At 37.9% G+C, this 72,089-nt stretch overlaps 1 protein-coding gene across 2 annotated transcripts; it reads left to right on the top strand.

Moving 5' to 3' along the window:
• Positions 1-17,722: 17,722 nt before the first annotated feature.
• Positions 17,723-68,721, top strand: LOC121367624. 2 transcript variants are annotated; one of them, XM_041491911.1, is made up of 3 exons: positions 17,723-17,887; positions 26,850-27,078; positions 62,802-68,721. In XM_041491911.1, the coding sequence occupies exon 3, from the start codon at positions 62,978-62,980 to the stop codon at positions 67,214-67,216; it is 4,239 nt and encodes a 1,412-aa protein (XP_041347845.1). In that variant the 5' UTR covers positions 17,723-17,887; positions 26,850-27,078; positions 62,802-62,977; the 3' UTR covers positions 67,217-68,721. The 2 variants fall into 2 exon arrangements, with proteins under 2 accessions (XP_041347845.1, XP_041347846.1); XM_041491912.1 differs by lacking the exons at positions 17,723-17,887; positions 26,850-27,078 and adding an exon at positions 46,779-46,958.
• The last annotated feature ends 3,368 nt before the right edge of the window (positions 68,722-72,089 follow it).

Here is a 72,089-nt window from a genome sequence, read left to right as displayed (position 1 = left end):
ACTAAACGCGAACAACCGTGGCGTTCTGCAGAATGGCCGTCATACGAGTCACGAAAAAACATGTCGACATAGTCAGCCGGAGAAATGACGTGAAGGCAAGGAATCTCGCTTAAAAAAGAATCCAACCTGGTGGTGCAGGCTGTCGAAACGAAAAGCGTTCCAGCGTTCAATCAGTTCCAATGGCCGCATACATCCCAGTAGAAAACTTTATTTCGCTGACAAAAACAACGAAATGAATGATCCCCAAGTCGAGCACACGAACGACACAAACACGTCTTACCGCGTCGAGCTCCAGACTGGAAATGCCCAGTGACAGGAATTTAGAGTGCGAGGAATTCACTTCTCGTATCTCCTTACTATTGCAGGCATCGTGTGACTGCTTAATTCCGAGATCGCCACCAAAACAACTGAAAAACAAAGCAGTGACCATTTTATATGTTTGATTGCACCTAAACAATAATTCTCAAATCGACCACTAACGGTTTAGAGTTCAGACAGTCGTATATTGCTTTGTTTTGCAGACGTTTTTGGTAGCCATCTTGGATTTGAGCAAGCATGTAATGCTCGCATTAGCAAGAGGGTAAGAGAACAGGACCCATATTCACAAAACAGTGTAAATTTACGTCTACGACTAGCACTTACGTGTGCCGTAAATTTACGTTTACGTGCAAGAAGCACCTTATTCTCAAAGATGGTCGTAAATATAAACGTAACTTAGTTGGACGTAAATCTACGATTTAACATTCTCACTGGAGTAATTAATAAAAACACATTAGAAACGATGGCTACCGGGTAAATAACAAATGCGCAAAACGCAATTTTGTTTGTCGTCTGCTAACAATAACATTGCGAACAGTGAACCATGGCATTTTGGTATTGGTGGGGATCCGCGTTTTGGTACGAACTTGAGGACATTTCTTAAAAAGGAAAAGATAACTCAGGAGAAATTGGTAAAGTCGAAAACATCCGTTCGATCACGAACAAAAATATGTTCAATCCGTGGGCGTTCGCCATAGCAAACTGCTTCATTTATTGGAAATGCTGCTAGTTTCCGTAAATAATAGTAAATAACGGCGATCGTGCTTGATTTATTATATGTACACAACTTACGTGCAGCGTTAGTTGCAACCGGAGGCACTCTTATATTTACGTCCAACTTTACACGTAACTTACGTTTTCCTTATTTCGTGAATAGCTCTTCAGTCGTAGATTTACGTTTACGTGTAAAACTAGGCTTACGATATTTTGTGAATATGGGTCCTGAATTCCTTGCATACTATACTTCCGAAATGGAAACATCAATTATTGATTTAGCAACAAGTGCACGATTTAGCCATTTCCTTCGTTTGGCAGTAATAAAGAAGTTAGCAAGGAGATATAAATGAATTCTTCAACCTCTAACAGCCTTCTATTGGTATCAAAATACTTGCACGATGCGATATCAAAACCGAACAAAAGCAATTTCTATGTGGTCACAGATCACAATTATTTACGCTTTATTTTTATTTAGCGTAGGGTCTATAACATTGTTATTAATAATAGTAGGCCCGTGGATTCTTTTACGCCTGGAAGCAACATATCTTGAAAAGGACAACCTCTGCTATCCAGGTCTTTCTCCCAGAATATTGGTTTAAACAAATACACGCACTAAACGTGGCCGGAGTACACGCGTTTTACATAATAAGTCCTACATGGGTTGGAATTATCACAAAGAAGTTTTCAAAGTTGGCTTAATTACATATGTTTGCAAACTACACGATCTCCCATGTCAACGTCAATCAAACAACAGGCTATTTGTGCAGATATATTTCCGAGTTTTGGTCAACTAAATGGGAAGATAGCTGTGAACAGTGGCCATGTTCTGTTCATCATATTTGGAGTTATATCATGTTACTATTCCATGATCGTTCAAATGAATACCTTAAAGGGACTGTGCTGAGTTTCCGACATACAAAGCCTTTTTAATAACTAAAATTACACATTAAATGTGTTTTCTTGTTTAGAATGTAATTATATTTATATACAATATGTTTCTGATCGTCCTAATGTTTGTAGCACTTCTAACTTCATTTTACATCCTATAATATACTGTGTGCGTGCGTGCGTCTCTCTCTCTCTCTCTCTCTCTCTCTCTCTCTCTCTCTCTCTCTCTCTCTCTCTCTCTCTCTCTCTCTCTCTCTCTCTCTCTCTCTCTCTCTCTCTCTCTCTCTCTCTCTCTCTCTCTCTCTCTGTGTGTGTGTGTGTGTGTGAGTACGTGCCGTCGTGCGTACGTCTGTGTTTATAGATATATGTGCGTGCATGCGCGCGTGTGTGTACATATATGTATGTGCGTGTTTGTGTGCGTACGCGCGCGCGCGCGTGTGTGTGTGTGTGTGTTCGTGTGCCATTGTGGGGTTTTTTATGTGTTCGTATTTGTTCGTGTGTGTGTGTGTGTTTGTGTGTGTGTGTGTGTAGAGCGACATATGAATAAATATACTTTAAAGACTGAGTTGCCACAGTTTTTCTTTCAGGTTTCTTGCTGCTATCGGGACGGCAACGGGCAACTCTTTTTACGTGCCCCTATCCACGAAGGTTCAGGCACGCCCACCACGGATTTAGCCTCTGACTTCGCCAGTGACTAACTCCGGAGCAGGAGGGGGGGGGGGGTAAGTATGAGGTGGGCAGAATTTGGAATAAAGCCATTTAGTAAGGTCAACGCGAGCGCGGACCAAATAGCAGACACTTCGTAAGCTTGAAGTACGCCGAGTGGGAGCCGTGCTCTGATTGGCTGAATTTCGATTCCTCAGTGAAGCCTGTATTTTACCTAAGTCTACAAAGAGTAACTGCATCCAAAACATGTCCGGACTCTAAAATTTAACCCAAAGTAGTTAAGACTGCTCAGCCAAAAGGTTTTTAAGGTGATTTTGAGCAATTGAACGGGCGCCAGAATAAAATGCGTTAGACTATTTATAAAAAAATAAACATAAGAATTTTGAACTGCTTCCAAAACGTTTAAAGTCTAACTAGCCCAAAAAAAGAGGTTGTTACCTGTCCTAGGAAAGGTTGTTAGCGGGGATGTCGTCACGGAGAGGCGATGAATAGGGACGAGTCCAGATGGGTGAGGGCGTACCGGTTTGCGGATTTGGCGATGCTCTCGGTGATTGGACGGTAGTCTTCCCCGGCAACGGTCTTGATGACGCGGTGGATGGTCGGGTTGTCCATTTCATCGAGAAGCATCCCTTGGTTGAAAAGTCCCTTCCGGCGAACGGTAAGGCAGATCCCTCGCCCATCGTTTATCGTGATCCTACGTACCGAGAACTCTCCCTCAGTTCGTGGCAGAGGTTGGTAGGACTCCGGAGTCGGTCCACAAAGGAGCTGACGGACTCCCCAATGTTGGTCTTATACCAGCCTGGAGTAGCGTGTTTGGTAGCTTGCCGGCCTGCAGTGACCAAGGGGTTCTTCAGGGGGCTGGTCGTTCACTGGAGATGATGTAGGTGGGGGCGGTTGTATCGGCGGACTTGGCTTGGCTGTCTGGTCGCCTGGTGACACCATCGCCTTTCGTTTTCCAACGAGTACTAGACGGGCCTGGGTCTCTACGGCGCCACTCTTCCTGGGTGGGGGTGGCATCGCTGGAATCCCGGGGGTTGAAGTAGTCGGAGTTGATGGTGGCGACTCCATCTGGGCCTGGTTAGGGACCGTGTCCGCCACTGGCGAGTCGTCGACTGTATCCTGCAAAGCTGGATCAGCTGGCCTCACTGGTATTGACTTGGGCTTGGGGGGTTCAACGGGAAAAGTCGCCGCCGGTAGTTGAGCTACCGGTTTTGACCTCCCCCGGTCCGCCCCTGGCGCGGCCGCCTTCCTCCTCCTTCTCCTCCTAGTTGGTTTCTTTACCGGGTCGCCGTACACCAAAGTCACGGTTGCCCGTGACCCGGTGTACGCGACGCGGTATTCCAGTAACGTCCCGTATGAAGCATTGAGTCCCCCCAGGTGGGGGGGTAGCTCGAGAGAGCAGGCACACACGTCCTGCTTCATCTTTGCTAAATTTCGGAATGTTGCTGCTATCAAGAGCAGCCTAAGCTGGGGTTTCTTTTATAAACATCTAACAGTTTCTGATTATGTTGTTGGGTGTCGTTAAAAACACCATTGTCCTCTTTCCTCTAGTGTCGGGATGTCGCTCGGTCATAGAGCGCTTTCCCTTCGTGGAAGAATAATCCGAACCAGTACACCAAACACCAGGGTATGTACTGTCCTGTCTTTGGGTATAAGATATCTCTTGCTGCTGTATCGGTAGGAGTAGCATGGGGTAACGAGTGTTTTTATCTTTCTATCGTCGAAATAACTATATGTTAGACCAATGTGCTCTAGTGGTGTCGTCAAACAAAACACACTTTTTTAGCAATATGTTAAACACCATAATAGTAGTTCCTTTTTTTCTTTTTGTCTCTAAACTTCCACGCCCATTGGGTTATATCTCGCTCCAGCCAGTGCACCGTGGTATGTGTTATCCTGTCTGATGGTGCATATAAAAGATCCCTTGCTGCTACTCGAAAAGAGTAGCCCACGAAGTGGCGACAGCGGGTTTCCTCTCTCAATATCTGTGTGGTCCTTAACCATATGTCCGACGCCATATAACCGTAAAAAAAATGTGTTGAGTGCGTCGTTAAATAAAGCATTTCTTTCCTTCTTCTAAACTTCCACAGTAATCATCACATCTATAATTTGTTTGTCATTGTATAGCAGCTGATCATGCCTAATCAATACGTTGGGGTGTTTCTAAAACATTTCTTTCTTTTCCTACCTAACCTATAGACTGGGTGTCACACACATTCTGTGTTTGACACCTAAACGTTACTTTTGAATGGTACAAATATTTGTTTTCTAAAAGTGCAGTAATAGTAGTGGTGGTGGTGGTAGTAATATTTTCAGCAGTACTTAATAGTAGAAGTGGGGTTTGTTGTTAATATATCATTTGGAGAGGAAAGGGAAGGAATATTTCTTGAAGAATCATCTACACATTTTAAACTACGGTTAGTTGGTGACTAACACAATATGTTTGGTGAAGTTTGTTGAGGGGGTTGGGGGGCGTTGGTTGTCTTTGTTTGTGTGTGTGTGTGTGTGTGTGTGTGTGCGTGTGTGTGTGTGTGTGTGCGCGCGTGCATGCGTGTGAGTTGTTTGTTTTGAGGGGTTAATATTGTGTATTGGGGGTTGTTGTGAGTATTTGTTTTTTTGGGGGGTTGTTGCGTTTTTTCTTTCACATTTGATCTAAACAGATAAAGGGGAACTCGCTGCTGCCACTTAGACTAGCTATTCCTACTGAAAAAAGCAGCAAGGGATATTCTATAGACTGTCACAGTGACAGTACAGCACATACCATGGCTTTTGATGTACCAGTCTCAAGGCACTGGTTAGGACGTGTACTTAGACAGCCTGACTGGAGATGCTTGTCAATAAAATCGATCTTGAATAGTCAGTTTACTTACAGTGTCACAAACGAATTGCTGTGGGCAACTTGTTGCATATAATTACAGTTGCCGCCTTTTTTGCTAGGAAAGGTGGAAGGTATATTTTATTATCAATTTATTTTGGAGGATCAGTATAATAATATAATATAGTAGTAAAAACCGGCCTCGGTGGTGTCGTGGTTAAGCCATCGGAGATAAGGCTGGTAGGTACAGGGTTCGCAGTCTAGTACCGGCTCCCACCCAGAGCGAGACTCGACAGAGTAAGACCACTACACCCTCTTCTCTCTCACTAACCACTAATAAATAATTCCATTTTATAATTACTGTTTTGTAATAGGCGTCTGGATTGGTTAAAATGCTATCACGTGATCTAAAAAAAAAAAACGTTCATTTTTCCATGAACGTCAAAACTGCACTTTTTCGGTCAGGGTTGGGGGCCCTGATTTCACTACCTTACATCCATGTTATAAGTACATATGGACATCATATATATATATACGAGTATATATATAATATAGTGTAATTAGAATCAATATAATAATATTAATAAGCATGAATACATGAAAACATGGAGTTCACTCATATGTGGGGTTAACAGTGAAGATAGAGACAGAGGAAAGATTTAAACGGAATGGTAAAGAGAGAAAAGAGAAGGTAAGGAAGAAGAAGGAAAGAAAGAGTGAATAAAATGCTTTAATTTCGAAAGAGAAAACATATTTGTATTGAAATACCTCTAGAACATTGCACTGTCATGTCTTGTTTCTAGGTATCTGCACCAAGGTTGCCCAATATTCCTCATATTCTTGAAATTGACAATTTTTGAGAAGTATATATTTTTCAATTTCTATTTTATCTTTTAAAATATTTAAGAAAGCATATATGTTAGGTCCATATTTTTGCATTTTAGATCTGTATATATAGTATTTAACATTGATAATGAGCCAATTAATAAATACCATCTTGCTTTTTTCTCCTCTTTATGATTCCAAACAAGACTGTCTGTTTATCGAGTTGTGTATGTTCGCCTTTGCCCTGAATACATCGTTCAATTTCCTTCCATAAAAGAAAGACTTTAGTGCAGTCATAGAACAAATGATCCAATGTTACTGGTTGTCTATGACAAAAATCGCAGATATTTGATTCTATATATTTTATTTTATATAAAAACGTGTTTGTCGTGATTATGATGTAGAATTCTATATTGAAACCACTGTAAAGTTGTATCTTTTAAACATATAAATGGTAAATTATACGCCTTTTTTCACTCTGTAACGATATATGAAACCTAAATTGTAATATTTTCTTTGGGAAGTTGGCACTATTGTCGATTTGTTTAAAATATTATACATTTCTTTGCATTCTTTAGTAGTTTTAAAAAATAACTCCAATTTAAAAGGAAATATAGGATTTAAGGTGTTAACCTGTTGATTGTTGATACTTGACAATGTGCAATGCATAAAGGTTTTGTTTCTTCTAAGATATCTTTTTGATTGGTTATTATTTGTCCATTACCTAACTCTGTTCTGGAAATTAGCTTACTAGTATAGTTCCGTGATTCCATGTTACAAAAGTATTTAGTAGGTTTTTCTCCTTCTTCGATCCATTTCGCTCTTGATCTGACAAATTTGCCTTTTAGTGGGGGTTTTTCTTAATTCTATTAATTCGTTTCGTTTTTGTTCTAATATTTCTGATTTAATCTGGTTTTCATCTTCTTCTAATTGTTTAATTTCTTCAATTAATTTAGTCTGTAGTATATTTTCTGTTTTCTTTTTAAAAATGGAATATGATATTGTTTTCCCGCGTATTTCCATTAATAGAATTTCTAGGAAGAGCTGATAATTAATGGTCAATTGAATAGTTTTGTTAGGAATATTGCTAATGTTCTCTAAATTATAAATCAGTATGGCATACTGACTTTTCATATCTCTAACTGTCTCTTTAATGATATTAATATAGTTTTTATCTCTTAGTAACGAGTTATTAAATCTCCATAACCCTCTACCACAGTTTAAAATTCTTACTCTAACCGCTTTACAACAAATCTTCCATTTAAGTATACAGATCGTTCAATTTCTAATTAATTATCGTTCGATATTTAAAAAAAAACCCACATTTTTATCCACATTTGATTCAGAAAATTAAAATGTATTAAACCTTATGTAAATCATTATAATGAATCGCAGATATGACGGGAAAAAACGAATGTAACTTTTTAGGGAATTCCCTTATTTGTGTATTGATATCGTTGTGAATCACTGTGGAATAGAGTTCGATTGGGTTTTTTAATATAGTTTTGTATAATGCATTTGGAATTATAAGAATTGAACGTTATATTTTTGACGTTCATGCGATGATAAACACCAAAACCGTTTTATACACTTATGTATGAACGGCATCATGGTTAAGAAAACGGTTTAATAATTTATTATGTATAGCAGCTCAACATGGTTAATAAAACGGTCTAATGATTTATTATTTAGCAGCTCAACATGGTTAAGAAAATGGTGTAATAATTTATTATGTATAGCAGCTCAAATGGTAAAAAAACCCAGTCTAATGCTTGATTATTTAGCTGCTCAACATGGCTAAAAAAACGGGTCAACAAATCGTTTGGGTGGACGCCCCATCACATTTATGTGTCTTTGAGTCATTAGTTGTAAAAAGTGTAAGTAGATCATTAAGCCTATATTACTAGCTCATTGCTTACTGATTTTGCTCTGTCTCTGTCTGTGTGTGTGTGTCTCTCTCTCTCTGTGTCCCTCTCTCGCTCTGTCCCTCTCTCTTCTATCTTTCCCTCGCCTCCTCCTCTCTCTCTCTCTCTCTCTCTCTATCCCTTGTGCTCACATGCGTGCGTGCGTGTGCGTATGTAACGTGCGAGTATGAAACGGATTGAATCAGATTGTTTAATGTAATTATTTTGTCAAATGAGTTACGTAGATATGTTAATGTAATTAGCTTGTCCCCCTTTTAAAATGGGTTAACTCGATTAGAGTCTCCAAATGTAATCAGTTATCGAATTATCACATGAAAAAAAAAAATTATCCGTGTACGTGTCGTGTATCAACTATAATTTGATTTGTAAATTTAATTATAACTATACGTCTTCGAAAATGTCTCCAGTGAGTTTCTTGGCTTTTATTGTTTTGGAGTTGTTTGCGTTTTATTTTTATTTGCACTTTTTGGGAGCGGGGAGGGGGTGGTTGTGGTGGTGGTGGTGGTGATTTTACGCGCTTTTTCTACATCAAGTTTGTTAACTCCTGCAAACAAATATGTTCATGTAAGTGTGCGTCTATATATATATATATATATATATATATATATGTATATATGTATATATGTATATATGGGGGTGATCTATGGATATCTGTACGAGTGTGGGCGCGTGCGTGCGTGTGGTGTGTATGCATGTTGTATTTTCTTTTAACTATATAAGTACATGTAGTTATAGAACCATGTCTTTACAACACTGGTGTTAGAACGTTCGTCTCACGTGTGACAGCTTATAGGTTCGACGCTTTTTGGTGAAATCATTATAGGTAAATCTCCGATGCAGCTACTAATAAAGGTTGTGGTATGCCATATCCTGTGTGAAAAAAGCTGCATGTTTGACATCCAATAGTCCGATGATTAATAAATCAATGTCCTCTAGTGGTGTCGTTGAAAAAAACAAATTTCATATTAAACACCCTCACCTCTCCTGGTACATTTTAGAACAGCCCTGAGGTAAACAACTCTTGTCTTGCCATATTGACAGTGGGATATAGAAAACAGTAGAAGGTAGGAATTGTTCTCAGAGTTAAAAGTGATACAATTTGTAGTTTGCCTTCTTCTTATATCTGTGTTTGTCTTTCTTCGTGGTGCACCTCAGCCCTAACTTTGAAGTTTGATCTATGTTAATCGGTGCCTGTCTGTAACAGGGGTGTGGGACCTTCCAGCCATTGTTCTTTGACAGTGCCACATTTCGCTGTTTTTACATTTATTTGTAATCAGTCGATATTATACAAAAATATTGTAATAAGCTGTCATTGGGAGCAAAAGCTGTTTCCTCAAGAATCCTTGACTTAAATTAGAAAGTAAAGACCGATTACGTGGTTGTTTTAAGGCTCTCTCTCTCTCTCTCTCTCTCTCTCTCTCTCTCTCTCTCGAGTTGTGGGGGGGGGGGGGGGGGCGGGTTTTTGGGGTTTTTTTTAGGAGGGTAAACTAATAGTTGTATATGTTATCCTGTTTGTACAAAGTGTCATATATTACAACTCCACCAATCCCACTTCCTAAATGTACAAAGTTAATTTAGTCTTGTTTAACGACACCGCTAGAGCACATTGATTTATCGGCTATTGGGTGTCAAACATTTGATAATTTTTTTACTGTCTTTAAGGAAACGTGCTACATGTTTTTCATTTTAACAGCAAGGGATTTTTTATATGCACTTCCCACAGGACGGCAGATACCACGGCCTTTGATATACCCGTCATGAGGCACTGGTTAGAATAGGGAAAATCTGTTGGTCCACCAAGAAGCACTGGTTGAGGGGTAGATACAATAACGTAGCGCTTACATCGACACGGTAACCGAGACGTAGGCGAAAGTTTCCGTTACAATACCGTAACTAGTTGAGGGGAGACGGAGAAAAACCCAGTCAGAGAATGGGCCCACTGAGGTGGTTCGATCCTACGACGCAAGCACATCAGCTGGACACATATTCATAAAACATCGTAAGCCTAGTTTTACACGTAAACGTAAATCTACGACTGAAGAGCTATTCTTGAAACAACGAAAACGTAAGTTACGTGTAAAGTTGGACGTAAATATAAGAGTGCCTCCGGTTACAACTAACGCTGCACGTAAGTCGTGTACATATAATAAATCAAGCACGATCGCTGTTATTTACTATTATTTACGGAAACTAGCAGCATTTCCAATAATTGAAGCAGTTTGCGATAGCGAACGCCCACGGATTGAACATATTTTTGTTGGTGATCGAACGGATGTTTTCGACTTGGCCAATTTCTCCTGAGTTATCTTTTCCTTTTTAAGAAATGTCCTCAAGTTCGTACCAAAACGCGGATCCTAACCAATACCAAAATGCCATGGTTCGCCGTTCGCGATGTTATTGTTAGCAGACGACAAACGAAATTGCGTTTTGCGCATTTGTTATTATCCGGTAGCCATCGTTTCTAATGGGTTTTCTTTTTATTATTTCCCGGTGAGAGTGTTAAATCGTAGATTTACGTCCAACTAAGTTACGTTTACATTTACGACCGTCTTTGAGAATAAGGTTCTTCTTGCACGTAAACGTAAATCTACGGCAGACGTAAGTGCTAGTCGTAGACGTAAATTTGACCGGCCTCGGTGGCGTCGTGGTAGGCCATCGGTCTACAGGCTGGTAGGTACTGGGTTCGGATCCCAGTCGAGGCATGGGATTTTTAATCCAGATACCGACTCCAAACCCTGAGTGAGTGCTCCGCAAGGCTCAATGGGTAGGTGTAAAACCACTTGCACCGACCAGTGATCCATAACTGGTTCAACAAAGGCCATGGTTTGTGCTATCCTGCCTGTGGGAAGCGCAAATAAAAGATCCCTTGCTGCAAATTGGAAGAGTAGCCCATGTAGTGGCGACAGCGGGTTTCCTCTCAGTATCTGTGTGGTCCTTAGCCATATGTCTGACGCCATATAACCGTAAATAAAATGTGTTTCTTAGACGTAAATTTACACCTTTTTGTGAATATGGGTCCAAGTGAGCACTCTACCGGCCGAGCTAAAAAAGAAGAAGGAAGAAAATATTTTATTTAACGACGCACTCAACACATTTAATTTACGGTTATATGGCGTCAGACATATTAAGGACCACACAGATATTGATAGAGGAAACCCGCTATCGCCACTTCATGGGCTACTCTTTTCGATTAGCAGCAAGGGATCTTTTATATGCACCATCCCACAGACAGGATAGTACATACAACGGCCTTTGTTACACCAGTTGTGAAGCACTGGCTGGAACGAGAAATAGCCCAATGGGTCCACCGACGTGGATCGATCCTAGACCGACCGCGCATCCGGCGAACGCTCCTAAATGTACAAGAATGGACACGAGTGTTGCACAGAGTGGAGTTGCAAAGAGTAGAAGAGATGTTGTACACACGACATTGAGACCAAGCACCAGTCTGGCACAAGTAGGGAATATGTTTGTAATAGCATAAGGGCAGTTTTGTTTTATCGGACAGTTTATTTTGAAGCTGCGCGAGTGGAAATGTTTGTTGTTGTTTTGTATTAGGTTTGTGCCCACCTGTGTTGTTAACCTGGTCATGAGCTCGGAAGACTGACCAACACCTCAGTTCTGACCTTTAGGAAGAGTTGTTTGAAGAGTCGTGGCAGTAAACAGCACGATTCTCTCTGTTCACTGGAATGCTCGCCGCTGCATGTAGCTTTGATGGATGATTGTCTGACTTTGTACACACTCTGGGGCGGGACGTAGCCCAGTGGTACAGCGCTCGCTCGATGCGCGGTCGGTCTAGGATCGACCCCCGTCAGTGGGCCCATTGGGCTATTTCTCGCTCCAGCCAGTGCACCACGACTGGTATATCAAGGCCGTGGTATGTGCTATCCTGTCTATGGGATGGTGCATATAAAAGTCCCTTGCTGCTAATCGAAAAGAGTAGCCCATGAAGTGGCGACAGCGGGTTTCCTCCCTCTATATCTGTGTGGTCCTTAACCATATGTCCGACGCCATATAACCGTAAATAAAATGTGTTGAGTGTGTCGTTAAATAAAACATTTCCATTTCCAATATTTCCATTGTACACCCTCTGGGCGGGATCTAGCTCAGTCGGTTGAGCGCTCGCTTGAGGTGCTTTGGTTGCAGGATCGAACCTCCTCGGTGAATCCATTCTCCGATTGGGTGTTTTCCCATTCCAACCAGTGCCCCACGACTGGTATAGTAAAGGCCGTGGTGTGTCCTGTCTGTGAGAAAGTGCAGTGTGGAGGGGAGCAGGGGTGATCACTCGTCTATCCTGGCGAAGACTGATAATACACACATGCAAACATGGTTTTCGAACAACATTGTAGGCCTACTTTTGTTTTCAATCTCTGTAATAAACTAATGTGGGGCAGGACGTAGCCCAGTGGTAAAGCGTTCGTCTGATGCGCGGTCGGTCAGAGATCGATCCCCGTTGTTCTATTTCTTGTTCCAGCTAGTGCACCACAACTGGTATACCAAAGGTCGTGGTATGTGCTATCATGTCTGTGGGATGGTGTATATAAAAGATCCCTTGCTGTTGATGGAAAACTGTAGCGGGTTTCCTCTGAAGACTTCGAGTCTAAATTAACAAATGTCTGACATCCGACAGCCGGTGATTAATAAATCAATGTGCTCTAGTGGTATCGTTAAACAAAACAAACTATGTTTAACGTACAGACTGACAAGTACAAAGTATGTACGTTAAAAGTAGTTTGTTTTATTTAATGTTTATCAGCTACAGATAGGATATGATAGTGCTGGTCTGGATAGTGAATAGGATTTCAGGGCTGGTGTTTTATGTCTGTCTGTCCTTCTGTGTCCGTCCATTCATGCATTGACACATCGATCCATTTGTCTAACATTCATACATCCACAAATTTATCCATTCACCTATATCCATACATGTATACATGTATGCATTAAGCCATTACGTACGAGTCCACTAACTACTGTGCACAATCCACACAAACATACACGACTGTTTTCATAATCATGAACATATAAGAAAAGTTTGTTTTGTTTTGTTTAACGACACCATTAGCGCACGTTAATTTCTTAATCATCAACTATTGGATGTCAAACATTTTGTAATTCTGACACGTAATTATTTTGATATGCACTTTCCCACAAACAGGACTGTACACACCACGGCATTCGATATACCAATTGTAGGGCACTGGTTGGGACGGGAAAACCCCATGTGGGTCCGCCAAGGAGGTTCGATTTTACGACCCAAGCTACGCACCTCAGGTGGGCGCTCTACCGACGGAACTAGATTCTGCTACCAGGAACAACTGTATTATAGTCAGGGGCTGTTTATACTAGGTTTCACTGTGTGACAATGCATGCATCTTAATTCGACACGAAGAGTGAATTTCAAGCGCCGCAGTGAAAGGAAGGAAAGCGTATGATAGTTACACCACGGCACGTTATTTAAATGTCAAACATGGCGACAATTAAATCATATATTTAGTTTTAAAACTTGGTGATTGTGATAGTTTGTATAGAAAATATTTAGATGTTCCACTTTGTCTAGAGAATATTAACATGGCAAAGTGACACTTGGTCTAGAGAATATTAAATTGAAACATATTAATGTGACACTTGGTCTAGAGAATAGTAAATTGAAACATGTTAATGTGGCACTTTGTTTAGAGAATATTAACATGGTAATGGAACACTTGGTCCAGAGAATATTAAATTGAAACATAGTAATAGGACAATTGGTCTAGTGAACATTAAATTGAAACATGGTAATTTGACACTTGGTCTATAGAATAGTAAATTGAAACATGGTAATGGAACACTTGGTCTAGAGAATATTAACTTGAAACATGGTAAAATGTCACTTGGTCTAGAGAATATTAAATTGAAACATGGTAAAATGTCACTTGGTCTAGTGAACATTAAACTGAAAAATGGTAAAATGTCACTTGGTCTAGAGAATAGTAAATTGAAACATGGTAAAATGCCACTTGGTCTAGAGAATATTAATTTGAAACATGGTAATGTGACATTTGGTCTAGAGAATATTAACATGGTAATGGGACACTTGGTTTAGAGAATATTAAACTGAAACATGGTAAAGTGTCACTTGTTCTAGTGAACATTAAATTGAAACATGGTAAAATGTCGCTTGGTCTAGAGAATATTAAATTGAAACATGGTAATGGGACACTTGGTCTAGAGAATATTAAATTGAAACATGGTAATAGGACACTTGGTCTAGTGAACATTAAATTGAAACATGGTAATGTGACACATGATCTAGAGAATATTAAATTGAAACATGGTAAAATGTCACTTGGTCTAGAGAATATTAAATTGAAACATGGTAATAGGACACTTGGTCTAGAGAATATTAAATTGAAACATGGTAATAGGACACTTGGTCTAGAGAATATTAAATTGAAACATGGTAAAATGTCACTTGGTCTAGTGAACATTAAATTGAAACTTGGTAAAATGTCACTTGGTCTAGTGAACATTAAATTGAAACATGGTAAAATGTCACATGGTCTAGAGAATATTAAATTGAAACATGGTAATAGGACACTTGGTCTAGAGAATATTAAAATGAAACATGGTAAAATGTCACTTGGTCTAGTGAACATTAAATTGAAACATGTTAAAATGTCACTTGGTCTAGTGAACATTAAATTGAAACATGGTAAAACGTCATTTGGTCTAGAGAATATTAAATTGAAACATGGTAATGGGACACTTGGTCTAGAGAATATTTATAAGAAAAAGATGGTATACCGTATTTATCACTCTGGATCGAAGGAATATTTAGGTACGAAACTTCGAACAATAATTGTAAAACTTGGTTTGATATAAAATATGGTGATCTGACACTTCTTCTGGACAACATTTAAATGTGAAACATGGTCATTGATTCAACGTGATATAAGGTTTCACAAATATCCACACGTGGAAGAAACCCGCTGCTATCACATGCCATATTCCTTTCAAAAAGCAGTACGGGATCTCGTACGTGTATATTCCATAAATCAGACAGCACGTCCCATGCCGCCGACACCCCAGGTATGTCCCATGCCGCCGACACCCCAGGCACGTCCCATGCCGCCGACACCCCAGGCACGTCCCATGCCGCCGACACCCCAGGCATGTCCCATGCAGTGCGGTGGTTGCCTGAAGACATTACATAACTCATGTTGAATATCACTTTGACAGGGTGTTTTTTCCTCTCTTCTCATGGAGTGTGTAAAATGAATTGGTGTAATCATCTCATCTTGTTTTTGTTAGTGAAATAGCGGAATACAGCAGCGATCATTGATGTTAATCAACGTATCTGCACATCTGTTCCACACATGGTTATCGTGATCTGGATTGTTTTTTACACTTCTTCGTGAATTTTTTTTTTAAAGAAACCATGTGTTGAAATTACTCTTTGATACAACACTGGTCAAATCCACTCAATAACCGAAAGCCAATCTGCAAATGGCCGCATCTGGCTGAAAGATGAGTGTAATAAAACAGTTTGATGGCTGGAGATGTCTGCTAAATACTCCATCCCCCTGTCTATCCAAGTCCCTTCTCGTTATTGGCAATCATTGTACGTAATTAAGTGGGAAGTGTTACCACACCATCACCACAGAGGCCGATAGCTCCCGGATAATCAATCGACGTCGTTCTGTGGCTCATACCACTAATGTTAGACACATTATGAGTTACTCGTATATCAATATATATTCCAGTACCACCAGTACTAGACTTACCACAGTACCACCAGTACTAGACTTACCACAGTACCACCAGTACTAGACTTACTTCAGTACCACCAGTACTACACTTACCACAGTACCACCAGTACTACACTTACCACAGTATCACCAGTACTAGACCTACCACAGTACCACCAGTACTACACTCACCACAGTACCACCAGTACTAGACTCACCACAGTACCACCAGTACTAGACCCACCACAGTACCACCAGTACTAGACTCACCACAGTACCACAAGTACTACACTTATCACAGTACCACCAGTACTACACTTACAGACACATTACGAATTATTAGTATGTTAGACACATTATGAATTAGATCAATATATTCCAGTACCACCAGCAGTGGCGTAGGAAGGTGCCAAAAAGGGTGGGGGGCAATATATTTCAGTACCACTAATGTGATACTTTCAGACACATTATGAATTATATCAATATATTTCAGTACCACCAGTGTTAGTCTTACAGACACATTATGAATTATTAGTAAGTCAGACACATTATGAATTACTAGTATGTTAGATACATTATCAATTACTAGTATGTCAGACACATTATCAATTACTAGTATGTCAGACACATTATGAATTACTAGTATGTTAGATACATTATCAATTACTAGTATGTCAGACACATTATCAATTACTAGTATGTCAGACACATTATGAATTACTAGTATGTTAGATACATTATCAATTACTAGTATGTCAGACACATTATGAATTACTAGTATGTCAAATGCATTATCAATTACTTGTATGTCAGACACATTATGAATTACTAGTATGTCAGATACGTTATGAATTACTAGTATGTCAGACACATTATCAATTACTAGTATGCCAAATGCATTATCAATTACTTGTATGTCAGACACATTATCAATTACTAGTATGTTAGACACATTATCAATTACTAGTATGTCAGACACATTATCAATTACTAGTATGTCAGATACATTATCAGTTACTAGTATGTCAGATACATTATCAATTACTAGTATGTCGGATGCATTATGAATTACTAGTATGTCAGATACGTTATGAATTACTAGTATGTCAGACACATTATCAATTACTAGTATGCCAAATGCATTATCAATTACTTGTATGTCAGACACATTATCAATTACTAGTATGTCAGATACATTATCAATTACTAGTATGTCGGATGCATTATCAATTACTAGTATGTCAGACACATTATGAATTACTAGTATGTCAGACCATCCTCAGATCCTAGATCCAAATTCTGGCATCACCAAAAAATGATTCCAGGATGGTAATATTAATGTGAACTCGGTGTTTGATATACATGTGCATTTTAATAAATGAACTGTGCACATGTCTATGTCAAACTGTAAACTTTGTTTACGCTGCATTCCGATGATGATAAACTTTAAACGACCATATCTGCGATGTGTCTAGCGCTCACAGCTGACTGCTGACAGAAACGGTTCATGTTGTGAAATCGAATACATTTTATCAGTTGCTCACTGGGCAGCGTTTGGCAATCCCCCTTGAGACATTCAGTTACTCCCTTCACAATCAGGCATGTGCTTCATTCAGTGTAAATTGCTATCCGGCCTAACTGATTTGCTAACCGTAATTCTTTCCTCAACAACTAAGCAGTGTAGTGTCCCTCTGGGATTTCTTTCTTCTCCTCTTCGTTTTCCTTTGATCTCCGCCATTTGAATGGTCCTTGGAGACGTTTCTGGGTTTCTTACAGTCCGCGGTTAAGAGTCAGACTAGATTTAGTTATATATTTACTCAGTGCTGTCTGCTGGCGTTTTGTGTGCTGCTTGGAGATACGCTGTTTGTCTCCGCTGGCCGCTGTGTGAATGTTGCGTCTCATGTAGATTGTATGGAGATATTTCTAGGATAATCCGCTCCGTGTCTATAGACCTACATTGACAATCACTAGTGTCGCTTTGGTGTGGTGTCTTGTTGGTAATCTTGGTAAGTAGACCTCCTAGTCTTACAAATCCAATCTGTGAATATCAGGTGGTTAAATGGAGTTGTGTTTTTATAGGTTTTTTTATCAATCAGAAATGACTTTCCATTTTATTTTTTACTATGAATTTAGGCTGTTTCTGTCAGCAATATCACAGTACTGACATTACTAACAGTACAGTGATAGTGTCAGAAAAACAATAATTAAATCGAATAAACATTAGTCGTTTTCTATTTAAATGTCAATGATACATCAAATATTTTAGATGATTATCGTAAACGGTAGAATAAGAAAAGAGAATTAATCTTCCTACAGGTGTTAACATGGTAATATTTAGTACTTAATGCAGATCTATATTGCACATACTAGTATTGATTATGTTAATTAAATACCTTAACTAGCAGCAGTGTACAAATTATCTTTATTATGTACTGCAAATGGAACCAGGGTTTTTGTTTATTTGTTGTTATTGTTGCGTTTTGTTGGGATTTTTTTCTTTCTTTTTTCTTTGCTTTGCTCGTTTATTTAGAACAAATATTGTCATGTTTTAAGTCACATGACATAAAATTAATCGCCTATCCTGTTAACATTTGCCATGCATAAATATTATTGCTAAACTGCTGGTAATAATGTGTAAGTTATGAAAGGAAGGAAATGTTTTAGTTAACAACGCACTCAACACATTTTATTTACGGTTATATGGCGTCGGACATATGGTTAATGACCACACAGATATTGAGAGAGGAAACCCGCTGTCGCCACTTCATGGGCTTCTCTTTTCGATTATATGCACCATCCCACAGACAGGATAGCACATACCACGGCCTTTGTTACACCAGTTGTGGAGCACTGGCTGGAACGAGAAATATCCCAATGGGACCACCGACGGGGATCGATCCTAGACCGACCGCGCATCAAGCGAACGCTTTACCATTGGGCTACGTCCCGTCCCTGTGTAAGTTATGATGACTATTACATTTTGTTATACATATTTTAAAGCTGAAATGATACGTTACACTCGTGTTGTCATAGCTGAAATGATACATGTTACACTCGTGTTGTCATTGCTGAAATGATACATGTTACACTCGTGTTGTCATTGCTGAAATGATACATGTTACACTCGTGTTGTCATTGCTGAAATGATACATGTTACACTCGTGTTGTCATTGCTGAAATGATACATGTTACACTCGTGTTGTCATAGCTGAAATGATACATGTTACACTCGTGTTGTCATTGCTGAAATGATACATGTTACACTCGTGTTGTCATTGCTGAAATGATACATGTTAACCTCGTGTTGTCATTGCTGAAATGATACATGTTACACTCGTGTTGTCATTGCTGAAATGATACATGTTACACTCGTGTTGTCATTGCTGAAATTATGAATGTGTACGATAACTAAGAATGTGTATATACATTAAATATGTTTATTTATGTCAGTATGCGGGAATTTTAACGTGTTTAGGAGGGAAGGGACACAGCACAAAAATGATTTTAAAAACCCCAAACAAACAAACAACCGAAAGATTAATGTAATTTATTAATTTCATTTCATTTTAACTTATTTCCAATTGAGGTTCAAACACGCTGTCCTGGGCACACACATCAGCTATCTAATTTATTAATAAAGTGTGATTTCATAATGATGTCAAAAGAAAGTAAATCTTAAAAATAATAATAATGGAAACAAAGTGATAAACAAAACATTAATTTCATAACGTTTGATTTTATCACAACATCTCTACAGAACCAAATCTGATATTTGAAGTCAGTATAGCGTACAAGTTATACAACTGGGTTGTGAAATCTTGTGAAAGTGAGATCTTGTATAAACACCCGTTCTGAAACCGGCTGATATAAAGTGACACTGTGAATATAAATAACGAGTTATCGGCGTGGTGCCTGCTACGCGTTCACAATGAGGACATGTGTTCTTTGTTGGGCTGGCTTTCTCTGTAAAGTGCCTCGCACAGGGCCCCCACCGCCATCACCAGCTATCTGCAGCCCGCAGGCTGCCACCTCCCGTCAGCTTCACAGATTGCTCGGATTCTGTCACAATACCACCACCACCACCACTACCACTTGCTACACAGGTCACGGAGTGCTGTCATCAGGCCCCGTCTTATAGGTTACCATGGCAACGTGGTGCCAACCAAATCCACACTTTCAGGCACTTTTGTTGGACTTTATTTATTTATTTATTTATCTCAAGATGTCGGTAGGTGGAATTGGTTTAACTTCCAATTAAGGTTCAAACACGCACGCCAAAACCCCGAGAAAGCCATAGTTTGTACTCAAAACGAGATTTTCAAGATGTAAAAATGGTGGTTAAAACGTTTTTGAAGATGTAAAAGAATGTTATAATTAATTCAACTTGGTTGTCTTAAGATGCAAGAAGAGAGGTTTAACCATTTATTTTTCTCAAGATCATGTAAAATAAAAGTGGTTAGGATTTTAGTTTTCTCAAGATGGAAAAAAAAACGTTTCTACAATTTACTTTTCTTAAGATGTAAGAAGACTGGTAACAGGTTATATTTCTCAAGATGCAAAAATAGAGGTTACAACTTTTTTAAGAGAGGTCAGTTTATTCGTCTCAATATTCAAAAGGAGTTATTTCAGATTGTACAACCAAAACTTGCCTTTTGAGATCTCCTGATTAATACACATTAACCAGCCCGAGTTTTAAAACCACCTGCTCTTAAACGTCAGGTAGATAGATTCTTTTGGTAATCTATTCAGAAGTTAATAGTTGCCAATCCTCTTTGTGGTGGTCAATGAAGATAAGATAAGATAAGATAAGATAAGATAAAATTTATTGCATTTAAACATTCCACATGGGAACAGAGTGCACAAAATAACATTAGAAAGTTGCAATATCAACAAACAATTAATGACTATATTTTTACATACATATATACACATACATGTATGTCACTACTACAGTCTATTCATTATATTGGAAAACCAACTTGCAAATAACACCTATGTTGGCTGGGTCCTGATTTGAATGAATAAATGAATGAATGAATAAATGTTTAACGACACCCCAGCACGAAAAATACATCGGCTATTGGGTGTCAAACTATGGTAATGCAAACAAATAAGGTGATGATCAACATCAATATAAAAATTCAAGATTTAAATAAAAACAGTGTAAAGAACTGTGCAAAAATACAATTATCACAGAGAGACTTTTACTCAAAATTTCAATTTGTGCTGTATTGGCCATTCTCAACGAGAATGTTACACCCCTGCACTACGGTGAGGTTACAGCACGCGCAGGGGATTGTGGTGGTCAAAGGGAAGTATTGCCCAGTGAAGGGTCCTCTCGAGAGTGGCTGTCTTACAGACGAGGCACTAGATATAGAGACATGGAATCAAACACTATTTTGCCGAATGCTAATTCGACTCTGCATTGTGCAGAGATACGGTGTTGATCACGAATGGCGGTTTTGTCGTTCAGATTTATGAAAGAGGAATCCAACACACTGTTTAGTTGATAGTCTAACAGCTAACACTTGGTCATCACAATAGTAGGAAAAAACCCGCTGTTGCCAGATAGGTCATTCTTACTGTTTAGAAAAAGAAAGACTGTTTGTGTGTATTTTTCAAAAGACAAAGCTGCACATACATATAGTAGTCGTGAGCACTGGTTAGAATGGACAACCTAACAGGTTTGTCGACTGTGTGAAATGTGAACGGTTGTTTTTGTTTAACGACACAACTAGAGCATATTGATTTATTAATCATGGGCTATTGGATGTCAAATATTCATTCATTCATTCATTCAGAGGAAACCCGCTACATTTTTTTCATTAACATCATGGGACCTTTTATATGCACTTTCCCACAGGCAGAATGGCACATACCAGTCGTAGGACACTGGTTGGAACGGGGAAAAACAATCAAAGAATAGGTTTACTGAGGTGGTTTGATCCCTGTGTGAAATGAATCCTGTTTTGGAGCTAAAGAAGAAACCTGTTGCCATGTGTGTTACTTTTACTCATTAGAAGCAGGTGTCCTTTTATAAACACTTTTCTAAATGACAAGTTAGCACATATCAATATATTTGGTACACCAGTCGTGGAGCACTGGCGTATTCGACTTACTTTATACTTCCAGGGCCGTAGGGGGCAAGGGGGGCAGTTGCCCCCCCCCCCTCCGAAAAAAATCCGGAAAGCATTATAGAAACTTAAAGAAAATTCTCTTCTTAACTCTTTATGGAGTTTTAGACTATTAACTACTCAGTTGCCCCCCCCCCCCCCCCCCCCCCCAAACAAAAAATCCTAGCTACGGCCCTGACTTCCCCACTACATCGAGTGGTTCATTGAATTCATTCACTTTGAGTTGGATCTAGTGCTGGATATAAACTCGATGACTCGACATAACGTTAGAGAAATGTTTGTATAAATGTGAAATGAACAACTCGAGGTAGTAGGGAGGATTTGTTTTGCACAGTACTATATATATTATAATGTATACATTTGTGTGTGTAACGGACGATTTTGTGAAATGATCGGCAAACCAAATAAACATATTCGTATCCGAACGTAGATATGTGTATACATGTTCACAACGGATAACATTTACCAGCCTGTTTGAGGCTGGTGCATATAGGTGCTGGATTCAGATCCTGGCGCCGGCTTAACAGTTTAGTGGGGGAGTTAGGCCATTAAACCTCTGACCAATCTATTTCATCCTGCACCGACATGTAGGCAAGACAGCTGAGGTTTGACATAAAATACGAAATTAAATAGGCGACAAAATGGTTAGCGTTTCAGGAAGAAGCGTGATCTGGACCGGGGGGGGGGGGGGGGGGGGGGGTCGAATATGAACCAAGTGGACCTTTTTCTATTTTGTTTTTGCACCACCCGAAACTCCATATTTATAAACCTGTATGTTTTAGTACTGAAAGCGGACCATTTGCATCAGCGGAGGGGGGGGGGGTGTCGTCCGATACCCCCCGAAACCCCCCCCCCCCAGCCTATGCCCCTGCATTTTATGTGCAATTAAAGACTTAAATAATAGTATGAAGGCACAGTTATTCCTAATATTATGTTGTTTATTTACAGTACATGCATGTATATCAAACCTAGATTTTGTTTTGTTCGGGGTTTTTTATTGGTGCTATTTAATTGTTTTATTGTGGTTTGTTTTGTTGTGGTTTATTTTGTTTTTGGGTTTTTTATTGGGGGTTGTGGTTTTTTCTTTAAAAAAACAACAACATTTATTTGTTTGTTTTTGTTATGTTTTGTTTGTTATTGTTGTTGGTTATTGGGGGATTTTTTGGGGTTTTTTTTATTAATAATATTATTGGGGGTTTTTTTGGTTTTTTGTTTGGGGTTTTTTACTGCACAATTCAATGAAAACACTTGAAGGGATGCTCATTTGATAACGGAGGAATTTAGCTGTTTGTGCGTTGAGAAATGATAACTGTGGGAAACGCTAACACGTATTGATCTTTAAATGCCAGTCTCAGACAACAGGATGTCTGTAGTATTTACATACTTCGCAGGCCGCACACTGACTTCACAAAGCAAACAGTTCTCCATTCAAGTCCCTTAAAGATTTCTCGTACAGTGTTGGTTAAACATGCCAGATTCCCCACATAACAAATGTGCTTAAATTTGACATCCATAATTGATCTACAGATTACAACAGCTTTATCATTGTGGCACAAAAACTGTACTTAGTCTGTTAAAAATGTTTTTCCTCAAAATGTGACATTTGTCCCAAAAATAGAACACGATGTAGCAGAAGTCTAAGAGAATTCACCTGAGGTTTAGAAAGAAAAGGAAAGTGGAAAGGAATATTTGACGAGTGGCGGATCCAGGAATGTTTGCAGGGGGGGGGGGGGGGGGGGGGGGGGGGTAGTGCTACATGCAATTTAACAACATTCAACATATTTTAATTACAATTATATTGCATCAGATATGGTTAAGGACACCACACAGATGATTAGAAAGGAAACCTGCTGCCATCATACCTTGAACTTAACTGATAGAATCATCTCAACTGGACCCATTCTCTGACTGGGTTTCCCCCATCACAACAGTTCATCATGACATATATCAAAGGCTCTGGTATGTGCTGTCCTCCCTGTGGAAAAATGCATTTAAAAGATCCATTGCTGTTGATGAAAAGACAATGAGTCCATAATTACCAAATGTTTGACTTCTAACAGCCGATGGTTAATAAATCAATGTGCTCCAGTGGTGTCAATAAACAAACAGACTTTAACTTTCATGTGAGGCCTGTCAATGTAATATGTGTCTGTCCCATAATGATAATAATAATGTTATCTAATGTTCATAACTGTATAGATGATAATGATAAGGAGGCCTCTACAATCAGGTGGTTTCTTAATGGGTGTTAAAACCAGGGCTATAACTAGTAGGAATAGGGGGAACCGTTGCCACCCTTAAAACATTCTTCTTGGAAAAGACCTTATACTGTACCCACATTCCTAATTTTGGTTACTGCCACTCCCTGGTATAAATTAAGTTTGTTTTGTTTAACGACACCACTAGAGCACATTGATTTATTCATCATCGGCTATTGGATGTCAAACACATGGTCATTTTGACAGTCATAGAGGAGAAACCTGCTAAATGTTTTCATTAGTAGCAAAGGATCTTTTATATCCACCATCCTACAGACAGGATAGCACATACAACGGCCTTTGAAATACCAGTCGTGGTGCACTGGCTGGGACGAGAAATAACCTAATGGGCTCACTGACAGGGATCAATCCTAGACCGACCGCGCATCAAGCGAGCGCTTTACCACTGGGCTACATCCCGCCCCCTCTCCCTGGTATAATACCAGACCTCACAATTTAAGGGGAGCTGGGCTCCCCATTACTGTCCCGAGACTTTCAAGGAGAGTAATCTTTACCTCCCCTTAAACAAGAGCAGGAAATATTTTAAGGAGGGGACCAAGGGTAAAAATGTACATGGACCAACTCCCTAAAAAAAAGTGACTGATAAAATTGTAAACAAATTGGTCAAGCAAGAGGCACTTTAAGTTTTTTTTTAGAGGGGGACAGATCCCCCGGGTGCCCTCTCTTGTATCCACCCTTACCTTAGCATGTGCATTTAAAGAAAGAAAGTACTGCAAAAGGATTAAATATCAATGGGTATCACTTTAAATATTTTCCCATAATGAAAGTTAGTGGAATGATTAATCACGGCAAGGTGTAAGTATACCATTTAAGATTATTTGGTATGAAGGTTACCCCATAATGCAGGTGGCTGTCGAACCTAGGTTAATTTATACTGTATTCAATTATTTCAGGTGTTGCTGGTTTTGGATCATGTTAAGGTGGTCTCTGTAGGTAGGTAGGGCCATACCTAATTGAGGTTCTGGGAGAGGATCCAGTCACATCCCCCTCCCCCCACAAAAACAACAACAAACAAAACAAGTTTACTATTTTGTTTTTAAAATTCCAGTGAATATGTAGTAAAATGTCCACCCAGATCTCCCCCCCCCCCCCCCTTTATTCAGACTTAGGGTCAGAGTTAGGATTAGGGTTAGTTTTAATTGATTGATGGGCTGCCTGTCCAGGACAGTGGGTTAGTTGTTAGTTTGTTAGTGGTTAGTGAGAGAGAAGAGGGTGTAGTGGCCATTGAGCCCATAAGAACTTGCTCTGGGTTGGAGCCAGTACCGGGCTGCGAACCCTGTACCTACCAGCCTGTAGTCCGATGGCTTAACCACTGCGCCACCAAGGCTGGTAGGGTTAGTTTTAGGTTAGGGTTAGGATGAGATTCCCTCTTTATAGAGGGCTGGGATTTAGAGTTAGGATTAGGGTTAGTTTTAGGTTAGGGTTAGGATAAGGTTCCCTCTTTATAGAGGGCTGGGATTTAGAGTTAGGGTTAGTTTTAGGTTAGGGTTAGGATAAGGTTCCCTCTTTATAGAGGGCTGGGATTTAGAGTTAGGATTAGGGTTAGTTTTAGGTTAGGGTTAGGATAAGGTTCCCTCTTTATAGAGGGCTGGGATTTAGAGTTAGGATTAGGGTTAGTTTTAGGTTAGGGTTAGGATAAGGTTCCCTCTTTATAGAGGGCTGGGATTTAGCTCAGTTGGTTAAGTGCTTTTTGAGGTGCTTGCGTCACAGGATCATACCACCTCGGGGTTTTTCTCATTCCAACTAGTCAAAGGCCATGGTATGTGCTATCCTGTCTGGGAAAGTGCTTCTAATGAAAAAATGTAGTGGGTCTCCTCGGATGACAACGTGTCAGAATTACCAAATGTTTGACATCCAATAGCCGATGATTAATGTGCTCTAGTGATGTTGTTAAACAAAACAAACATTAACCCTCTTTATATCAGTAAATGTTAATGGTGGATATGCCTGAACTTTCAGTGGATATAGGCATGAATATGTAAGTACACTTTGATGTACTGACCTGTTATTGAGTGGGGTGGGACGTAGCTCAGTGGTACAGCGCCCGCTTAATGCGTGGTTGGTCTGGGATCGATCCCCATCACTAAGCCCATTGGGCTATTTCTCATTCCAGCCAGTGCCCCATGACTGGTACATTAAAGGCCGTGGTATGTGCTATCCCATCTGTGAGATGGTGCATATAAAAGATGCCTTGCTGCTAATCGAAAAAGGAAGCCCATGAAGTGACAACAGGTTTCCTGTCTGAATATTTGTGTGGTCCTTAATCATATGTCTGACGCTATATAACTGTAAATAAAATGTGTTGAGTGCGTCATTAAATAAAACATTTCCTTCCTTCCAATAACCGATGATTAATCTTCTGGTGTTGTTAAGCAAAACAAACTTCCTTTTCCACTTCTAAGATGATTCTTCCAAATTACTAAATGTTTGACATCCAATAGTCGATGTTTAATAAATCAGTGTGCTCTAGTGGCGTTTTTAAAAACACCCAGCTTGTTACTGAGCATTGTTAGAAAACTGTGTGTGAAGTCTGATTTTCTGTGTTTTGTGTATAGGTCCAGTGACCCTGAAGACCCTGAAGACCGAGAGAGTTTGATGTATTGATCTGTGAGATAGCCCGCCTGTTGAATGTGTCTGTGAGGTGATCACATCCACTCATACAGTGTGTGGATTAACTGGTGGCTTCTCAATCCAGACAGACACATGGCCGGCCCTGTCCCAGCTACACACTCCGTGTGAGTGCAGCAGACTCCAGTCTCGTCATGACCACCATACCCCATTATGGTGAGTAGCCTTTTAGTTGGCATTAATTGATGATTTTTAATTCACTTTCATGCCTGTATTCATATACACCATCCAGGTACATATATACATCAACTATTTGGGCTATCTTTTGAGGTTGGTTATAATACAAAGATTTGTACTTTTGGACTATTTTTTGAGAATAGTTATGCATGTAATACAATTTTTTTAAACTTTTATGTTTATATCTAATTAAGGTTTGAGCACGCTATTCTGGGCACAAACTTTGATAGTCTGGGATGCATTGTGGGACTTTTGAAATAATTTACTTTATGTTTGTATCTGAGGTTCAAATTAATTAATAACAAACTATATTTTATATACATTTCAAGCAGGCTACGATTATGGTAACTCATTACATATACCACAACACATACATTCAACAGGGGCAGGATATAGCTCAGTCATTTGAGTGATCGCTTGAGGTGCTTGCATCACAGGATCGAACTACCTCAGTGGATCCATTCAACTGATTGTTTTTTTTCTCGTTCCAACCAGTGCACCATAACTGGTCAAGGGCCGTGGTATGTACTTTCCTGTCTGTGGGAATGTCATATAAAAGATCCTTTGCTGCCTTAGTAAAAATGTAGCAGGTTTCCTTAGATGACTTTGTGTAAGAATTACCAAATGTTTGACATCCAAAAGCTGATGATTAATTAATCAATGTGCTCTAGTGGTGTCATTAAACAAAACAAAAACATATATTCAATAACCAGAATATGCCACAACATAACATGAATGTGAATAAAGTCCTTTTACAAATGTGTTTGTTAAATAATCAGTTCCATAGAAAATTCTAAGCATTACAAGGCAATACATTAAGAAAATAGAGTACAAAATATCAAGCATACGGCATGCTTTTGTTCATATTTTCAAAATATCAAGCATACAGCATGCTTTTATTCATATTTTCAAAATATCAAGCATACAGCATGCTTTTATTCATATTTTCAAAATATCAAGCAAACGGCATGCTTTTATTCATATTTTCAAAATATCAAGCATAAGGCATGCTTTTATTCATATTTTCAAAATATCAAGCATACGCATGCTTTTATTCATATTTTCAAAATATCAAGCATACGGCATGCTTTTATTCATATTTTCAAAATATCAAGCATACGGCATGCTTTTATTCATATTTTCAAAATATCAAGCATACGGCATGCTTTTATTCATATTTTCAAAATATCAAGCATACGGCATGCTTTTATTCATATTTTCATTGTTAACTAATAGCTATATAGAGTTCGAAACTCATCAGTACATTTCTGCAGCTAGTATTGGAAATAGAATGATGGAAATGCATGGTGAAAACATTTCAGGCCAGCTTTTTTTGCCCAAATGCTTTCATTGTTTCTGCCCAAATGTGAAACTCTGCTCCAACACTATGGTTGGGGGTAGTTGATCCCCCCCCCCCCCCCCAATCCCCTATCTCATACGCTTATGAATCGTGCACAAACAAGATACTTCTACATGTAAAATTAAGATTTAAGTATTTATGTTTCTAAATCTGTGATTCTCCCAAACCTCTCATCATTACCGGATGAACCAAGTTGATAATGAAGATTAAAATAGCAGCTAATAGGTTATAAGTTATAACTGACATCGTAGTTTATCTTCTCTGTGATGTACTGTCTACAGTGGGCTGCCATTTAATAACATCCGATTAGGAAGTGCCACTCTAAGTCCAGCACCATTAGATTATCTGACCTTGACAAAAGTGTATAAATCAAAGATGCTAGCAGTTTATAATGATATCATTTATTTTCATGTTAGGTCAAACAGAATAAATTTCTGGCCTCTGGTCAGCGTGCGTGTCAATTTTGACACTCACATGTTAAGTTTTTAATTTAAAAAAAAAAAAAAAAAAAAAAAAACAACATTTACATTGATTTTTGCCGGGCTTTTCTTGCTAGGACTTAAAACCGCATTTGGAGCCAAAATGGTCTTTATGCTGGCTTGGACCATTAGCTTTCTTTAATTTGTCTCTGAAACAGGTCCTGTTATTCTAAATGAGTAGTATGGCTTGTTTTAAAAATATTTGCGGCCAAAGTCGAATTAATAAAAATTGCTATAAATGTAAAGGAAAATATTTAGGGTACCAAGGCAAGGGAGGGGGCACCATGGCCATTGAGGATGAACCAAGGCAGATGAGGAGGACAGAAAAAACCCACCTACCGGTAAATATACCCACCTTTTCTCTGTAATCCATAAAAAAAAGAGTAAAAGATGCTGCATGGCCGCATCAATTCTGGAACTTTGGTCTGACCACAGACCGATTTTTTTGTTTAGCCTTATATACAATTAAGGTTAAAGCATGTTATCCTGGGTGTGCAAATCAACTATACATCTGGACAAAGCTCTCTAAAGCCACATTGCATCATCTTGCAGAACTTCTTCTTGCAAGGGGTGGGATGTAGCCAAGTGGTACGGTGCTCGCCTGATCTAATTTCGGTCTCAGATCGATCCCATCAGTGGCCCATTCGGCTAGTTCTCATTCCAGCTGGTGCACCACGACTGGTATATCAAAAGCTGTGGTATGTGCTATCCTATCTATGGGATAGTACATACAAAAGATCCCTTGCTACTAATAAAAAAATGTAACAGGTTTCTCCTCTAAGACTATGTCAAAATTACCAAATGTTTGGCATTCAATAGCTGATGATTGATAAATCAATGTGCTCTAGTGGTGTCGTTAAACAAAACAAACTTTTTCTTCTTGCACTGCACTGAAAGATCCCAAAGTTGTGAGAGTTTATTGAAGTAGGCCCCTGGTCCCCATTCCACGAAGCGATCTTAGCCCTAAGATCACCTTTAGTACACAGCTACCTTATGCACTTATGGTAATCTTGGTGCTAAGATCTCTTCATGGAACTGGGTCATGACTAGCAAGTTCAAGACAGATTAAATGGCCAACCTGTTGCTGTAACAAACATGACTACAAATTAGTAGCAAGGGATCTTTTCTTTGTATTTTTAAAGACAGGACAGCACAAGCCATACAATTTGATATGTGGTGATTTAGCACTGGTCAGAGTGTATGGATATACTTAGCCTAAAATAAGTTGGGTGGCAGTACAGCTAGAATAAAAATGTTTATTTTATCATAAAATACAGGGTTTAAGCTGTCATTTGCCAAATCTCCAAATGTGATTTAAAATTAAATTTGGCAAAATATGTCAATACCAATTCATCAAAAAGTTAATTCAAAAACAGTGAGTTTGTATGTGTATTTCATTTCATTTCAACTTATTTTCATGCTTAGGCCAAGTAAAAAAATTTGTTTGGTTCCTGTTACATGCCAAAAACATGGTAGGTAGGTAGGGAAAACTTTTTTTAAAAAGATTTTTCTTTAACGTAGCCTCTTTGACTTCGGCTTTCCATAAGAATATCAAACGCATTTTTATTTTTAACATGGGTAACTGGAGTTATGTCAAGTTCATCATCTGTTGTGCAACAAAATTTGATATATTTAATAGAAAAACGCTCGGCCAGCTGGCCAACAGTGACGTTTGAATCGTCCACCGCGATATCGTCATCTTTTAGTTCAGCTTTACAGCTGGCTTGAAAATGAAATCTGACACCGGGAGGGTGAATGGTAGAAAATAATTCCTTGAATGTCGTTTCATTTGAAATTGATTTAAATAATATTATTTGATTTGAATGAGCACATTTTTGACATTCTACTCTGTAAATGGAAGACGCCATTGACACCACATGCTCTCGGACGTGTTCTCGTACTCATTAGGAACTACTCGGAACTTGTGAATCCGATCGGAACACCTCGTCATATTCCGCTACGCTTATATTTCGTGGAAATGTACGAGGAGTTCCGAATGGCTCTCGGAAGCTTTTCATTTGGAACTCTTCGGAAGTAAAATTGCGCGAAGTGTTCCGGGTCTTCTGGTAACGAGATCTTGGACTGACAGATCTCGTGGCATCTCTCTGCAGTTGTTGTTTTTAGAGTCGACGAAAATTAGGATTGATATTAATGGATTATTAAATAAAACAGATGAAAAAAGGGGGGGGGAGGTTAAAAAAAGTTAGGGTCGGCACCAAAAATCTAGGGACGGTCGGGTAACCGGAACCAAACCATTTTTTTTACTACGCCTTATATCCAATTAAGTTTCAAGCACGCTGTCCTGAGCACACACTTCAGCTATCTGGGCTATCTGTCCAGGACAGTGGGTTAGTTGTTAGTTGGTTAGTGGTAAATGAGAGAGAAGAGGGTGTAATGGTCTTACACCTACCCACTGAGCTCTTAAGAACTCGCTCTGGGTTGGAGCCAGTACCGGGCTGCGAACCCTGTACCTACCAAGCTATAGTCTGATGGCTTAACCACTGCACCACCAAGGCTGGTTGTATGTGTATAGTTATTTTTAAAAAGAAATCTGTTTAGCTAAATGTTACTTGAATTTGGCTACAAATTTTCAGATCAAATTCAACAAAGCTATTAATTTTTGGCATCCAGTTTAAAACCCCAAAAAGAGCTATTTTCTGGGGTGTGCAATTGCCCCCACTTGGTATGACCGTGGTATGGTTACACCAGTAAGTCTAACATTGAGATTTGAACCCAGTACCTACCAGCAATAAACCAGATGTCCTGATTAAAGCTCATCTCACAGTTACGGCATGGCTGTGTAAGATTCATTCAGAAGTTGTTAAAACTCTGTTAATCACATCATAGAAGGAAATTTAATCTCTTCAAGTTTACTGCTGAAATGTGGAGAGAGAGAAAAAAAATCATATTTACAGAAGGTCTAATCTTTTGATGCCAGCTGTTTGCCTGTTTACGATTGGCCAACACCAATTGAAATAACTAGCCCTACTTGTTTGTGACTGGTCAACAGTAGCTGACATAACTAATCCATGCTATTTATTTTAGATAGTGTTGTCTATACATCAAATTTCAATTTCAATTTCATTTTTGGAATATTTTGTACACTTTGAGATTAAAAACATATAAAGTATCTGCATATATCAGAAGCATTTAAAATATCTTAAATATTTGCTTGAGATAATTTTAGTAGGTTCTGAGCAACAGTTATGGCAACTTGCTTTTTCAAGTCAGTAAATAACTTTATGTTTACACATTTTCAAATTTTATTAGCAGAATTTAGCTCAGTGGTAGATTACATGAGGTGAAAAAGATCGTGGGATTTTTCTTCCTCTTACATTCTGACTGGTGCATTTGCTGATAGAAAAAGTGGCCTGCATGTAATGTGTAATGAAATATTTAAAAATTCCTATATTATACATTTTATTTACATCATATCTGACACTTTGCAGTAATAATAGATGACTTTTAATAAGGAAGGAAGGAAATGGTTTATTTAACGATGCACTCAACACATTTTATTTATGGTTATTTGGCATCAGACATATGGTTAAGGACCACACAGATATTGAGAGAGGAAGCCTACTGTTGCCAATTCATGAGCTAGCCTTTTCGATTAGCAGCAAGGGATCTTTTATATGCATCATCCCATAGACAGGATAGCACATGCCATGGCCTTTGATGTACCAGTCTTGGTGTACCTTTAATATTCTGTTGCATTACTGACACTTTGAATGTGAGGGATGTAGCCCATTGGTAAAGTGCTCGCTTGATGCACAGTTGGTCTAGGATCAATTCCCATTGGTGGGCTCATTGGGCTATTTCTCATTCCAACCAGTGCACCAAGACTGGTTTATCAAACACTGTGGTATGAGCTATCCTGCCTGTGGGATGGTGCATTTAAAAGATTCCTTGCTACTAATGGAAAAATGTAGTGGGTTTTCTCTCTAAGACTATGTCTGAATTACTAAATGTTTGACATCTAGTAGACAATGATGAATAAATCAATGTGCTCTAGTGATGTTAAAACAAACTTTAACTTTATTGATACTTTGATGCTGTTTGTAATTATATAATTGTGATATGTGATGCTTCTTGATCATAAACATACAGGCTCCCATTTTTGTACGGGGGGCAGACTGGGTTTTGCCCGAAAAAAAGAAAAAAAAGCCCGAATCTGGATAATAACATTTTTGTTTTAGATTAATATTACTGCCAAACAGCTATATAGGGTTGTAAATGAATCACTATTAATTTGTACATGAATTGCGACTAATACTGTGGGTATATTGATGGAAATACATGGTAAAAAGGCTTCAGGTTAGCACATTTTGCACGAATTTGAGGATTTGTTCCAACACTAGGGGGCCACTTGTCCCCTCCCCCCCCCCCCCCCCACTCCTGTCCCACTGTCTCATACACTTATGTTCTTGATCACTTATTGCAAAATCCCAAAACATGATATAAACATGTATATGTGAATACACCATCCCACCTTTCCCATCCCCACCATACAAATGTATCCACAGTGCTAATGACTATGAAGCAACCACATTTGTTTTCTTTCAATTTCCCAGTTTTTGTTAATATTAAATGTTTTATATTTAAAATCATGAATTTAATTCAGTGTAATTTTATGAATATACATGGCTGTATTTTCATTTTGTCAGAACATTTTAAATAAATATGATAAATATATCTTTGAAAGTAGTTATTTATAAATATACTGAAACCATTGAACAGAACATAGCTCAAAAGTTTAAATATATTTAAAAAAAAAAAATTCCTTCAGCCTTGAAATATCTTCTTCTTCTCATTCTTCGTTAGTCAAATCATCAGACCATCATTCCCACAAAAGAGGCGGTGTTCATTAGTCCAGTGACTGTTCCATGCAGTTTTGTGCAAGTGATATATGATAAATATATATTTCAAAGTAGTTATTTATAAATACATTCATAAATATACTGACACCATTGAGCAAAACATAAGCTCAAAAGTTTATACATTTAAAAAAACATTCCTTCAGCCTTCAGGGTTTTAGTGCTGTAATCATTGCCATTGATTAACCCATTAAATTCACTAACCGGTTCACATAAAGCCAATCTGTGGCCTGAAGACATTACACTGGAAATTCAATCTTGCCTCACGTGTTTAGTTTATTAGCTAGGCCAGCACACAGTTTAAGCTCAAATTAGTCACTTTATGGCTTTTTATGTCAGTGAGTTGAGCCACAAAGCGGTTGTGTTAAAATAGTTTATCAGTGGTTAGAATCGGGCTCCACCCTTCTTGGAGATGGTATCTGTCAGCTGTTTGATTTCTTATTCTCTGTAATGTCTTCCAGATGAAACAATTTTGTTTAGCTGAAAAATGCTTTATCATGGTATTACGGTATACTTGATGACATAAAAAAAACAGGAATAAATAATTAAATTAGAAGGATATAAAACTGATGATATCATATTTGATGACATTCAAAAACCTGAAATAACTATAATTAAATTAGAAGTATATATAAAAAAACTAGTGAAGAATGTTTTATCTTGATATTATACTTGAAGACAGAATAATTAAAGTTTGTTTTGTTTTATGACATGCAAAACCAAAATCCAGCCTGTGCTGGGCGGTATGCAAATTTGTTCATGATTATACATATATTGCCCATAATTAGTCCTTATTTAGTCATTAGAATAGTATGATGTTTGTATGTGTTTTGTTTGTGCATATGTTTTGCATCCAGTTCCGTATGTGGAATGTCTATATGCAATAAAGTTTTTATCTTTTATCTTTATCACTAGAGCACATTGGTTTATTAATCATCAGCTGTTGGATGTCAATTATAAGTCCCATAATATATAGTCAAGATATCCCATATCTGTAATATATTACAACATCATCTAATAAGGCCTATATATTTAACATACTTTAGTAAAATCCATGTGTTTAGCATTTCATCATTTCATATACCTAATTTTTTAATGGCCATATATATAGCTTGTTGTCATAAAGTGGTTACAGCACAATGTTTCTCAATATTATTCCGTACAGTTAGTACAGCTGATGCCTTTAATACTTTACCACTAACGAAGAACTCTTGTAATCATGTGAAACCAATGAAGATAATTTAATTGACAACCAAATCTGTGCTACTGATTTACATCATTCTCACACACTGATGTCAATTACGAGTCCTGTAGAAACGATATCTGGATAGGTGGAGAGGGCACAGTCTAGTGGAGGGAGGCACAGTATCTTGTTGTGGTGAGGGGGCACAAACTAGATTTTTATCTTTATTTATATAGAGGAGGACAAACAAATTTACTTTTTTTTTTATCAAGTAGGGTATAGTCCCTCCCCACCCCACCCCACCTCTGCCCCGGTTCCTATGAGCCTGATTTACAGACCACCAAGTGGTACTACTGAGTACATCAATCTCAGATACTGGTGACAATTACCAGACATATAGGAAAGTAGGAGGGGGTTACAATCTCTGGTGGAGGGGGCACAGGCTCTAGTTGTGGGGGAGGGAACAATAAAAGCTAGATTTTTAAATTTATACAGAGGACAAATACAGTACATTTTTATCTCATCATCGAGTAGGGTCCCGGCCCTCCACCCCCACCCCCCTCCACCCCCACCCCTGCACCGGTTCCTATGAGCCTGATTACAGACCACCATGTAGTAAAACTGATTATATCAGTCTGAGATAGTGTTGATCGTTACACTGATGTCGATTACTGGTACATATTTCACTGTACACATTTCACATTGATTGTTTGCTGCCAGACTGTGTTAGTAATCAGAGCTTGGACAGGTTTCATCTGACTGAGATTTACAGTTAACAGAGATGAATGTTCATGATGAATGAATCACTGGTATGCATCATGGTGATTGACAAGTTGAACCAGACCTGTCAACCCTCCCGGATTCCGCGGGAGTCTCCCGGTATTTGATCAAATCTCCTTTTACCTGTGCGGGAGACAGTTTCTCCTTTTAAATGACATTTTTGTAAGTATAAAAAAAAATCGATCCTCTTTTGTCAAAATAACAGAAGGGAAGTAACTCTGCCTTTTTTTCTCATTCGGCAAATGTCGACTACTTTCGGCTTCTGAGAATGTAACAGGCCGAATTGTCCCGACTGTTTAACCTTTGCCGAAGTGAAAATTGTGGGATAGCCTATTTATATTGTTAAAAAAAGCACATGGAGTTTATAAAATGACATGTAATTATAATGTTTGTTGTCATCGTAATGGCTACAATGCGTGTTGCCGCTAATTCAACAGGCTGTGTATTGACATTCAGTGTTGCCATATAAAAAAAAAAAAATATCCAATTTAGTTCTAATAACACCTCTGAATTGTAAAATGTCTTCCCACTGGATTACATAATGCAACTATGACGAATCTGAACTGCCAGACTCCGAGTTGACAGCGATACACACGATGCATGTTAAAATCACATGTCACAGCAAGACAACGAAAAGACCAATTAGCTGTATAAACATACTTGTGTCAGTTAATTTTGTATGTTTGTGCAGTAAAATGTTGGTTATAAGGGTACACTTCAAGAAATTATTTTTGTACAATTAAAAAATGTTGTGTTTGACATTGACATAAAGTTACTCACGGAAATGGGTATAATTCCGGTATATTTTACACGATGTCCGTAATGAGGTTTTACTTATGATTAATGAAAATACAATGTTTATTGCATCATTATAATGATTTTAAATAAGTACCACGCCACCGTTCCTCATTATAGTAAAAACTGAATATTAATTTATAAGATTTATATAAATTTGTCTTTGGTACTTAGGTACACTAACCACAAATGATAATGTAACGCAACCTGTAAGGCTGTAAGTGTAATACCGTAAATGTACTAATTAAATTTTGTATTTCTTGTTCATGTTCTTAACATTTTTGGATAATTTTTTTTTTTTTTTTTTAAATATGTATTAAATCATAATAATATTTAAACTTTAAAAAAAAAAAAAAAAAAAAAAAAAAAATAAATAATTGTTTTTGTTTTTTTTAATGCCAAGATCTAAGGTTAAGAAGTATATATGACATTATAAAGTATTCATATAACTTATTGTAATAATGTTTTTTTTTAAATCTTGCGATTTTGGGTTAAATTGTGTGAATTTAAAAATCTCCTGCTTTTTGACAAAATCTCCTGCTTTTTCAACACACACCTCCTGCTTTCTCTTGTCTAAAGGTTGACAGGTCTGAGTTGAACTGCAAACAGGGCTTGACATTAACACTGGACTAGCATTTACTTTTTTTTACAGACATGGCTCAGCATTAACTTAATTTGGAATAATATTTAATCTTGACAATGAGAGCTCAACATTAATACTGAACTAGCACTTAATTAATATTTACAGTCAGTCATCAATATTAACACAAGACCAGCATTAAAGTTATATAGAGAATAACTAATTAATGACATCGAATATCGGCTTTATCATGTGAAGGTAAGAATAGGAAGCCTCCCAAACCATAAAATTTAAGGGGAAAAGCTATTATTTCTGTTATTTTAGCCAAATTGTACGATGACCTAGAGGTCAAATGAGCTTTTGTAATGTAGATATGCATGTGACGTCACATGAGTGATGTCAAAAGTCATATCCTGCTAGTAACAGGATATGACATTGCTTTATCTGTCATCATATTCTGTCAATAGAAACGGTAGTTGCAGGATAAAAGATAAAAAACTTACAATTGCTGCCTATTGTAAAATTATAGAAATGTAATAATTTTGCATATTGAAATAAACAGTTAATACAATCATATTGTCAAGTTATAATATAGAAATATTTATACTTTTTTAGTTTCTTACCCTTGAATGCCACATTTACTTTAATGGTTAAAACAATTATTTTCAAAAATGAAATATTTAATTTAATAATTATAGGAAGGAAGGAAGGAATGTTTTATTTAATGACGCACTCAACACATTTTATTTACGGTTATTAGTTGTCAGACATATGGTTAAGGACCACACAGATATTGAGAGAGGAAAACCGCTGTCGCCACTTTATGGGCTACTCTTTTCAATTAAACCGGCCTTGGTGGCGTCGTGGTTAGGCCATTGGTCTACAGGCTGGTAGGTACTGGGTTCAGATCCCAGTCGAGGCATAGGATTTTTAATCCAGATACCGACTCCAAACCCTGAGTGAGTGCTCCGTAAGGCTCAATGGGTAGGTGTAAACCACATGCACTGACCAGTGATCCATAACTGGTTCAACAAAGGCCATGGTTTGTGCTATCCTGCCTGTGGGAAGCGCAAATAAAAGATCCCTTGCTGCCTGTCATAAAAGAGTAGCCTATGTGGCGACAGCGGGTTTCCTCTAAAAAACAATGTCGGAATGACCATATGTTTGACGTCCAATAGCCGATGATAAAATAAAAAATCAGTGTGCTCTAGTGGCGTCGTTAAATAAAACAAACTTCACTTTTCAATTAGCAGTAAGGGATCATTTATATGCACCATCCCACAGACAGGGTAGTATATACCACGGCCTTTGTTATACCAGTCGAGGTGCACTGGCTGGAACGAGAAATAACCCAATGGGACCACCGATGGGGATCGATCCCAGACCGACCGCACCTCAAGCGAGCGCTTTACCACTGGGTTACATCCTGCACCTAATAATTATAGAAACTTTGTTGTAATTTATTTAAAAAAAAAAAAAAGTCAACATTTAACGTACAAAAGATCATGAAAGAAGACTCTGAAGGTGCAACATTAACTAGAAAAAAAAGTAAAGTTTGTTTTATTTAACGACGCCGCTAGAGCACATTGATTTATTCATCACTGGCTATTGGATGTCAAACTTTTGGTAATTGAGGGGAAACCCGCTACATTTTTCCATTAGTAGCAAGGGATCTTATATATGCACCATCCCAAAGACAGGATAGCACATACCACAACCATTGATATACGAGTCATGGTGCACTGGCTGGATTGAGAAATAGCCCAATGGGCTCACTGATCGAAATCGATCGTAGATCCACTATGTGTGCAGGAGTGGAATTTAGCTCAGTCAGTTGAGTGCTCACATGAGGTGCTTGCGTCACAGGTTCAAAGTTGATTGGGGTTTTTCTCATTCCAACCAGTGCACCACAACTGGTCAAAGTCTGTGGTATGTACTTTCCTGTCTGTGGGAAAGTGCATATAAAAGAACCCTTTCTGCTAATGGAAAAAAGTAGCGGGTTTCCTCTGATAACTATGAGTCATAAGTACCAAATATTTGACATCCAACAGCCGATGATTATTAAATCAATGTGCTCTAGTGGTGTTGTTAAACAAAACAAACTTTAACTTTAAATTTCTATTACAGTGGGACTGAACCATAGGTGAAATTCACACAAACTCCACACACACACACATACCAGTTGCTGACACACATGGCAGGGTCAACATCAGGTTGAGGTGACAGGTGAACACTTATTGAAGTTTAATGTTCAAAATATTGATTACATTCAGTTGTTCAACTGTAGGACATAACATTCCATTGTAACATCAGCACACTAATAACAGCTGATGCAGGGTTGGTTTTAGGGAGAGTGTGCAGCAGCTCAAAAGGGGTGCCTACAGTATTAAGAGAGGGGTGGTGGAGGGGCAGTGTTTTAAATTGGGCAGCCACAGCATTCAAAAGTATAATAATAGACACAACAGATTGCAGTGTTGAAGCCACTCAGCTGCCACCCAGAGTGAGTTCATAGCTTGTGAGGAAGTGTATGGCCACTAAACCCTGACGTTTCTCCCACTAACCAACAAAAACTAACCATTAATCTCTTTCATGGACAAATAGCTGAGGTGTGTGGTCAGGACACATTTCTTCAACTTTAATTGGATATAGGCATAAAAATTTATTAAAACGAATGAATGCTTACACATACAGTGAATATCTTCTAAAACACCTGTAGTTCCTATGTTTGTCAGTGATCTGATTTACAGGTAGAATATGCAGTGTTTCATTGTCACCTTAACTAAAATGTGCAGCTTCAAAAGAATAATGGTGAATGTCTGACATGTTCAATAATGGCAGATCTTGATGTGTGAAGTTCGGCTTTATGTGGCTCGGTAGATCTGTTATTTAATTAATCCCCTGAGATTGGTATTTCCCACCAGTAAGATTAAAGCACCAGTCCATGAGACGAAACCTCAATGTGTGTGTGTGTGGAATGTTTGATTAATCATGTGCGGCGGTCAATCTACTGTGAAAGCTACTTTGTGAGGATTTGTTCGGCCTGTCAGATGGACATTTCATGCATTATTAAATAGTTTACACAGATTTTATTGCCAGTTTCCAAGAGAATAATGATATTTTATTACACAGTAATAAACATTATGCCACCAATGCTGGCAGGGTATACATACATTAAGACAGTGTTCATTTACTGATTAAGTATAGTCAAAATGTCCTATCAAGATCACCCTAGAGAGGATTTTCAGAATGCTAAGGTGGCTTCTTAACACGGGATATTAGTTTTATGAGAATAGTAATATGGACACTTAAAACAGGTGACTGTTTATATGTATTATATATTAGATTTGTGAGGATAGTCAGTTGGTCTTCTAAGTCAGGTGGTTGTTTAATACAGGTCAGTTTGTACTGTATTTTGTGAGAATAGAAAGGTGGACATTTATGAGAAGTAGCTGATTAATCCAGGTCAATATGAACAATATTATTTATTTTTATAAAAGCTGGGTGGTCTCCATATACAGGTCAGTTTGTAGTATCCTCACGGTATGGGTTTTGACGCAGATAAGCAACGATCTCGCGTAGTGTAAAAATAACAATGTTTTCTGGTTATTTACAGAGATATAACCTAATGTATATACATGTGTATATCATTAAAATATAAACATTAAATTCAAGTGAGATTTTTAGTTTTTAGTTTTAGCTTACATGTGCATACTGTAATATTGTAACCTATTTGATGCGGCATGTATTTTGACGCGGAACATTCAGATAACTTGTGAATGACCAATATTCAAGGAAAACAACTCCAACAACTGGAAACGATGTGTGGTGGTCCATAAATTCCATATTAATAATACACGTCAAAAATAACACAATTAAAATACATTTTAAGCAGATTGTCACATGTAAACTATATAGCCCAGTGCAAACATAGTCACTACTTGTACCTTGATAGGGTGGGAGTAAATTTGACAGCCATTCGAGACTTTTTTGTTTGTTTATTATTAGTATTATTCAAAACAAAGTCCACTTTACATTTCATGTGAAATAGATATTATTTTAAGATGTAATATGCACTTGAACATTGTTTAATCCTGACCCAATAAAATCGTATGCAGTGCATGTATAATAAGGACAGGGGACTCGTTCGGACGTCCATAGAAATAGATTGAGGTAGAGGTGATCAAATTGTCTTGTGTTGATTTCATTAGTAGCAGACGACAATATTTCGTGCAGCAGGTGAGTAAAATTCATTGTGAAAATTTGGAGATAAGGAGATGTTTATGTATGTTACAAAAGTGCCTTATGGAAAATAGTACTTTTAATTACATGGTATTTTTAATTGTTTATACTTACCGCAAACTGGCAAATTGTAAACATTGCATTATTCTTATCAATAAAAAATACTTCTGTCAACAAAAATGTTTGCATTTGACGTCATAGTTTTTCTTTGATGACGCACAATTGTTATTTAAAGATAGCACGCCAAAATACATACTGCGTCATAATACATACCGAGACGATATATTAGTTTTGTTAGAATAATAATGTGGACACGTATAGTCCATTCCATCCTCATACAAAAATGTTTTTTGTAAATTCAGTTTGGTTTGACATAAAAAGAAAAGTAAATGTGTTTTGGAAATAACAAAAAAAAATCCAACTATTTTTGTGTGCAATTTACAAAAACTATCAGCTCCAAAATAAATAACTTATATAATGGTTGTATAATACAGGTGTGTATAGGTTTGTGAGGATAGTCAGGTGGTCTCCCAAGATAGTTGGTTAATTAATACCGGTTAGTTTATACTATATTACTTTTGTGAGAACAGACAAGTGGACACTATATAGAGGTGGCTGCTTAATACAGGTGACTATGTACTGTGTTAGACATTTGGATAATGGTAAGATGGTCCCTTATCACAGAGGTGGCTGACTAATACAGGTTCATTAATAGTTTAGACCGGTGCCTGATTATAGTGCTTGTTTGAGCAGGTTTTACTTCATAAGCTATCAAGATAGAGGTCAGGGAGTCAGCTGAATCCTCCCCCCCCCCCCCCCCCTCCCCATGCTGGATCAAATATTTGCATTTGGGCTAAAACAATGAAGATGTTCGGGGGGGTGGGTGGGGGGGGGGGTGGAATGAGCTGGCCTGAAACTCTTTAACCGTGTATTTCCATAATTCTACTCACAGTTTTATTTGTAAGCTACATGTGTATATAAAAATGCATAGTGATTTGTTTGGAACCCTATATAGCTGTTAGGTAGCAGGGGCGACAGTGTAAAAAATAGTGGTACGGCTCGTTGTTGCCAGATTCGCCTTTCAAATTACTTGTAAGGACATTTTCACAGATACAACAAATATAACCCACATGAACACACACACAAAACTGGTGCAGCTATGGCCATACCATCCGTACTGTCTGCGCCACCCCTGGGTAGTAATACAAATATGAATAAATGTTGTTATATCCAGGTTTGGGCCTGTGCAGTACCCACCAACCTACCCACCCCCACCCCCTGCTGTACAAAATTGGGAGCCTGGGCTGTATGCCTGTTTGACTGTATATGTGTCAGAAAAGAAAAATACCCTCTTCGGTATTCATTCATTTCATTTCAACTTATTTTCATGCTTATATCCAATTAAGGTTCAAGCATGCTGTCCTGGGCATACAACTCAGCTTTCTGGTCTCTCTGTCCAGGACAGTGAGTTAGTGGTTAGTGAAAGAGAAAAGGGTGTAGTGGTCTTACACCTACCCATTGAATCATTAAAACTCGCTCTGGGTGGGAACCCAGTGTCAACCAGCCTTATGTCCAATGGCTTAACCACGAGGCCAGTAGCCTCTTGGGTATTAAAAAAAGTTGTATTAAATTGAGCAGCTGCATGCAAAAAGTATGGTTATCGCAATGTACATGTCTGTGGGATGGTGCATATAAAAGATCCCTTGCTTCTAATGGAAAAATGTAGCAGGTTTCCTCTCTAAGACTATATGTCAAAATTACCAAATGTTTGACATCCAATAGCTGATGTTTAATAAATCAATGTGCTCTAGTTGTGTTGTTAAACAAAAAAACGACTTTGTTCCAGTGTACCTTTTACTGGTAAGTGAGACTGAGTGTACCTGTACTTAAGTGTGTGTGTGTACTTAAGTCGGTAATCTATGACTAGTTTCAATATCATTTCTCAGTCGGCGCACTTGACACAGGAATGTAAGCCATGTAGAACTGAGATAAATAGGTCTTTTCATGCATGAATAGCTACAAAATAACACTTACACTGAGTCTAAAAGTGTGAGATTGTGATCTAAGGAAAATACAGAATATTAACAGTTTTAAACCTATTTTACAGATAGATACATATGTTATATAGGCTACAAGTAAATCTAACAGGTAACACTGATGAGATTCAAACATACAAGTCTCTGGGTGAAAGTACTGTTCTTTAAACCTTATTACTAATTAAAACTTACACTGAGTCTAAAAGTGTGAGATTGTGATCTAAGGAAAATACAGAATATTAACAGTTTTAAACCTATTTTACAGATAGATACATATGTTATATAGGCTACAAGTAAATCTAACAGGTAACACTGATGAGATTCAAACATACAAGTCTCTGGGTGAAAGTACTGTTCTTTAAACCTTATTACTAATTAAAACTTACACTGAGTCTAAAAGTGTGAGATTGTGATCTAAGGAAAATACAGAATATTACCAGTTTTAAACCTATTTTACAGATAGATACATATGTTATATAGGCTACAAGTAAATCTAACAGGTAACACTGATGAGATTCAAACATACAAGTCTCTGGGTGAAAGTACTGTTCTTTAAACCTTATTACTAATTAAAACTTACACTGAGTCTAAAAGTGTGAGATTGTGATCTAAGGAAAATACAGAATATTACCAGTTTTAAACCTATTTTACAGATAGATACATATGTTATATAGGCTACAAGTAAATCTAACAGGTAACACTGATGAGATTCAAACATACAAGTCTCTGGGTGAAAGTACTGTTCTTTAAACCTTATTACTAATTAAAACTTACACTGAGTCTAAAAGTGTGAGATTGTGATCTAAGGAAAATACAGAATATTAACAGTTTTAAACCTATTTTACAGATAGATACATATGTTATATAGGCTACAAGTAAATCTAACAGGTAACACTGATGAGATTCAAACATACAAGTCTCTGGGTGAAAGTACTGTTCTTTAAACCTTATTACTAATTAAAACTTACACTGAGTCTAAAAGTGTGAGATTGTGATCTAAGGAAAATACAGAATATTAACAGTTTTAAACCTATTTTACAGATAGATACATATGTTATATAGGCTACAAGTAAATCTAACAGGTAACACTGATGAGATTCAAACATACAAGTCTCTGGGTGAAAGTACTGTTCTTTAAACCTTATTACTAATTAAAACTTACACTGAGTCTAAAAGTGTGAGATTGTGATCTAAGGAAAATACAGAATATTAACAGTTTTAAACCTATTTTACAGATAGATACATATGTTATATAGGCTACAAGTAAATCTAACAGGTAACACTGATGAGATTCAAACATACAAGTCTCTGGGTGAAAGTACTGTTCTTTAAACCTTATTACTAATTAAAACATTTTATTATTGGTAGTATTTTCTCACCATCAGGAACAATATACAAATTATACGGTAACAAATAATAACATCAGGTGAGTGTTTTAAACCTAATATAATTGCACAGTGTTTAGAAAGGGTTCAGGTAATGAGAGGTTAGTTACTAGGTATTGTAAAATATTTATTATTAATTCAGACTTTGTCGTGAGGTGGGGGGATAATTGCACAGTGTTTAGAAAGGGTTCAGGTAATGAGAGGTTAGTTACTAGGTATTGTAAAATATTTATTATTAATTCAGACTTTGTCGTGAGGTGGGGGGAGTAATTATGGTAAGCCATTAAAAATATTAGCACATTGAGCATTTATATTTGTTTAGTAACACACACTTTATGTGTAACCGGCCTTGGTGGCGTAGTGGTTAGGTCATCGGTCTACAGGCTGGTAGGTACTGGATTCAGATCCCAGTCGAGTCATGGGATTTTTAATCCAGATACCGACTCCAAACCCTGAGTGAGTGCTCCGCAAGGCTCAGTGAGTAGGTGTAAACCACTTGCACCGACTAGTGATCCATAACTGGTTCAACAAAGGCCATGGTATGTGCTATCCTGCCTGTGGGAAGCACAAATAAAAGATCCCTTGCTGCTAATCGGAAAGAGTAGCCCATGTAGTGGCGACATCGGGTTTTCTCTCAAACACTGTGTGGTCCTTAACCATATGTCTGACACCATATAACTGTAAATAAAATGTGTTGAGTGCATCGTTAAATAAAACATTTCTTTCTTTTTTCACACTTTATGTGAAACAGGCAAGGTACATTGTACATACATGGGATCAGTGCCTGCTCGTGGTTACTTTTCTATCACTGTGTGCAACTGTTACAGGTATGTAACATACATATTTATGACATTGTGTGAATTGCTACCATGACTGTTAGCCTGGTATTTGATAATCAGTTAGTCATTTGATATATACAGTGGGCATCCGTGGATCCAAGTACAAAGTCCAGTTTTAAGAAGTATCTGGTTTAGGGTGTTTCTCTTCTGTACTGATATAAATTAATAAAGAGGAATCATGAAAAATGTCTAGTAGTTTTTATCAAATTACAGTTTACAAAGGGTCTGGTTTTAAGGGGTTTTATTGCAATTGGATGCACTAACACTTGAAGCTTGCCAGTCTTAGACACACTCTCCGAGTTCCCTGTCGAACTCTACCCATGACACAAATAGAGATAATAAAGCCAGTAATAGAACAATGTGCTGGGGTGTTCTTAATTCACTTGGCAGCTTGCTATAGAATACCATAAACATAGGAGTCAGAAGTGACACCCCTCTAATCTGGACACTAACGGGGTGAAGTGAAACGTCTGGTTTTAAGGGATATCCAGTTTAGAGAGGTTATGTTCTGTATTAATATTTAAAAAGGGACCATGAAAAATGTCAAGTTTTGAGGGAATACCAGTTTACAGAGGGTCTGGTTTTGAGAGATTTCATTGTATAAACCATCAATTCTCATTTGGTATTGTGAAAGTACTAGAGATGAGATGAGATGATGGCAAGTTCCATTTAGACAGGTCAACCTGTGAATCATAAACTGTTACTGATAAAACCATGTGCTGGCCCGGGTGTTAGTATTTCAACTCACAGCTGGCTATAGAATGGCTGGCTATAAGACTGAGTGAGTATATGCCCACTGTTCCTTGTGTTCGCTGATTGTATGTATTGTGAATGTTCTGGAGATGTCGGCAAGTTCCATTTAGACTTGGTGAATCAAAAACAGTGTTACTGATAAAACAATGTGCTGGGGTATTAGTTTTAGTAATTCACCTCACAGCTGGCTATAGAATTGTTGCCTATCAGTCTGAGTGAGTATATGCCCACTGTTCCTTGTTTTCTGTGAGTGGATGCATTGTGAACGGACCAGAGATAAGTTCAGATAACTTGTCTGCATGTTCCATTCAGCCAGGCGGGAGTGAATCCGAAGCAGTGTTTTATTCACTCAGACAAAACACACTGAGTTAGAGATACATCACGAAAAGGTCAGGCCAATCCTATGTAGGAAGTCACACAAAGAAAAATTACACTTGTCTTTATTGTAAGGATGAACTATTCGCTGTTAGTTTCCTTTATGTCTGCATGCGTGGAGTCGGATTACCTGTAAATATTATTGTGACTGTAATTCTTTCTTAAAGTATTTTCAAAGGTAAGGTTCCTACATATTAAGATTATATATATAAATACTTGTAATGTTACATACATGTGTGTTTATATCCTTTTTATATGCCATGATATACCCTTCATTAAAATTACAGAGTTGGTGATGATATCCTCATGGTTACTATTTTTATAAATATGATGTACTATTACATGATATTTCATTTTGATAGAAATCTTACCATGAGGTTGTCACAGCTAAATAAAACATTGTTTGTCTTGGTAACTCATGGGGGGTGGGACGTAGCCCAGTGGTAAAGCACTCACCTGATCGATCCCTGCCGGTGGGCTCAATGGGCTATTTCTCATTCCAGCCAAGGAGCCATGACTGGTAATACCAGAGGCCATGGTAGATGTACATGTATGTACTATCCTGCCTGTGGAATGGCACATATAAAAAAACTTGCTAGTACTGGGGATGTAGTAACAGCACAGAGAGCTGCACACACTTTCCTGTGAAAATGTGGACATGTTAAGTGTTCCTCAAAAAGAATGTGATTCTGGACTAGACTATAGACACACCCATGATTAATCAGTTTTCACTTTAAAAAAAAAAATACTGGTCTTCCTTTCTGCAAAACCTTTTCACTTTTGTATTCATGGACGTGAATACATAATTTTATTCATCACCTCATATTCGTGATATGTATTGTATTCGCCACCATGTGTATTCGTTACACCTCTACATGCTAGTAATAAAAAAATGTAGCAGGTTTTCTCTCTAAGACTATGTCTAAATTACCAAATGTTTGACATCCGATTAATAAATTAATAAATGATTAATAAATCAGTGTGCTCTAGTGGTGTTGTTAAACAAAACAAAAGTTTAACTGGTAACTGATACACATTTAAGTGCATGCAGTCAGCATGATTCAGGATATCCCACTGCCTGTGCAGACATTTTGATGGGTGTCAGATTGTCTTTCATGGAAATATTTCTCTGGCATTCCAGTTATCAGTTATTGCACACAGCCAGCAGTGCACCATGTGGGTTTCATTGCCAGCACTAAAACAGGTTTCTTTAATCTGTGGACTTTTATTTCCATGTTTCCAGTGAGCCACAGCAAAAACGCATTCCGTGTACACGATAAGTGTGTCACAAAATGTCTTAACAAGCTGAATGATGAGGATGTGGTTCACTGGTAGAGTGCTCACTTGAGGTGTGGTGGGTTATAGGATCAATTCTGGAAAGAGTTTGACCCGTACCCCTCTGTAGCAAAGGCTCTAAAGACTAACCCTATAGCTAAAACAACCCTAACCATCGAAAGCGGGTATGGGTCGAACTCATGCCTCAATTCTCCTCAGTGGATTGTTCTATCTGAATGTGTTCCATTTCATATGGTGCTCCATGACTGGTGTGTGCTGTCATAGTTTGTGTATGATAGTATGTATACAAAATGTCCATGTTTTTTCAGTAGGAGTAGCCTATGTAGAAGCAGTGGGTTTCAGGGTTTTTTTCTTGGGGTGGGATGTAGCCCAGTGGTAAGGCGTTCTCTTGATGCGTGTTCGGTGTGGGATCGATTCGGTGGGCCCATTGGGCTATTTCTCATTCCAGCCAGTGCACCACAACTGGTATATCAAAGGCTGTGGTATGTACTACCCTGTCTGTGGGATGGTGCATATAAAAGATCCCTTGCTGCTAATTGAAAAAGAGTAGCCTATGAAGTGACGGCAGTGGGTTTCCTCTCTCAATATCTGTGTGGTCCTTAACCATATGTCTGACGTCATATAACCATAAATAAAATGTGTTGAGTGCGTCATTAAATAAAACATTTCCTTCCTTGTTTTTTCCAAACAAAACTTTGAAACAATCATTTGCTAGACATTAAATAGCTGTAGTTTAGAACATGGTGAGATATCATTAAACTAATATTCCTTTCCTTTTAAAAGCTCCCTTTTGTTGCTAATTGGTAGGAGTAACCTATTTTGCAGCAGCTTGTTTCTTCTCCAAGTTCTAGGCCACTCCGTTAGAACCTAATGCCACAGTAAAAAATTAAGTCAGTGAGCAATTTTTTTTCACAAGTGGAATATACTGTACTAGGCAAGGACTTTGCCACATGGAGGAAGGTTTTTTCAATATTTCACATTGATATTTGGTTTTTGATGGAAATTCATAATGAAAAGGTTTCAGGCCAGCTTATTTTGCATGAATATCTCTGTTGGCTTTTGCCCATATTTGAGGATTTGCTTCCAGCACTATCATCTCGTACCCTTATGTACAATGCCCTTATAGTTCTGAAAGAGTGATGGTGGTCATGATAGTGGTTTATAACTTAAAGGACCCTCCGTGTCACTGTGAGATTCATCCTGGCAGCAAACATCTCCCTGTGATATCATTACAAGAAGGAACGAAAAGAAGAAGAAGAAGAAATCTTGCATGGTGCCTTCTCAGGTGGAAGGAAGTAGATGGTGCACAAACTATTTTTATGTGGCCTAATACTTGTACCTTTTGTTTAAAATATTGGTTTAGTGGCAGGATTTAGCTCAGTCAGTAGAACAAGTTGTTGTTTTTTAACGACATCACTAGAGCACATTGATCCATTAATCATTGGCTATTGAATGTCAGACATTTGGTAATTTTGACATACAGTCTTAGAGAGGAAATCCGCTACATTTTTCCATTATCAGCAAGGGATCTTTTATATGCACCATCCCACAGTCAGGATAGCACATACCATGGCCTTTGATATACCAGTTGTGGAGCACTGGCTGGAACGAGAACTAGGGACCACCGATGAGGATTGATCCCAAACCGACCGCACACCGAGTGTTTTACCACTGGGCTACGTCCTGCCCCTCTCAGTCAGTAAAGCACTGAGTGGGTTGTAAGATCAAACCTCTGTGGGGTGTTTTTCCATCCTGGCCAGTGCCCAATGAAATGGTTTGTGACAATCTGTCTGTGGGAGAGTGCTGCTAATGGGAAAATACAGCAGTTTTCCTCTGAAGGCTACGTGTCAGAAATACCAAATGTTTGACATCCAATAGTCGATGATTAATTAAACAGTGTGCTCTAGTGGCACTGTTAAGCAAACCAAAGTTTAACAAACATTTAATTAGTTAATTAGTTTGGTGTGTCTCAGTTTCAGATTGTCTGTTTTTCTCTGGTTTATATCTCGTTCCATGTCTTCACTTCCAGAGTTCCAATTATAAAATAACTTTCCTTGAAAATAATTGTTACAATTGCACTGGTTTGGTGAACATGTTCCAGGCAACAACTTAATCATGTCCAGCTGTCTGTAGCTCACCTTTGTATTGCACTACAGAAAGGTCAAGGTCAATTGGGTGGGTGTCAGTATTTATGCATTATCATGTACATCTGTGCAAATGTCTAAGTAAGTTTTAAGCATGATGTTTTGTGTACTTCGATGAGCGGGATGTAGCCCAGTGGTAAAGTGCTCGCCTGATGCATGGTTTGTCTGCAATCAATTCCCATTTGTGGGTCCATTGGGCTATTTCTTGTTCCAGTCAGTGCACCACAACTGGTATATCAAATGTCTTGGTATGTGATATCCGGTCTGTAGGAAGGTGCATATTATAGACCCGCTACTGCTAATGGAAAAATGTAACAGGTTTCCTCTAGATGTCAAAATTACGAAATGTTTGACATCCAATAGCCAATGATAAATAAATCAATGTGTTGTGGTGTGGTTAAAGAAAAACAATCTTTAACTTTGGGTACTTTGCAGGGTAATGTGACGTGGTAGAGTGCTTATCTGAGACATAAGAGGTCATAGGATCAATTCCCATTGGAGGGTTTTTTGTTTTGTTTTTCCCTGTTTGTCTGTGCCATGCTTGTACACATATATGTTGTAAATAGCATATGAAATGTTTATATGCTTATATGTTTATCTTATCTTATTATGGGTGGGACGTAGGATGGTGGGATGGTGCATATAAAAATCCCTTGCTGCTAATCGAAAAGAGTAGCCCATGAAGTGTAGACAATGGGTTTCCTCTCTCAATATCTGTGTGGTCCTTATCCATATGTCTGATGCTATATAACCATAAATAGAAATGTGATGAGTGCCTCGTTAAATAAAACATTTCCTTCCTTATCTTATCTTATCTCAGGTCAGGTCATAGGTTTTAACATGCACATTCAGAGCAAGCTGTTGTAGCGCATGCCTGTCATGGTTGCAGGTGTCGACTTATCTTTTTTTATCTTGAAATTAAATGGGAGACAAATGAGAAAGCTAAATATATATATCTATTTTATAAGCGTATGAGTTTTTAAAGGCATATTGTTTTAATCGCTGTTTACGTAAGCCTAGTAACAGTACAGAATTAACCATGCAGGTGACAACTGGGTTACTGTTGGTCAAGGGTCGTGTTGGTGAATATCTGCAGCTACATGTATGTGTAATCATGACAGCAGTACATTGATACTGGAGGTTTGTGTCAGTTTGTGGGTTAATTGCATCATTCCGGTACCTACTATTTATTAATGTACATGTGTGTGTGTGTGTGTGGTGCATGAGTGTATGCATGCATGTTTGTATATGTGCACAGTCGGTCTAGGATCAGTCCATGTCTGTGGACCCATTGGCTATTTCTCACTCCAGCCAGTGGTGTAACAAAGGCCGTGGTATGTGTTATCCCATCTCTGGGATGGTGCATATAAAAGATCCCTTGCTACTCATGGAAAATGTAGCAAGTTTCCTCTCTAATGCTAGATGTCAAAATTACCAAATGTTTGACATCCAGTAGTCGATGATAAATAAAATCAATGTGCTCTAGTGGTGTCTTTAAACAAAACAAACAAACGTGTGTGGGGTTTTTTTTTTTCAGCGTATGTGTCAGTGTATATGTTAATTTAATTCTGATCTATAACAGAAAGTAAAATAATGTTTATTTCATGACACCCCTGCACATAATTTTATCAGTGTCCCTTTATTTCATGACACCCCTGCACATCATTTTATCAGTGCCCGTTTATTTCATGACATCCCTGCACATCATTTTATCAGTGTCCGTTTATTTCATGACACCCCTGCACATCATTTTATCAGTGCCCGTTTATTTCATGACACCCCTGCACATAATTTTATCAGTGTCCGTTTATTTCATGACACCCCTGCACATCATTTTATTTGTGCCCGTTTATTTCATGACATCCCTGCACATCATTTTATCAGTGTCTGTTTATTTCATGACACCCCTGCACATCATTTTATCAGTGCCCGTTTATTTCATGACACCCCTGCACATAATTTTATCAGTGTCTGTTTATTTCATGACACCCCTGCACATCATTTTATCAGTGTCTGTTTATTTCATGACACCCCTGCACATCATTTTATCAGTGCCCGTTTATTTCATGACACCCCTGCACATCATTTTATCAGTGTCTGTTTATTTCATGACACCCCTGCACATCATTTTATCAGTGCCCGTTTATTTCATGACATCCCTGCACATCATTTTATCAGTGCCCGTTTATTTCATGACATCCCTGCACATCATTTTATCAGTGCCTATTACCAGTAGGAGCTAAATATATGAATAAAGTTTGTTCTGTTTAACGACACCACTAAAGCGTGATTTATTAATCATTGGCTATTGGATGCCAAATATTTGGTGATTTTAACATATAGTCTTAGAGAGGAAACCTGCTATATATTTTTCCCATTAGTAGCAATGGATCTTTTATATGCACCATCCAACAGACAGGATAGCACATACTACAGCATTTGATATACCAATTGTGGTGCACTGGCTGGAATGAGAAATAGCCCAATGGGCCCACAAATGGGGATCGATCCTAGACCAACCGCGCATTAGATGAGCACTTTACCACTGGGCTATGTCCCTGTCCCCCAAATGTGTGAGTGCTCAAGGCTAAACAGCAGCTATGTTTATCACAAATGTGTGAGTGCTCAAGGCTAAACAGCAGCTATGTTTATCACAAATGTGTGAGTGCTCAAGGCTAAACAGCAGCTATGTTTATCACAAATGTGTGAGTGCTCAAGGCTAAACAGCAGCTATGTTTATCACAAATGTGTGAGTGCTCAAGGCTAAACAGCAGCTATGTTTATCACAAATGTGAGTGCTCAAGGCTAAACAGCAGTTATGTTTATCACAAATGTGTGAGTGCTCAAGGCTAAACAGCAGCTATGTTTATCACAAATGTGTGAGTGCTCAAGGCTAAACAACAGCTATGTTTATCACAAGTTAGGAGCAGGCTCCAGATCAGTCAGTAGAGAACTTGCCCGAGGAGCTTTGATTGGGTCCCCTTGATTATATGTGAGAATAAGACTTTTCAAATGTTATCTAATAGCTGATGCATTAAGAAACAAATTTAGCACAAATTGTTAAATATAGTTGGTTGTACAGTAGGGATACACAAATACATTCATGTATTCATGTATTGATTCATTTTTTAATTTCGTATTGATTTACCAACACCAATTTGTACTGAGATGTACTTGGTGACAAGTTATTTCCTTCAAGGAAAGACAGTGAAGTGAACAGAAAATATGTGCCTGCTTGTGTCAGTATGTCTATGATGTGGTGTTTCCACATTGAACTGTATTTAATCACTTTTTCACTTTTGTCATATTTATTTCTTATTTTAAAATTATTTCGCTAAAGTTCCAACTTCTTGTTTTACTGGGGAAACACTGTGAATCAGGTATCGTGATACATATCATATTGTGGGCTATGTATCGTGATAAGTATTATATCATGAGGTAGGTATGTATGTATGCCCACAAATGACCGTTAGGTCAGATGTCGGGAATTAACGTGCTTATATCAATTTAATGTTCAAGCATGCTCATTGCGAGCATGATTTCTGACAAGAGCCAGAGTTTAACTGTACTCGGAACGAAAAAAAAGAGGTTAAAAAAACGTTAAAAACGTTTATACACATGATTAGATAAAAAATACTTAATTGATGATTAAATAAACTTTATTTACAAGGAAGTTAAAAAGGGATTATACAAAGGGTTAAAAAAGGTTTCTACAAATGTTCACGTAAAAAGTAGAATACTGACAAGCTTAATCAGATATTTATGTCAGAAGGGTGGAGAAAGGAAGGTCTGCCCTATTTTCAGTTCATTTCCCTGGGCCCTTCCATCCATGACCTCCTCCATAAATGTAAATGTTATGAGGTAGGTGTATCATGACCCCTATTATACAGTGAAACTTCTATAAACCGGACACCTTTGGGACCAAGTAAAATGTCTGGTTTTAAGAGGTATCCAGTTTAGAGAGGTTCACTTCTGTACAGATATTTAAAAGGGTTTGAGAGGATTCTGCTTTACAGAGGGTCTGGTTTTGAGAGGTTTCACTGTATAGGAAAGTGACACATGCGTACTAAGGCCTAAATGATTTGAGATCTTGATGTTTGGTAATAGGTCTAGAATGTATAAGGAATCCACAACTGAGTGAACAGTGAAGCAAACATTAGGGACCTCGCTCGTATGGAGTACCTGCATATTAAATTTTACTAACGGCTGTGCTCAGTACTAATGTAAATTACTGTGTGACTGCTTTCCATCATCACACATCAGCGAGTTTATAGAGTCTTTTCTGCCCCATTTAGATCTCAAGGAGATAATGGGTATATAAATAATTTTATTGGTATTAAATGGTTTTCGCCATCTTGAGTACAAAAGAGCAAAAGTGTTTTGCTGAAATTAAATTGAGAAATGTTTTAAGCTATGACTATGGTGTTTAATAAATTCCTGTGATAGATGGTTGTTGTTGTGGCTTGTTGCAGTTGGTTTAAACAATATTTGTACTGTCAAGCAGTTTGGAATTTGGCCAATAGGCCTTCCCCTACATTTTACTAATAGGTTGTTTTGAAAACAATTATAAACATGATGATAAAAGCAGAAAAGAATTTGAATATTTCCAAAGTGCTAATAAAAATAATAAACAAACACAGAAAAATAAAGAGGATAAAAGTTATTGTTACATTATTAGATCAGAATTGGACAAAATGAAATAGTGAATGCTTTATTAATTCTAAAATGTTCACTGTTAAGTTTTAACAATGAAGGTCTGGAGCCAATTTTGCACAACATGGTAAGTTTATATTTGTGGTCACATCTAAATTTATTGTATGTTTTACATGTGTTTGACATTTATTTTTCACACAAATGACATTATTATTGAATATTGATCATGGTAACAATTAAAGGATATGGTATATGTATTTTTTTAAATATATTATTTGTAATGATTCGTTTTCTGTCTACGAGTTACAATTATGTTTCCATGCAAAAACAGGCCTACAACATTTCCAAACATTGACTTCAGAATTAGAAATATATTTTGGACACTAAGCATTATTTAACTTGATATTTATGGTTATGTCCAATTAAGGATAAAGCATATTGCCCTGGACATATGTGTAACTCAGCTATCTGGGCTGCCTGACTAAAACAGTGAGTTAGCGATTGGTGGTTAGTGAGAGGGAAGTTAGTGTAGTGTCCTTTAATTATACCTCTCCTTTGGGTAACCAGTCAAAACCCCTCCTGGTGAAAAAAACATCTCCCGAGTCATTACTCCTCTTGTCAAAACACCTCGGGTTATACCCACTCTGGTCAAAACACCTCCCAGGACAAAACAAAAAAATATCTCTAGTTAAAACCACTCCTGGTCAAAACCCCTGTGGTTAAAACCCCTCTTGACAAAACCCCTCCAGTCAAAACCCCTCTGGTGAAAACCCCTTCATATGAGTAAAAGAGAAGTATATAAACATATCTATTTTTAATTCAAACATGACATGTACATGTAGATATATTTGAAATCTAAACATCACACATAAATATAAAATTAACTTATATCACTTTTTCACACAGATTAAATACTGTAAATTAGGAAATGTTAGTCAATTTAGCGAGGCTGTACAAGACACTAATATTTCGTTACAAAAAGGTACAATAGACTGTTAAAAAAACAACAACACCTTTGTGCAATTGTTTTTCCAATGATTACTTGAACATACAACAATAGTTACATGCTATTGATTAAAACAAAGAATAGCAAGCAACAATAGTTACATGCTAGTGATTAAAACAAAGAATAGCAAGCAACAATAGTTACATGCTAGTGATTAAAACAAAGAATAGCAAGCAACAATAGTTACATGCTATTGATTAAAACAAAGAATAGCAAGCAACAATAGTTACATGCTAGTGATTAAAACAAAGAATAGCAAGCAACAATGTTAGCATGCACATTACAGCAATTTCCTACTAATATAAGTTGTTTGTTAGCTGCATAAAGTCAAAATTGATAAACAAAATATTATTTCAGCTGATCTTACAAATTCAGCTTAACGTTTTTAGTGTCTGATCTGATGACCTCACTAAAGTTTTATGTTGCTCATATGCCACTTATTTGGATTTTGCTAAATTTTAAGACAGCTAATATTTTTATGATTTACTAGAGACATCATTTCTATCATTTTGGATTTTGACTGTGAGCGGTTTCAAACTTGATTCTCACCACTAAGCCATTAAAACATGCTGGGATGTGTGAACCATGTACCTAATCTCTAAGCCACCATGGCCAATTATTAAATTCCTCTGATTGGTATTTGTTGTAACTTGTCCAATGCAGAACTAGCAATCACCAAGCTATGTGCAGTCACTGTTACGTCTGTGTTAGGTCACGGTAGATTACATGACTGTGTGGATTACAGGTAATCCACAATTTGGGAGATTAATTAAATTTTGGTGTTCTGGTTCATTACACAGCTAATTACACAATGAGGGTCATGATGTTACAGAGATCAATTAATCAGAGAAGTCCGGTTCTTACAAACTTACAACATGGGACAACCATTCTGCATACCGATGTCCTCGGTGGTGTTGTGGTTAAGCCATCGGACATAAGGCTGATAGGTACAGGGTTCGCAGCCAGATACCGGCTCCAACCCAGAGTAAGTTCTTAAGGGCTCAATGGGTAGGTGTAAGGCCACTACACCCTCTTCTCTCTCACTAACCATTAACCAACTAACAACTAACCCTCTGTCCTGGACAGACAGCCCAGATAGCTGAGGTATGTTCCCAGGACAGCATGCTTGAACCTTAACTGGATATAAGCATGAAAATAAGTTGAAATGAAATGAAAAGTTACAACTTGGGAAACCCATTCCACATACCGATATTGGCATGGATGGATAGATTTGGGTGCATGTGGGTGGTTGAGCTGGTTCATTGTATGGATATTGGGATGGATGGATAGATTTGGGTGCATGTGGGTGGTTGAGCTGGTTGATTGTATGGATGGGTTTTGGATGGTTTGGATAAATGAATGGATAGATGAATGGGTCTAGGTGGGTGGAAGGATAGATGTGGATGGGTGGATCTATGGATGGCTATTTTGGATGGATGGATGGATGAATTTAAATGGATAGATAGATGGATGGGTGTGATTAATTGGATGGATGGATGGATGGATAAATGGATGGATGTGGGTGGGATTGTGGTATTTCGATTGATGTATGGATGTTTAGATGGATTGATGAGTGTGTGTGAGTGAGAGAATGGATGGATGGCACATTCAAGGCAGACCTAAACTTGTGTTTATTTTTACAAACAAATGGTAAAAAATGTAGCTTGAAAGGGGCTGTATGATAAAACATAATAATCAGGTTACTACATCTTGATTTCATGTTTATTCGGCTTGGTTCGATATCAGTGTAACAGGCTCTCCAAATAAACATTATACCATTGTGTGTGCATGTGTGTGTGATTTGTGTGCATGTGTGTGATTTGTGTGTGTGTCTGTGTGCACATGCATGTGTGTGTAATTTGTGTGCATGTGTGATTTGTGTGTGTGTATGTGTGCACGTGCATGTGTGTGTGATTTGTGTGCTTGTGTGTGTGATTTGTGTGCATGTGTGTGTGATTTGTGTGTGTGTGTGTATGTGTGCATGTGCATGTGTGTGTGTTTGTGTGTGTGTGTGTGTGTGTGTGTGTATTTTCTTCTTCTGAATATAATATATGGTGGGCTATTGTCTATTTTCTCTCAAAACAGATTAGCTATTGTCCGGCTTGCCTTTGTCCTGTGGGCTATTGTCTATAAACTATTTGTATATAAATGTAAGTAGGTAATAATATATTTGTGTGTGCCGTTCCTCGGTTCTCAAGTTGAACTTCCTGGTTGAGGCATCCAGACATTGCCATCTGTCATTGTTAGTGAACGATGGGAGCGCAGCACTGTGGGCCAATCACGTAATTGGAATGCACTCACCCAGTGTCTGTTTTTACGTCAACACCAACACATCACTGTGTCACCTCTGTCACTCTAACATTTCACAGGCCATATCAGAGCACTCACAGTCACAAAGCAACAAAGGTGAGAGTTACAAGTTGTTCTCGTACATTTGTTTATTAAAAGTTAAAGTTTGTTTTGTTTAACGACACCACTAGAGCACATTGAGTTATTAGTGATCGGCTATTGGATGCCAAACATTTGGTAATTTTGACATATTGTCTTAGAAAGGAAACACTATAATTTTTCATTAGTAGGAAGGGATCTTTTATATCCCATGGATAGGATAACACATACCACAGCCTTTGATATACCAGTTGTAGTGCACTGGCTGGAACAAGAAATAGCCCAATGGGCCCACTGACAGGGATCGATCTCAAACCGACCACGTATCGGGCAGACCTTTTAACACTGGGGTACATCCTGCTCCCCTCCCCCTCCCCTCGACCATGCACCACGTGAGCAGTTTACCACTGGCTACGTCCTGCCCAGAGTTGAAGGTTGTTCTCATACATTAGTGTGTTACAGAGATTCAAAACATCAGTATATACACTGTTATAACTTACTCAAATTTAGTACGAAGGGCTTTCCTTTGGCACTGTCACTAACCCAAACCCTAACTATAAGTATTTATAATGTTCTTTATACGAGACAGTGCCAAACGAAAGTCCTACCATTTAGTTAATTAATGATCATAGAAGCAATGTTTTCCAACACTATTTTTGTGTGTGTATCACCAGGAAAGGTGAGTAATCACTCCCACTCCCCTCCACGCACACCTGGAATGTTTTAGAAGAGCAGCAAATTGATCACCTTGCCATTTTTTATATACTTTTTAATTTATACTCTTTTGAAACTTCACGTGATTGCTCAACTAGCACCATTTCAGGAGAGTGATCTTCAGGTTGCCTTGATTTTGTTCATGGCAAAGACTATTATGGATGGATGGATGCTGGATGGATGGATTGATGGATGGATGGATGCCAGATGGATGGATGGATGGATGCTGAATAGATACAGGATGGATGAATGGATGGATGCCAGATGGATGAATGGATGGATGCCAGATGGATGGATGGAATGGATGGATGGATGGATGGATGCTGAATGGATGCTGGATGGATTGATGGATGCTGAATGGATGCCAGATGGATGGATGGATGGATGCTGAATAAAAATACCGGATGGATGAATTGATGGATGCTGGATGGATGGATGGATGGACGGATGGATGAATGGATGCCAGATGGATGGATGGATGGATGGATGCTGAATGGATACCGGATGGATGCTGAATGGATACCGGATGGATGGATATTGAATGGATGCTGGATAGATAAATGGATGGATGGTTGGATGGACAGATGGATGGATGTTTAAAAATACCCCAGCACTACAAATATATATTGGCTATTAGGTAGGAAAGTAAAGAGAAAAAACATTTAATGATATGGTATCGACCACATAACCACAAATTGTTAGAGAGGAAATCCACTGTCACTACTCCATAAGCTAATATTTTCTATTAGCAGTAATGGATATTTTATATGTGTTATCCCAAAGACAGGATAGTACATACCATGATCTTTATTACACCAGTTGTGGAACACTGGCTGGGCTATTTCTCATTTCAGCCAGAAACCTATTTATCCCCAACTTATCCCCTTTTAAATGAGATTTAACAAATAGACTGTGCTAGCTATGGTCTTATTGCATTGTTTAAAACCTGCAGTTTTGGGGAAAAAAACTGTTCTTAACTGTTTTCATTTGTATACACCTGTATTTATCTGAATATACCTTATTTATGTATACACCTGTATTAAAGTACCTCAATTTACCTATATTCACCTGTTAAATAACAGCTGACATCTGATTCTGTACCTCTGTAGGGTGGCTGGTGGGTGTGCTAATTAACACGAGATTATCTTAATCTGTCTAGTTCTGCTTGATCTAGATTATTAGGGACCTTAGGGCTTCTGGTGGAATTTACATAATTACTTGCAAGTATATTTAGGATAGAGCTATCCCACGAACGAGCAGGTCTTTGTTCATAAACATATTTTTAGTATATAAGTATGTATTATATGTTGACTTTTACACATATGAATACGGAGCTCTATCAAAAATAATTCTATCTTACATTTGAAAATAGAACCATGTTTTGTGTTTTTTGAAAGGTAATAATTCTCTATCTTTCAATATCCCTGGCTCCCCAGGGACAGCCGTACCACTTTTGTTTGTGTGTGTGGGTTATATTTGCTATATCTGTGAAAATGTCCTTACAAGTAATTTGAAAGGCGAGTCTGGCAACCACAAGCCGTACCACTATTTTTTTACACTGTGCCGCCCCTGCTCCCCATTTCTTTCTTTCTCTCTCTCCCTCTCTCTGTGTCTCTCTCTTTATATCTCTCTCTCTCACTCTCTCTCTTTCTCTCTCTCTCTTTCTCTCTTCCCCCCTCTCTCTTTTCCCTCTCTCTCTCTCTCTCTCTCTCTCTCTCTCTCTCTCTCTCTCTCTCTCTCTCTCTCTCTCTCTCTCTCTCTCTCAGTATGCCTCTATGTCCATCTGTCTGCCTGTCCATCCATAGGTCTGTCCTTCATTCTTTCTTTTCCTTTCTGTCAACTGTGACATAACCCATATTTAATATCTTCAGTTTGGGAACAGTTACACCAGTCCTGTATTTACCTGTTATTATAGGTGAAGTAATAATGACCCCATCAGAGGCATATTGATTGACACCAGGTTAGTAACAGTCAACACTTAATTATTTCTCCTTGATTTCCCCAGTTGAGTAATTTGGATAATGGTTTTGGAAGGAAGGTGGTGAGTGCATTTTAGCTGTTGTTTAGAGGTGTTGGTTTCTGTTTTTGGGGGTTTTGGGGGGGTTGTTTGTTTGTTTGTTTATTTTTATGTTTTTAAAATTTTCAAAACATTTTTGTGTTGTTGTTGTGGTTGTTGATTTTTTTAATTATATTTATTTATGTATGTATGTTTGTTTGTTTGTTTGTTTGTTAATTGTTTGTATTTTGTTTAATATGGGTGGTAGTTTTAGTGAAATGGATTTAGGAACGAAGTGGTATTTTACTTTATTCTATTTTTATTCAGCTTGACTCAATGTTTATCAGGATTGTACCTGTACTTGAGGTGTGTTTGTGAAATACCTGCCTCAGGGCAGAGAAAAAGATCGCTTATCAAAAATAAGATGTATCACCTGCTTTACCTTCAAAATATATCATAATCACTTACAGATGTTCTCATACATCTGTCATGTATATATAGATATGACACTACAGATATATCACAGAATGTAAAAAGAAAGAAAAAAAGGTTTAATTGTATAATTTTGGGTCCATTTTATTAAATTGATTTACAAATATCATTATATACACTTAGAACCTGTACCATAATGCAGCATGGTGAATAATATAGACACTATAATGTTTTAAAGCTACTTTGCCCACAAAATAATGTGAAATACATGTACTTATAGTCTGTCCCACAGGGAATGCCCTTTTTTCATAATGTGGAAATTACTACAGATTATTTATTTATTAGCAGAATGTTTTGTAACTTGCACACAAAACTAGTTGGTGTTTTTTGTTATTTCCTAAACACTTTTACTTTTCTTCTCACGTTAAACCAAACTGAAATTAATAACAAAAAAACACTTGAAATATTATTCTATGCACATCTGTATTCACATTTAGACAGACCTCCCTTTGTCTATGGAAGATGTAGAATTTGTTTTTAGCATCTGTATTGGTGCACTATAAAATGGCAGTCCTCATACAGATGGAATGAATGAATGAATGAATGTTTAATGAACACCTGCACACAAAAAATACATCGGGTATTGGGTGTCAAACTATGGTATTCTACAGATGGAGTTCTAATCGTATATCATGGTTAAAATCACCTCCATCTGGAGATAATTTGCACCTGACAGTGAGTCATGGCTGCATACTCTCACAACTATTTTGGAATCTGTCTTGTGCAGAGATACAATATTGAATGTGCAAATGGCAGGTTCATAATCATCCTGTTACAGTTACTTACACTTTTAAAATTTTATATTGGTTTGGTTGCATATTATTGTCAATTTTCTCAGGATGGTAAAGTCCCTCAAATGATAAATGTGTAAGTGTGTTAGTCAATCTGTCAAACTGTCAAACTGACATGTGGAGTCATTTTACCAAGGCTGATGTCACTTGAACTATAGATTAATTAATGATGGTAGTGGATGGTTTTGTCTGTCTGTGTCTATCACTGTATGCACATGCATTTGAAATTACTAGATTGATAAACAGATATAGACAGGTAAATAGACTTTATTTATTTATAGATTGCCTAAGAGCTGAGTGAATGCGCTCTCTCTCTCTCTCTCTCTCTCTCTCTCTCTCTCTCCTCCTCTCTCTCTCTCTCTCTCTCTCTCTCTCTCCCCCCCCCCCCCCCCCCCCCCCCCCCCCCCGACTGTCTCTCAAATACACACACTAAAAGAGAGAGGAAAATAGAGAGATTTAAACTGACTAGATTGATAAACTGACTAGATTGATAAACTGATATAGACCTTAAGGTATTTAAAATATATTTGTTTCTTTGCAGACTGCTGGAGATCTGATATTGTTTGATCAGCAAGATGAACCTAAGACAGGAAACTGGAATCATCCACCAACAGGTGAATGGCTGAATGATGATCACATGACCAATGATTAGGCACTGATCGCGGTGTGCATTCTTCACGTGTGTCTTCTGAGGGATGTCGTCCTGCCAGCTCGGTCATGGAAAAGCACAACTTACGTGTTACCATCTTGTGCATGTACATGTGTGTGTGTGTCTGCAGAGTATATGGAATTTTAAGACTTGATGACCAGGAAATCCATAAAAACCATGAAACCCAGATCAGACAATTATACAGCAAGTTGAAGAGCAAAACACTGAGTTACAATAAAAATGGTGGCACCCAGGATACACAGGTTTATGACAAACTGACAACTAGAAACCTGTCCAGTTATAATCAAAATGGTCACCCAAAGCCAAGAGATCTGAATACCAGCTTTGTTCATCTAATATCTCATAATCCTGTAGATGAAAATAGACCAAGTTATGCCTTCAAGGGTGGAACGTTACTCCTCCAGAAGACATTTATGCCAGACACTGGTGAATCTACAAATAGACAATCCATTGTTCCGTTTAAATCCATTTCCAGGCAAGGGAAGGAATTTAATTCAGATGTTTCCTATTCTAGACAACGATGGCACTTTAATAAACCTGACACAATACTCTTGGAAAGAAGTAATCATGGTGCCCTTTTGAAAGAACGTGAATTCCTTGACCAGTATAGGAAGAGAAAGAAGCTGCAGGGTGTTTTCTATCAAATTACGCAATTATATAATGATGAGCTGGAGGAAAAGACAGACAATGATGCAAACCGCCTTGAGAGACCATCATCACAGAAGAGAAATCAATATATCGTGTTGGTTCACCGTGTTAAGAAATCTGTGAATGAAGCTCAAAATAGTTCAAGTAAGACTTCTAAAAGAAGAGATAATTTTGTCAGTCAACAGTTGTCCTCTGTTGCACCAATCCAAAAAACAAATAATGATAAAGTACAGGGTGTAACTGGTGGTTCGGAATCAGATAAAAAAAGTGATTCCGTAAAACATGACAATGTTTTGCTCTCTGGTAATTCAACCAGTGCTTCTAAAACTTCATCAAGTTTGCCAGCTACAGATTTTGTTAAACAGACTAATGGTGTTGAGATGGTAACATTAAGTACCACTTTAGATGTGAAAACAAACAAAGTTTCTAATGTGCCCAGTTTTTCAGCAAGCATAGTTGATGATAAGCCATCTACAGCTAGCAGAGTTAATGATAAGTCTTCAACACAGTTTCCAGATGGTGGCCTAGAGAATCTGTCTAGTAGTACTACAACTGTTTCAGTTAAAACATCTCCAGAATTTGATGATAATTTGAAACATCCAGAGATTAGAAACACCTCCAGTGTTGGTTCAAACAATGTTCGAACTGTGGTCACTACACCTGGACATATGACATCTCCACATGAAAACCGTGAACATGATGCATATATCTCAACTTCAAGTCCAGTCCACTATACAGAATCAGTTCAACGGGGCCAGACAACAAGCATTCCAAAACTAGATCCTTCAAAGCAGTTGAGTCAGAATTTAGTACAATTGATTACCTCCACTACCAAACACATAGAACCATCTGCTGAAAACTTAAAAACTGCACAGAACACTAAATCTTTCCAGCATAGTACTGAAGCCAGTATTTTACCTCTGCCAACATCCAACAATGCTTCAAAACAGGAAGATCCTCCAGTGCTGACAACTGTAAATGGTTTCATGTCAAATTTGCCTGCAACAATTGTCACATCTTCAAAATCAGCTACAGAGACAGCTACAGAACCAGCTACAGAACCTTCAACATCTCAAAAATCATCACCTGAACCTGGATTATCATCACAGTCAGGTTCATCACCAGGGCCAGTCCCTGCGATAAGTCTAGAATATGCAAACAGAACTGATGTGTCCACTGACAATACACAGTCATTCCCTTCTGCAGTAACTGAAGGAAGCACATTAACAACAGCTAGTGGCATCAGTCCTGAACCAGCAACATCAAGAAAAAAGAGCAGTACTGTTCTAGTGACTAGTACTAAGCCAGTGTTTGAAGGAAGCAGCCCAGAGACAGCAGAATCTGGAAGCAGCAGCCTAGAACCAGTAACAGCTGAGGGAAGTAATTTTGGGTCTGTAACATTCAGCTCTGTGCCCTCAATCAGTGCCACATTTGTAGAGACTGCTGTTGGCAAGGTGACTGAAACAGCATCCACTAAAATGTCAGTTGATACAGCAAGTCCAGTAACCCAAGCTACAGAAGCAAATCCAAACCAAAATAGCACCATAGCACTGACGGTGGTCATACAGACATCTACATCTAGTGATCCTCAGACCAGCTCTGTTAATAATGTAGAGACAACACATGTTACAACTTCTAAGGCAGAAGTCACAAATACACCATCTTCCAAGTCCAAAGAAGAACCAGTAGCAACCCCAGAACCCACCCCAGAATCTAATCCTGGGACCAAGAACCCATATGCGACAATGGAACCCCCTCAAGGTATAGCAGAGCCTGGTCCTGACTGGAAGTTGGCCAAGAAGAAGTGGAAGTTTGCCTGGCCAGCACATCTCTACCTGTTTGGCAGTGTTTTCACACTAATAGCAGTTTTTGTCATTGCCAGCATGATTCAGTTGTGGCAGATAAACCGCTTGTTGAGTCGGCGATACTTCTTCACATTAAACTTGTTGATATTTTACTTCTGTGCCATGAGAGCATTCTACTTGTTCTTTGATGGATACAATTCAAATGGTGCATTCCCAGACGTGCTGCAATATTTCCTATACAGCTCAGTTTTCCCGTGTTTGACATCTGCCTTCAGTATTCTATTGTTTTCACTGCTGACAGCAACACAGATGCAGCTTGTTCCTCCAAGAATTCAAAAACTGAAATATTTAATTGTGATAATTTTATTTCATTTTGTTGTTCAGATTTCATCAGATATTATTATGGGGCTGTCATCGGGAGCTAGGATGATGCTGTTTATGTGTCAGCTCCTCTACATTCTCTGGGGCCTGTTTCTCTTCTGTGGATATACCTATGTTTTTAGAAGACTGTACTACTCTGCAGTGAAAAGACAGAAGACATTTCAGTATATGACAGCAGGTAAAAGTTATCTAGATGAGTCTAATTCTGAACGTAAAAAGTTCACTCTGAGTTTGGCTGTGAAGGTGACGTTGCTTGCGGCCGTGTTTGGGTTAGTTACGGTCATACTGGAGGTGTATTCTATAGTCAGTGTGTATGGAGTAATGTCTGACAAGCAGCCGGAAGCATGGGCTTGGTGGATTTACCACACAGCACTCCGACTCACCGAATGTCTTATGTGTCTGACGATGAGCTACATTGCCTCGCAGCCTTTCCGGTACAATCAGAAGTACACGCACTGTTTTTGTTACATGTTGTGTGCTCCATGTTTAGAAATGTCTTCGTGTAATCATACTGGCATTAATGATTCACTGGGATGGGACAATGATCAGGTTGATCTTCACATGTCTGCCAGCCGGACAAACGGACAGATGAATGGAAAGAAAAAGGTACATATGAGTGACACAGCTAGCATTGTTCCTGTTGTTGTTCAACCTAGCAGTGGAGAACTGTCGAGACCAACATCGTTACTTATCATAGAGGATGGGTACGTTCGTTTTCAGACTGATAATGACATCAATAAGATAGTGGACAGCTACACCGGGGGACCGAGACAGGAGATGCTGACGTTCAAATCAGGAGATGGAATTATTAATGGTGCTTACTTGATGATGGAGGATCCTTTCAGCTTTGACAGGGCATCCTCCCACGGTTACACAAGGAAGAGTAGTTTAGCCAGCAGTGTAATGTTCCGCCCTCCATCTTCTCTCAGTCTCGCCGACAGTATGGACATGGAGATAGACAAAGCATTTCGCAGTCTGCGTGACACCAAAGGTTCTGACATTGTTACCGACAGTGCATCTTCGTGTGGGACTCTGACAAGACCTTCGTTTCGAATCAGCGACAGTGTCGAGAGATCCACCATAGAAGCTTACCTCGAGGACCAGGCATCTCACCCGCTGCCCATGCTCAGAAGGTCAAGGTCAGCTCTCGGTGATATCAGTGATGAGAAGAGGGAATCTTGGCGACAGAAGCTGTTCAGGAGCCGGAGTGATAACTCAAACTACATAAAAACAAAAGACCTGGACAATCTGAAGTACTTCTCACTGCTGGATTTTGAGCGCCAGCATGAGATGGATGAACACTTGAAGGTTGGCAAGTCGGTCAGTGGTCAGTATTCGTCTGATGATACATTCAATGGAAATGATAAACCAGCAGCTGATCACAGCCTTGACAGTGGGGCAGCAAGGCGCTTACTGACCAGCAGCTCGGATTCAGATGAAATCGAAGTCTGACTTGATACTGCAGATAATATTAAGATGATGTTTCTGGTTATTAGATTAAGATGAAATCAAAGTCTGACTTGATACTGCAGGTAATAATATTAAGATGATGTTTCTAGGTACGATTCAGATGAAATTGAAGTCCGACTTGATACTGCAGATAATATTAAGATGATGTTTCTGGTTATCAGATTCAAATGAAATCAGTCTGACTTGATACTGCAGATAATATTAAGATGATGTTTCTGTTTATTAGATTCAGATGAAATTGAAGACTTAATGCTGCAGATGATAATAAGAGTTCATTTCCAAAAGGTGATATAAAGCAATTTCCAGATTTTTGAGTTAAGCAATGAAGGTCATCAAAAGGACAATAAAGTTTACATTAAAACGTGATCTATGCCCATGTTTCATATAATATATACCGGTGCTACATCATGTTGCAACAAAATCATGTTTTTTCTCAAAATGACGTAAATGGACATATAGCATTTTGGAAATTAACTTTTTATATTAAAGGGACATGCCCTAGTTTTTAAACACTAAGGCATATTTTTGACTATTAGAGCCGTGTTTGATAACTGAAATCAGACATATTTAGATTTTATCGTTTAGATTATCCATTTCTGTACAGTAACAGTTATGGAGTCAAGCTTTATCTATTTCTAGAAGGTAAGTCACCATTTCAAAGTCACAGACTCATCTTTCACTCAATTGTAACTTTATCCAAATTTGTTACAGGTTTGTAGATTAACTAAAGTTGGTGTTAATGTTCATGAGTTGAAACTAGGTCTGTCCCTTTAAGATGATGTTTCAAGTTATGATTCAGATGAAATTGAAGTTTCTCAATGTAAACTGTGCATTTAATGCATTTCAGGTATTTTGGCAGCACATTTTAAATATGAGTAAAATTTCATATTCATTGTGTTACTTGGGCCAGCCTTGTGGTTCTTGGTGTCCTGGCCACATATTTTTAAAGCTAGTTTAGTACTACGATATTGTAAAACCATATCCTAGACCTCGGTTGTTTTATAATATCTTAGCACTAATATAGTTTTGAAAATATGGCCCTTGTCATTAGAAGTGTTGTGTGACTTTAATGAAAAGAGGTAACCTTTTAGAGGTTTTTGCTGTTCTGCATTAGCATCAACCAATATAATATTTGTAACCTCGGGGCATTTGCTTCTCCTGCTTTTATTGGATATTTTTATTTTTAACTATTTCTGCACAAGTGTTTATAGTAAATAATCAAACATCAATAATCAAATAGTATATATTAGGAGAATTCTACAAGGTGGATTCTTCAAAATAGTTCACAATCACAAACAAATTACATACTTCATAGAAAAGTCATGTTAATGTGGAGACTTGTGGTTTTTTGTACGGTACTTTTCACCAATAATTTTTTTTTTTAACAACACCACTAGAGCACATTGATTAATAATCATCGGCTATTGGATATCAAACATTTGATAATTTTAATATACAGTCTTAGAGAGGAAACCTGCTACATTTTTCAATTAGTAGTGAGGGATCTTTTATATGCACCATCCCACAGACAGGATGGCACATACTACGGCCTTTGATATACCAGTCGTGGTGCACTGGCTGGAACAAGAAATAGCCCAATGGGCCCACAGATGAGGACCAATCCTATACCGACCACACATCAAGCGAATGCTTTACCACTGGGCTATGTCCCGCCCCTCCACCAACAAAGTGTATGTACACAGTAAGTATCATCCTTGTTTCAAAAACAGGGCTATAAATAAACCGCACTACATAGTTTTCCCATCCCATGTTGTTCATTGCATAAGTTTATAATGCACAAAAATATTATATCACGAGACCAATTAATGGTTGAGTGGTATAAGTCTTATGCATTATAAATATTTGTAATTAATAACATGGGAAAAACAACTAGTATGTGGTTCTGTATTTATTACAAACCACATTTGTATTATTAACAAAAGTTCAGTTAAATAACATAACTTTCTTAGACTGTCAAGTTAGTTGAATTTTATGGAACTGACAGAATGTTGAGTGTCCTGGCTAGGAACATGTCTTTCGAGTGAACGTGTTAACTACAAATACAAGATTTTGTATTAGGTCATATACATGTATATTCAATAAAATATTTTTTATTGCACGGTCAGAATGGTCTTCATTATAAGTGTTCATATTTGAGACAGCTTTATGACAACACCAAAGAGATTCTTATGGTTTAGTGAAATTGATAATCATGGTGTATACATTGTTGTATTGCATGCAAATCAATGTTGTTATCTCAGTCTGATTATGTTAATAACACTTACTATAGTTTTTCACACTATTTGTTTTTTCTTCAGACCTTGTATTTATACATGTATCAAGAGTTGTATCTGAATTTACAACTTGAAAGAATCTTTAATGTTGTACGATATAAATGTATAGTTTGTCACAAGCACAAATTAATGGTGATTATTAGCAAGGATAGAACACAGAAAAGTCAACTGTGTTGAGCAGCCATCAAAGTGAGTGACCTTTTGAACAGGTGGTTGTTTAATACAGGTTAGTTTATAATATATTAGATGATTAATAATAAAAATGGCCTTTTGAGACAGGTGGCTGCTTAACACAGGTTAGTTTATACTATACTTCAAGTATGCAGGTTGGATGCCTTTTAAATAGTTACATAGTCAAAAGATGTAAAAAAAAAAAAGTTAGTTTGTTTTGTTTAATGACAGCACTATAGAGCACATTGATTTATTAATCATTGGCTATTGGGTGTCAAACATTTGGTAATTTTTACATACACGTTTCCATTAGTAGCACGTAGAGAGGATGGCACATACCATGGCCTCTGATATACCAGTCATGGTGCACTGGCTGGAACGGGAAATAGCCCAATGGGCCCACAAATGGGGATCGATCCCAAACTGATCATGCATCAAACAGGCACTTTTACCACTGGGCTACGTCCTGCCACCGTCAAAAGATGTAATGCCAATAATGTGCCCCCAGTTCGCAAGGCTCTCTTAAACAACACTGCATTGTCGCGGCAAGTCTTTTCCTTGCATTGCACTGCGAGATGGCAAGTTGTGAGAGTTTATTCAGTTAGACCCAGGTCACACACTGACCTCAGTCTGCTGTTGATCCAGGGTCTTTAATCGTCCTCAAATGATAGTTTACAGAACTAATCTTCCAATGTTTTCCAGGAAATTCCTCCAATATTTGTTTTCCCCTCATTCTTTTTCAGTAAAACAAGCTTCAATGACAGCTTTATCACCTTCAATGAACAGCATTTTATAAATCTTGGAAGGATTAATCTATACTATCAGAGGTTTTCCAGTGAAAAAAGTCCTAACATAATCCGATATCAGTGATAGGAAGGAAATGTTTTATTTAACAACGCACTCAAAACATTTTATTTACGGTTATATGGCGTCTGACATATGGTTAAGGACCACACAGATTGAGAGAGGAAACCCACTGTCACCACTTCATGGGCTACTCTTTTCGATGAGCACCATCCCACAGACAGGGTAGCACATACCACAGCCTGTGATATATCAGTCATGGTGCACTGGCTGGAAGGAGAAATAACTCGATGGGCCCTCCAATGGGGATCAATCCCAGACCGACCAATATCAGTGATAGATAGCATTTGACTAATAGGTGTTATCACAGTGAGACAGTGACACGAGCTCTGCACCAGACATACACCACGCTAAACACATGTGATTCCAGCATTACATCTTCGGACATGCAATCTTAATTGTGTCACTATTTAAAAGGTATTGGACATGCATACTTAAAATGTTTACCCCATAATACACATATAATATCCTAGTACAAATACGTTTCAAGTTATTGATCAATAAAATGAAGAGGTACATGCAGGTTTGGAGTTTTTAAAATCATTATTTGAGGGTGGTGGGTTGGGGGGAGGGAGATAGAAGGGTAGTACCTGATATATTTATGTCTCTTTTCTTATCACCAAAACAAACTTTTCACCAATGGGTTTATTAAATATTGGTAATAATCTGCACTATTATATTAATACCATCTAGACTTTATGAACCGTTTATTTTCAGTATTAGTCTATAATGAATCTTCAGTGACTGCTCAGCATGAAAACTGTAGTAACTTTGTGTTTCGGTTTCTATTTCCAATGTACTTGTATTTAGTGCATTATGTGTTCATCAAATATTTTTCTCATAAATTTAGGTATACTTTTTGTGCATGTTTTAAACTTTTCAAATACCAGTGGATACTAATGATAGACAACACAGTTCACTGCCAAGTACACATTTTGATGTTGCCAAAAACAAGTGTACAAGTTTAACATTGAAAAACATAACAAAGCTGGTGGTGTTTTGTTTTAGTGTGTCAGCTGCATGTTATGTTTTGTTTACATAGCTTTGCTGTTTATATATGTATTTCATTTGAGTCATTTATTATGCATGTCCATTGCAATACTTGACAAACCATGTTATTTATTTTTTTGTATTGATCAATAATACTCTGGTTACTATGGTAAGATAAAAACACCGACTGCACCACAACTTTGATATTGTTATTAAAAAGTTGAAAATATATAGTGGTGTTTGTTTTATTAATTTGCAAAAACAAAAGCCACAATAACCCACACAGATTTAAAATTGGTGTATATGGGGGGCATGCCAGCCACTCTAACTGCTACAAATTGTTTAAAGCTCACTGCAAACCTTTGCGACATGTAATTTTAGTGACAAAAATCACACATGAATTGCACCGAGTACTACCCTGTGATGAGATTTTTCTTGCTTGTGACTAAATTGCTCGGATCAAACATTTGATTTTGTTCCAAGTATGCATGCATGCATGCAACTAAATTTGTATACTAAAAGGCCAAAGTTATTGT

Source organism: Gigantopelta aegis, chromosome 3, assembly GCF_016097555.1.
Source record: "Gigantopelta aegis isolate Gae_Host chromosome 3, Gae_host_genome, whole genome shotgun sequence".
In the NCBI taxonomy this organism is placed as follows: Eukaryota; Metazoa; Mollusca; class Gastropoda; order Neomphalida; family Peltospiridae; genus Gigantopelta; species Gigantopelta aegis.
The sequence above is the reverse complement of the archived record's forward strand: the minus strand, read 5'-3'. Positions and strand labels throughout refer to the sequence as shown.

What these genes read in the sequence shown, in the direction of transcription:
- LOC121367624 (XM_041491911.1), top strand. Translation starts at nt 62,978, where the DNA reads ATGGAAAAGCACAACTTACGTGTTACCATCTTGTGCATGTACATGTGT.